At 34.6% G+C, this 72089-nt stretch overlaps 3 protein-coding genes and 2 long non-coding RNA genes across 23 annotated transcripts; 2 read left to right on the forward strand and 3 right to left on the reverse strand.

Moving 5' to 3' along the window:
* Nucleotides 1-3346: 3346 nt before the first annotated feature.
* Nucleotides 3347-7749, reverse strand: LOC130711198 (uncharacterized). 3 transcript variants are annotated; one of them, XR_009010604.1, is made up of 5 exons: nucleotides 7579-7749; nucleotides 7167-7440; nucleotides 5284-5499; nucleotides 4963-5162; nucleotides 3347-3790 (listed from the first exon to the last, which is right to left on the reverse strand). It is a non-coding gene; the product is annotated as an uncharacterized LOC130711198 (long non-coding RNA). The 3 variants fall into 3 exon arrangements; XR_009010603.1 differs by having other exon boundaries at nucleotides 7167-7378; nucleotides 7579-7748; XR_009010602.1 differs by having other exon boundaries at nucleotides 7167-7747.
* A 3589-nt stretch (nucleotides 7750-11338) lies between these two features.
* On the forward strand, nucleotides 11339-16868 carry LOC130711197 (transcription initiation factor TFIID subunit 2-like). 6 transcript variants are annotated; one of them, XM_057560710.1, is made up of 6 exons: nucleotides 11339-11512; nucleotides 11616-11756; nucleotides 14312-14656; nucleotides 14730-14825; nucleotides 15334-15460; nucleotides 16603-16868. In XM_057560710.1, exons 2-5 carry the CDS (start codon nucleotides 11752-11754, stop codon nucleotides 15425-15427), a joined length of 540 nt encoding a protein of 179 aa, XP_057416693.1. In that variant the 5' UTR covers nucleotides 11339-11512; nucleotides 11616-11751; the 3' UTR covers nucleotides 15428-15460; nucleotides 16603-16868. The 6 variants fall into 6 exon arrangements, with proteins under 6 accessions (XP_057416693.1, XP_057416695.1, XP_057416694.1 ...); XM_057560712.1 differs by having other exon boundaries at nucleotides 14730-14816; XM_057560711.1 differs by having other exon boundaries at nucleotides 11340-11512; nucleotides 14733-14825.
* A 3357-nt stretch (nucleotides 16869-20225) lies between these two features.
* LOC130713522 (uncharacterized) lies at nucleotides 20226-27179 on the reverse strand. 3 transcript variants are annotated; one of them, XR_009010924.1, is made up of 4 exons: nucleotides 26739-27175; nucleotides 24122-24213; nucleotides 21360-21473; nucleotides 20226-21219 (listed from the first exon to the last, which is right to left on the reverse strand). XR_009010924.1 is itself a non-coding variant. In XM_057563288.1 (3 exons), exons 2-3 carry the CDS (start codon nucleotides 24149-24151, stop codon nucleotides 20752-20754), a joined length of 498 nt encoding a protein of 165 aa, XP_057419271.1. In that variant the 5' UTR covers nucleotides 24152-24213; nucleotides 26735-27179; the 3' UTR covers nucleotides 20226-20751. The 3 variants fall into 3 exon arrangements, 2 of the variants coding, with proteins under 2 accessions (XP_057419271.1, XP_057419270.1); XM_057563288.1 differs by lacking the exon at nucleotides 21360-21473 and having other exon boundaries at nucleotides 26735-27179; XM_057563287.1 differs by lacking the exon at nucleotides 21360-21473 and having other exon boundaries at nucleotides 26739-27177.
* A 1578-nt stretch (nucleotides 27180-28757) lies between these two features.
* On the reverse strand, nucleotides 28758-39033 carry LOC130713923 (uncharacterized). 10 transcript variants are annotated; one of them, XR_009011064.1, is made up of 7 exons: nucleotides 38410-39033; nucleotides 34796-35036; nucleotides 34501-34699; nucleotides 33243-33328; nucleotides 31571-31759; nucleotides 31185-31480; nucleotides 28758-28930 (listed from the first exon to the last, which is right to left on the reverse strand). XR_009011064.1 is itself a non-coding variant. In XM_057563753.1 (6 exons), the coding sequence occupies exons 3-6, from the start codon at nucleotides 34877-34879 to the stop codon at nucleotides 33152-33154; spliced, it is 387 nt and encodes a 128-aa protein (XP_057419736.1). In that variant the 5' UTR covers nucleotides 34880-35036; nucleotides 36701-36912; nucleotides 38410-39033; the 3' UTR covers nucleotides 31768-33151. The 10 variants fall into 10 exon arrangements, 1 of the variants encoding a protein (XP_057419736.1); XR_009011065.1 differs by lacking the exon at nucleotides 31571-31759 and adding an exon at nucleotides 36701-36912; XM_057563753.1 differs by lacking the exons at nucleotides 28758-28930; nucleotides 31185-31480; nucleotides 31571-31759 and adding exons at nucleotides 31768-33169; nucleotides 36701-36912.
* Nucleotides 37096-39297, forward strand: LOC130713924 (uncharacterized). The gene is made up of 3 exons (XR_009011073.1): nucleotides 37096-37249; nucleotides 37763-37889; nucleotides 39032-39297. It is a non-coding gene; the product is annotated as an uncharacterized LOC130713924 (long non-coding RNA).
* The last annotated feature ends 32792 nt before the right edge of the window (nucleotides 39298-72089 follow it).

Raw genomic sequence — 72089 nt, forward strand, 5'->3', positions numbered from 1 at the left:
TATACATTTAAATACAATAATAATTTGTCTGTTTATGAAGAGAGGAATCATATATATAACAATATTTTTTGTACTATACTAGACGAACTTAATTATTACATTATGATCATGATGAAGAATTAAAAAAGAAAAAAAAAAGTATATGAACCTCATTAATGGTGCAATGGGTTTGGACCGCTTGGAACAAGGCGTTTGTCAACACCATAACGTGGATCAACCTCTGTTTGATCCTTTGGCAAGTGATGACTACGGTGGTGGTGGTGATGCCGGTGATGGTGGCCCTGGCGGTTGAGAAATGGCGTGAAGTCGAATCCAGTTGTTGTTGCTAAGATTTTCCTATGCTTGTTGTTGCTGATGAAGGAGCTAACATTATCATTAGATTTGAAGCCAAACCACCCTTGAAAGAGAGTCAAGAACACGAAGAGGCAAAGAATGAAGCTAAGGACATGTTTGATGATCATGGCCACGATGTTTGAGAAAAAGTAGAAAGAGAGAGGAATGATTGCATTGAAGGAAGGATTTTGGGAGGAAAATTTGATGGAGTTTTAGAAGGAGGAGAAGGGAAAGTTTTGAAGCTTTGACAGCTTGAAGGTGCTAAGAATACATAAGAAATGTTGAGGCTTGACATGGGAGAGTGCTTGCTTCCATGAGACTTTAGCTTATAAATTATATATGTGTGTGAAATAATTAATTAGAGAGAGAGGGGGGGGGGGGGGGCTGAGTTGATTTGGAAGGTCCAGTATATGCGGAGAGGGGGCAGAAATATTGAGCATTCTTCTTCCAATGAAGCTTCCTTTGCGTTCAAGGAACTATGGCTCATTTAAGAGCATTTTGTCAAACCTTGAATTTTATAATTGGTATATGGCCACTAGACCAGGTCAATTTTTTTTAGTAGGGTACATAGGTACGGGTATAATTTGTTTGGAATTTAATAAGATATACAAGAATGAGTGACTAATACCAATATTTATATATCCAAGGTGTTCACAAAATAAATCCTTGGACTAGGAGATCATATCAGAGAAAAATTCATAATTTAGTATTTTTCAGTATTTAAGTGAACATAATAATCATACGACAATTCACATCTATATATATATATCAGTAATCCTAATTTATTGCGAATAACTACATACACTCCTACCATGTAGCTATAAGTGTCGAGTATAGAGAGAGTGCGCCTTGCCCTATTCAAAGGCACAAGCATCTCTTAAAAATATGAAGTCTAGTATTCTGACTGGACCAAATGAACATAAAGCCCTATACCGTTCTTGTTGGCCTTGAGGATATGAAACCAATTCAGTAAATATTGTGTTGGTTGGTCAAGATGACCAAAGTGAGGTTTTATCTCGTCCAATAGCTTGTCGAACAAAGGTAAAGCTTGTAGGATTTATGATTTGAGGGTTGCCGAAGAGTAGTCATACTCTCTCGGAAGTTACTCAGAATTAGCTTCACTAAGGTTAATTGCTCTCATTACATTTCATATCAAGCTCTATAAATATAAGTTTGATCGTTCGATTATGTAGACATTACTAATTTTGCTCATTATATGTTCTTTCTGTGACTTTGAGTTTTTCTCTCTGATCTTAAACTAACTTGAGCGTCAGAGTGACTTCTATAATGCCTCCATATTATGGTCGTACATCGCATTGTTGTGCTCATAGCCTAGCATCACCACATCTTGATCACAGGCACTCTCTACAGCTCTGCTCAATTTCTTTAAGAACATAATGTAATGTTAGAGTGAATATGAAGCTCCACGATCTTAAAAAGTACGATTATCTTTGGATATCAATTGGCTCCAATATAAATGGCTCTTATCTAAATAGACATGTAACACTCTTTACTTTGAAATAAAGTGAACAAAACTTTTCAAAATAATTGAATGAAAGTACAATAGGTATCCAAAGTCCAAACATATAACATCATTATTTTTTTATACTAAAAAGATAGAGATGGAGAGTGTGGGGGGACGTTTGGAAAAGGTACTTTGTCTAGTAGAATATGGTGGGTTCTTAAATTTTCAAAACCATAAATTCCAAATTCCTAACCCTCAATTATGAAAAACAATGACACCTCCGTTGAATACTTGTGAACAAGTGAAATGGAGCAATCAAAAATGAAATAAAAACAAAAATTATAATTACAATTTTAATACATTTAGGTTGATTTCTTTATGTTCTTTTCCATTTTTTCTTTTAATAAGCCCCGTTTTCCTGGATAATTGTCTATTAGTCTCTGATCATATTTTTCCACTGAAAACACGTAATGGCAGCATGCTGTATAGTAGTCGGCAGAAACAAAAGAGTTGTGAGATTAATTTGACTCTGATTTTTTATTAATAATTAGCCGACATTTGATTTTGAATAAATAAAATCAACTTACATCTCATTCTCATCTATTTTCTTCACTGTTTCTTTTAACCAGACGTAATTATTAACTATATCATTATTATTATTGACCTTAGAGTAGCTTCAGCATAAACAAGCTGGCATTACAATTCAGATCTGCTTCGTTTTTTATTTATAAAATAATGCAAACTATATTGTGCCAATTCATACACTCCACCATACATTATATATATGCGTTGGAACACGCTAAAGTTGCATAGGAGAGCTGAAAACATTTGCTTCAATTAGACTCTTCCACTATCCTCTTTCAAATAGATTGCTTACTTTGATTTTTGCTGAAAAATGATTTGATTAAATGTGGGTTTGGGGTATTTGTGTCTTGAAATTTGTTTGGCTTTCTCCAATGCAATATACTTTGACCTATATATTTTACAGCAAAGGTAAATGCGTGAATTTAGCATCTTGGACCTCTAGTTTTATTCATCAAAAGGAAAGTAGCATTCAAATGCTTGCAAGCAGTTGACCCCAAAAAAAAATGCTTGCAAGCTAAGGTAATCTTAAATAAATGGAATAGATCATGTCAAGAAAATGAAACTGGATTAAAGTAACCTGAACAATCTCGTACACATTATCAGTATTTTACAAATATGAATCATTTGATATTGCTAAACCATATTTTATGGATATCAATTGACTTTGATCAAAGAAGAGAGACAACAATGAACTAACTACCCATCTCTCTTTACACCTTATAATAACTTCGGAAAATGGACAATTTGAATGGGTTTTGCAGATTGAAGGGTGTTGTCGGGAATGACACAGGTTGACATATTTCACAGCTCACCATTTTCTTCATTGGTGTGAAACATTGTGATGTGTTGTCCAAAAAAAAATTGGCTAGTAATGTGATAACGAAATTATGTTTAAGCTAATTTCTATTCTTTGACATTCATAACAATGCAAATTTTCAAAGTAGAGTTGTTAGTCATCCAATATGCCAAAATTTAATGATTAACTGTGTGTTTGGTTCACTGAAAAACACATCCCCGTGCAGAGAAGCGAGATTTTCCCATGTTGACTCAAACCTGATCAGCGTTGCATTCAACGGAAATCCACGCATACACTAATAAGTTAAAAAGTCAGCTGTGCACGTCCTTTTAACCCATGGACCCATCACCACAGCAACATGCACAAGCAATAATATAATGAGCAGTAAACTCTGTTCTTGTGATACATAATTTGAGGCTGTTTTATTATTTTATCATAATAACACATGCACTTGCAGCAAATCAGAAATAAGTCCTTGCATTCACACTGACCAGATAATTTTTTTCATCAACCTTCCTCCCAGTCAACATCGTCATCTTCGCCATCATCATCTGCTGGAACATCATCAGCTTCAACATTCAAATCCACCTTGTAACCTACATTTCCATTGCCTTCAAAATACACATCCAAAGCAAAAGTGAGCAGATATCAGCCAAACGAAACAAAAACAATCAAAGAAGGAACCAGTTCTCTAAAGTGTTTTATCAATTTGCAAAACCAAGTAATACAAGTCACAGAATATTATTGAAAATTGACATAGACCCAAATAGAAGTTGATGGGGGTCTAAGGAAATAGAGTAGAAGACTTGCTAATTTCATATTTATAATTACTAGGGAGTAGGGACACATCATCTCAAGTAACGTAATCCTTCCTATTCAAATAAACATACCCTAAACACAATTTAAGTCATTTAAAGTTCCTTCCATATTTTTTGAAAACATTGTTCTCTGGAACTAATTTTTATACTGGCCCAACAAACAGTCTAACACCAGTCAGTCAAATATGACGTAAACCAAGGATTTAAGAGGTGAAGTGAGCCGGTTGACATTTCGAAACATCTCAATTGCAGAAGCAGTTTCAAGTTGCAACCATATCACACTGTGATTGTAGATTGCATTAGTTTGAAGTGGCAGCAATGCAATGACTGTAATACAGCTTGAAACCATGGGCCAAAACAATGAAAGACTGGAAAAAAGCCTGAGCAAACTAATTAAAGCCATTATTAGTTCTTGGTACCCGTTTGGATGCTTACCCAAGAGCACTTACTATAGCTTATTCAGTGCAGTTTCTAGTAGATAAGCTCCAATAAACTCATCCAAACGGGCTCTTGAATGACTTGAGAACAAGGGCGGAACCATTACGAACGTTTTTTTAACATGGATTTAAAATTATTATACAAAACTATAGTAAAAAGAATGTCATAGCCTAAAAAATACACTCTAAAACAAGATAAGTACTAATAGATCTCAACCATTCAATTATCCAAAAAAAAATATCTTGGCATTATTTTGATCAGTATTCCTATCATTCAGTTCTAGCAATGTACCTGGGCAGCTTATCTTAAACTTACATATGTTATAAAACTCTAGACATGGGATCTATGGTGATGCTGAAGCCTATCAAGAATATAATTTCAATTATGCAGACCAATAATCCAAGCAATATAATACTTAAACTCATGTATATGAATGTTTAAAATATGTCATCTTTTAATTTTGACTTTTATATGGGTAGCAAGTGAGACTAAACATATATGTGCAAGCATGAAAAGACTAAATGTACCTCCCAGCGGAGCCTCTTCCCACTCAGTACCATCGTCATTTTTCTCACATTTTGATTTCATGCCAACCTGGCGACGGGAAGTACTGCTAGAAGGATCATATGTAGCCAGTGTATCAACTGATAGTTGTTTTTTTTGCAACTTCTTCCAATTCATGTTGTTGCTTAAGGAAAGCAGCATAATAAGCCTTCATATACTCATCCTATAAAAATAGGCAAGGAAAAAGAAATTTAGTGAAACAAAAACTTTCTTGCGTTATCGAAAGACAGAAAATTATAATTCATCTTATTTTACATGCCTGTATATTCTTATTATCATCATACCCAATTGTAGATTTCTTATCATCCGTGTACTGCGGTGGCTGTTGAAGTTGAAGTCCCATCCATCTTCATTTCCTGCTTCACCTCTCCACGTTGCTCCTTTGTAAGATTCATCCCTGGCGTAATCATCCATGGAGGCAAAACCTTTAAAGATGTACTATCAGCTCCAGACTTAACACGCTCTCTCTTGACTTCGGTACCATTGAAATCAACTACAACCTGTCCATATCAATAGACTAGTTAATAATTTAAGGAAGATAATGCTCAATGTTAAAATTAAAAATTGCATAGAAAAATCATTATAATATATCTTGAGAGAAACCAAGGCGTGTTGGTCCTTCACATTCATTCACTTGTCACATAGTACAAGATAAAAGAAAAAGGTTAAATCCATTTTAACTAGTAGCACAAACAGAAAACAGGGAGAAAGAAAAACATGCATAGAACCACGATGATCAAGCAAGTTGGAAAAGCATGTTCCTGATACAATGGACATGTCATGATACTACCAACTGAAATGGATTCTATCATGTTGATTTCTCATGACACGGACATGTGAAATTTCACAATGAGAGGATTCATTCTCTACTACCAGCACGTTACATTCATGCAGAGATCCTATTTACATTCAAGTCTGGTCAATTTTAGTTCTGCTCTAGTATGTTTACCCTATATAGCTAGTTCCGTTCAGCCCATTGTTTCTGAAAAAGTTCATATAATTTCAAAGAACCACCATCTTATATTAAAAAATAATCATTTTCAAACCAAGTAAGCCATCTGTGTAGAAATATACACTTCATGGAAAATATATTAGTATCATAAAAGTTATTATAAGATACATGTATTTGGCATAGAGCCTCCTTATCAAATATTCCTAGGTTTTCTGCACAGTAGATAAAGCATCAGCATACACGATTCAGAGATAGAAACTCAAACTATTAAATTTTGGATGAAAAATGAAGCCATGATTAAAATACCAAACAGTCATCTTCGCGTTTATAAATTTCAAAATAACCCATAATCACACTATGGCTACAAGCATAATTCATAAATCTGGATGAAAGAGTATTAGTATCGCACTTAAATTAGTAGATTTTAGCCTTGACTGTTAGTATCAGTTAAAGCTTCCTACCTGAATGTAAGTATGTAACTGATCTGTTGTAGATCAGCACAAATATAATTGCAACAGGGTACTCCTCTCATATCAATGAATACAGAAAACACTTCTTAGTTCTTCAGTTTCAGATTCCTTACTTTTCTCACACTTTTTACTCAAAATTTCATATAATCTATTATAGGTCAATCCAAAGATACATGTAAGACAGTAAGAGCAGCACTCTTCTCTCAACAATACTTACATAAAACACTTCTTGAGTTTCACATTTCCTTGTTTATTCTCTCTCCCTTTTTACTCCAAATAAAGAGTAGGACTCGTGATACTTGGATAATGTATATTCATGTAATTGTTTTATTCCCTTGCTCTTTATGAAACAGAAAATAATGCTTGAAATTTAAAGAGTGATTTAACAATAATAATGTGTGTGGGGTTCAAATTTTTTTTAACATGTAGCATGTCTGCCTGGTCTCTCTCTGTTAGAATGCACAACACATAGGTTCTGTTAGTTAACCAAAGGCCAACCCAGATGGCAAAGTTAGTCACAAACTTGTATCAAGTACTAACTAATTGTATCAGAACATTAGAAGGTTCAGTTCAAGTTTTACAGCTATAGAATATTTCAATTTTCAAATAATACAAATTTATCTTGGTCTCTTTGCATTTTCTTTCCCATTCCTATCACTTTCTCTTGTTTTCTTTTCAATTGTCGGTTCCTAAAAATGTATGCCAGAAATGATATCTTCCTTGAAACAGTATAATGCATGTTTACCTAAGTATCCCCGCCACTGTGAGGCATTGGAGCTCCATTATATCCCAGTTGAGAATTTTTAGAATCACCGCCATTGATATCTCCATTAGCTGCGCGTGCTGCAGCACTAGCTCGAGTTTCCCATGCTTGAAGACTGCCAAATTCTGGAACAGGCAAGTCTTATACCCAACTGATTTGGTCCATTAAAGGCTTGTAGCTCCAACCAATGTCCACTGTCCAGTACTTCCCCGAGCAAAATCAGCTTATTATATCCACAAACATGGACTGTCTATAACTATTGTCGAAACTTATAGAATGTTTTATCAGATTTCAGTCATGTGTTAGAGTGTCCCAATTTGTCAATTCAACAAAAATGAGTAACTATGATTGATGATAAAGGCATATATGATATATCTGAAAAGGTTGAACGAACCTTGTGAGTGCATCAAGAACCACAACAGCGATTTGAGCTGATTATCTCCTTTGCTGGTAAGATCATCATAGAAAGCCCTCGCAGCCATGGTTCCTCCTTCGCTTCGCTTGACTCCCTAGCCGCTCAGCGACACTTGCCTGCGGCCTTTGCCAGTCGTGGGGGGAGACAACACCTCTATTTGGGGGAATTTCTATTACTTTATTATTTAGTTATTTTTAAGTAAATTAATTAAAAATTGATTATATATTAATTAATTTTTCCGTAAGAGTTTTAATGTAATATAGATAACAAAAATTTCAAAATCAGAATGGTTTAGTTTATGAATTTCACGTTTTATGCAGGTGATGGAGCAAGAAAAGCATGTTGTTGATAAGCATTATTTTTTGTTCTTCACTTTAAATGGTTCCCTCAAACTAAATGGGCAAGGATTGTTGGAATTTCAATGACTGAGTTTCAGTTTGGATCTGTGATAGGACTGACTCTTTCAACTTGGAGCTAATGATTCTCAAACTTTACAGCAAATTAGAGTCTTTGGGATCCTTCGTATATGAACCTACAAGTTGAGATATGACCGTCTCTACTTGAACCACATTTGACCACTAATATGTCATTGAGCTTTTTCTATTTTATTTTATATATGTCTATGTATTAGTTTTATCCATAATCCATTCATTCCAACAAAGTGTTTTTTTTCTCCTCTAGAATGTCTTTTTCCATGAGTATAGAATTAAGTTTCTTTAAATTGTGAGTTTCTGAGATGGTCCTTCTAATTTTTAATTTCCTTCACTTTCTCCTAATGTTTCATGCTTCCTTTCTCATCCCATTTTTTACCTCTGCTATTCTCCTAATTTTTCCTCCTTCCTTTCTCATCCCATTTTTTACCTCTGTTATTTTAACCATAAGAGAAGGAGAAAGAAAATATGAGGGGAAAATATGAGGGGAGAGAGGGTCTAACTTGTGTGACTCCAATGTGGGTGTTGGTTTGTGCAGGAGAAGGAGCTGACAGTGGTCTAAGAGTGGTGTTGGCTGAAAAAATTCAAGTATAAGCATGGCGATCTGACTAGGCGTAATGAGTGGGTTCACAGTCGGCAAAGACATTGCATGTCGTGTCAGTGGGCACCACCAAGCTTTCCTCTTCACTCCAATTTTTTTTTTATGTTATTTTTTTATTTCTATTATTGTGTATGATGACTTTGGCTATGAACTTCTTCTTCTGTTTGATTTCTTTGGTGCAAGCACAGGGAAAAGAGACGGGTGATAGGTAGAGTTCATCACGATTCGAAAAGAAGCAATTATATCTGGTGTCGTTGTCAAGGAAGGGGGTATTTATAACTCAGATTTATTTTATTTTGGTACTCTGCTTTGTTAGTTCTAAATTTCAAAGAAAAATTTAGGAAATATATAGTAGCATTGAATCAGACATGTTCTTGATAATAGGAAAATGAATGTTTTCTTCTCTTATTTATTTAGGCATTACATTTTTAAGTCTCAATATTTTTTTATGCAGGATACTTCCAATGTACAATACATAGATATTGGTGGAAAATTTCGTACCAAGCTATCCACGATAGTTTTCCAGAATATGCCAAATAGTCTTATGTGGGGGACACATGAGTTCAATATGCAGTTCCTATAAAAGAGTTTACTGGTAGATACTACTAAGCTGAATGAGTTGGTTGTGTTCCATCTATCACATCCTTTTTTTTCCTAAGAGTAATATGTGTTCTGAATGCTTTATTAGTGATTTCTTATATCTATGCTTTGTGCTATTGTCTTTATGTTCATGAAGAATGTGAAACGATTTTCTGTTGATATGGATCAAGCTTAGTTTATTTAACTATGTGAAAACGAACTCGCATAATCACGTTCACATAAAATCCTTTCTTTTTCTTTTCAGATCAGCAGCCTGTGATGTCCACTGAATCCACTATGAGAAGATTCTCAGATGGTACTGTCAAAACCATTCTTAAAAGGAAGGAAGAATGCACCGCCATGGGGAAAAGAACAAACAGAAGCAGTAAAATTCTTGAAAAAATATGCCCAGAATCCTCCTCCTTTGAAGATTCCCGGAGATGGGAAAAGAATTCTACAAACTGATGCAAGTGATCACTACTGGGCTGCAGTATTGATTGAAGAAATTGGTGGCCAGAAATTCTATTGTGAACATGCTAGTGGTCAGTTCAAGGATGCTGAACTAACCACTCCTAATATGTTTTGCAGAATTTGAGATTTGGTTAACCAATCTTTTTATTACTTATTCAATTATATGAATTTCAATTTATGCAATAAAGGTTTCAATTTAAGACTTTTTGTCCACTTTGCTCATTATTTCCGACTCTTCTATTTCATATGTTGTTTATTATATTTTTAATAATCAAAATATCAATTGATGTATACAATACAATAGATATATTTCTCGTGCAACGCACGAGTAAAACACACTAGTATAATCAATTGTGTTATTATTGTATATAATTTCGATGACTAAGCTCTACTCTTTAGTTTGCATTATGTATTAATTGTAATTAGTTTATAATAAGTATATTACCATAAACAATTTATAAACGTATTTGATCTAACTTTATATATGATAATTTCTTTTTATAGTTTACATGTTATTTTAATTTTAAATTCTAGTGTGGTGGGTCGCAATGGTAAAAAGTAGTTATTTAAACCTTTAGATTCAGAGTTTGAATTCTATGAGCCGCAATATTGGGAAGCTATTTGCCTTTACCATACCCAGATCGAAATTGCAATTAAAGTTGTTAATATGGGTTACAACCCACATGCTAGTTTGACGGAGTGACCAAACGAGTCGAGTTGAGTTGGTTAAATTTTCAGCTCGAAAACAACCTAACTTAGTGCAACCCGACTCGTTTAATCTAATTTTGTAAGTATTTCTAAAATTATTTTTTATGACATTTTCTAATCTAATTTCTCTATTTTGTATATTTATTTCACTCAACCTGCGAGCCAGCCCACCAGCCCGCGAGCTCATAGCGAGTAGGATTGAGTTCATATTTTCCTGACTCGTCAAGACCTCAGTTTGACATAACCTAACCTCGCATTCAACTTAATCTGTGACGGGCTGACCCGTATAAGTTTGACAGTTTTTTTTTGTACATCAGAAAAGATATTAACGACTTTAATTGCAATGGTAATTTCTCAAAAAGAAAGTTCTATATAGTTAAGATTTTTTTTTTGTCGAAGGTTCATAATTCATTCGATACCCAAATAGGTTGCCCAGCGGCACTTACAACAGATCGTTCATACATATTGAATGAAGAAAATTGGGTCATAAGCCCAAACTAACTTACAAAGTTCATTAACATTTAAGCATGTGACTCCTTAGAAACACATCTAAACTAAGTTAGAACAAGGGAGATTAAATGAACTTTTGCAAGTACAACCCAGTAAACCGGCCCAAAGCACTGAGCCCATGTAAACTAGGCCTGACAAACCCTACGTATCCAAACCCTAGGCGGTAGCAAACCAGTTGCAGCGGTGGGGAACGGTGGCGGCTCCAAAGCTTAATTCCAAAATAGATCATATAGTTAAGATATAAGAGAGTAGATTTAATGATTTATAAATGAAAGCCCAATGTGGAAGCCCATTTTAGTTTTTGTCAACAAAAAAACATAGTTTGAAAAAAAAAAACAACCTACGAGCCCAGCTACAGCCTAGAGCTAGAGATTCTGAAAGAGTTAGACACCCAATCTAACTAGATACGGTTGACATCAGCAACTCAGAAGCAAGTACCAAACTTAAAAAACAAAAAACACGTGAAACTGAACCCCTATTACGCCTCTGAGAAGTGAGAAGAACAGTTCTCAACTCGCAACTCGCAGTCTCGCACCCACCCTTATCTTCAGATCAGCCCCCGGAGGGATGTCAATCTGCTCTCTTCAGTTCAATTCATCTATCACGATTGAAGGTACTGGTTCATTTTCCCCTGCTGCTTCAGTTCACAAATCTCGATTATGTTCATCAATTACCTTCTCATACTTTGTTTCTATCATCTCTTAAATTCATCTCAGATCCAGGCAATTGGATTACAATAACACAAGGTGGGGGTGGAATTGCTTCCTCTATTCATCTCATCTCAGATCCAAGCAATCAATCGTGTTACAATTACACACGTGGGGTGAAGTGAAATTGCTGCTTCCCAGAGAGATGAGGTAACAATTTTCACAACCTCACTAGCTGCTCTGTCATATGTTTGCATATAAATTACATTTTATCAATTCTCTCTTAATGCTGTTGCTGGCCCCTGTTTCTACCCTATTAATCCCTGACTCTGTCTGTAAACCACCACATGGCAGCCAATGTAAGCCAATGGATCAAACACACAACAAATACATAACAGCAAAACATCAAATCTACTAATAATGTCATATAAACTTTGATTCCTGTATGAGCATCTCAACATTTAAACTCGAATTCAAATGTATCCCTGCTTTTAGGAGTGATCAATGTCATCCTAATACAAAAACATATGCAATAATATCTCAACAAAAACAAACTGTTCATAACTAATATCTCATACTCAGTTCCAATTCCCAACCATCATAGAAACACTACCTCAACTTTATGGGACAACTAGCATAGTCAATGACATTTGACTTCCTCCACACATCTATGTATCCCGCCTGTCCCCAGTCATCCCCCCATGAATTCTTCATGGTCCAATAATCTTTTCCGTCCCTGGTCCCGAAAGCCACGATCAGCATCGCATGCTTTGCTAAATCTTTCTTGTCAGTTGGTATACAGCCCGTGTAAACTCCCTGATATAGAAATAAAGTTAGTATCAATATTAAATAATTCAATTTATCTTGTGCAATCGAACAAACCTCGTTGTAGCCGTTGAGATCTTTGTGAGAAATGTATAAACCAACACATACAGGCTGTTGAAGAACAGCCTGCAGTAGAGTATGCTCATCAATGGGAAGAATGACATATCCGTGAATCGTAACCAGCTTGTTCCATACCTGTAGATTAATAAGGTGTTTGTCATACTAGAGGAAAATTACCGTAACATAGTTGGTTCTTCACTCTTGTAACAACACCTTTTTGTCTCCAGTCAAAATGAGAGGGAAAGCTTCCATCATATGAATCTCCTGATTGTTTAATCTGCAAAGAAATATCATGTCAACAATACAAAATCCTTGATGAGAAGCAAAAGTTTCAGAGCATTTATTCATTTTCTTTCTTTATTCTGAAATGCATATGCCAACTCATTTATCAACACTTGTTGAATAATTCTTAGACTATGTCAATTCATCTATGCATGCTTGACGTAATTGTTCAAGGAAATTCCATAAATTCTTCCCTGGAGTTATGTTACTGTCAAGCCATTTCTGTTTGTTGTCTATCTATAATTGCGTTAAGTATGGATATGACTTAGATATAGAATATAAATTTTCCTGTGGTACCAACTATCAAGCTGGTGCAGATAGAAGTAAGGAGTAGCATGAGAAAGATTTGGGGTGTTGAAGAAATAAGGGACTCATGGTTGGAACATGAAGCAATGGAATAATTGTATAACGGTTTCTAGGGTTTATATAAAACTATAGATTTTGGAATTCATCAGATTTCAAGAAAAATCATTTGCTAGACAGAGTTAAAGTACATATTTTACATTTAGCAAGTCAATTTATAATTTATAAGCATAACAAAATGACTGGCACGGCTTTTATTACACATGACTGGCCCATAAGCTATCATCTAAGACTTTCTAGTCCTTTAGTATACTGATTGGGGCTCAATTATATCATGATTGCCATCAAAATAACTGCAATACGTTGTCAGTGAAAATTATGTAATAGCTATGAACTATCAATATATAATATAGACCCCTTTGTCCTTCACCACGATTGTTTTTAAAGAAAATATATTAGTGTGAGAAGTACTGAAGTACACAACTTTAAAGAAAAACATGCAAAGGTGAATAAATGAATTGGCTACTTTCTTCTGAAATGCTTATGCCTCATTCCGTCTAAGAAATCAACAAATAGCTGTAAAAGAAGGTAGGCTACTTGGCAAATGTAAAATAATTTTTTCCCTTAACATAATTTTCTTGGAGTTCTTGGTGACCACTTGTTCTGGAGGCCTTGATACAATTTCAAGAACCAAATCATGGGTAGCTTAAACTGTTAAGAAAGTAACTACTTGGAAATATAAAAATAATCATGCCTACTTAACTGAAAATCCTAGGATTCCTACTCCCTCCCCCCTCTCTCACTCTCTCCCTCTCTCTCTCTCTACTACTGTTTGTTTAAAATTTACTCATACGCAAAAGACTTTTGCTGTGGCATTACTTCTCGGACAGACAGGACATGGAAGACTAAAATTTGTTGAAAAAGAATAAACTTAAAGTTGACCTGCAGAAACTTTTTTGCATGGAAAAACTTTTACAGCTAAATAAGTTTGCATATAGTCATTACATATGTACTCTCTATAACTCAAATAACAAACATGTTGGACAGTTGGTACAGAGTTACAGACTCCTTCCATATCCACGTTTGACACTATTTTAAACATTTTCTATATTATAGAAAAAAAATGAACCAAGATAATTGATGCATTACCTGAAAATAACTTTCAGTAAGGAAAATAGGATAAGCTTCATTTCCTTTTAATTTTTTCTATAAGGATTTTCTTGTTACTCTTTGTTTAATGGTTGAATGCTTTTCTACGTACATATTCTAATGTGTTACTTTTTGCTGCTGCTAAGAATGGGGTTTTCCTATAACAAAAGGAAGAATATGGTGGAATTGGCTGTGTTGCGGGAATGCACAGTATTGCAGACTTCAAGTATATCCGTTTTGGATATTAATCCAGATTCTGAACATAAAGATGGAGATACTGGATGGCCTGGTATGATGAGCATATGGGTATATGAACTTGATAGTATGTATGACCATCCAAATCTACCTATGGCTGGAGAAGCATGGCAACTATTGGAAATACAATGCCATTCAAGGCTTGCTGCTAGATGCTTTCAGAAGCCTAAGAAAGGTTTAAAATTTGATGGCTCTGATGATAATGGTGATCTGCCTTCCATGGATATACGCTCGAGGTATATTTGTTTTCTTTGTTATCATTTGGTGACATTGTCCTCGTGTTTTACTGACATTTTTCTTGTGATATAGCAGTATTAAGTCCCTTTACTATGGAACAGTGCAGATCCTGACACAGGAGTACCTTGCTGAGGTTCATTTTAATCAACCAGTACAGATGTGGGTAAGGTTAAGATTTTAGTAGACTGGTAGTGGCATAGTTCCTAATACTTTCCTTGTGTGGTCTTCACTATTTGTGTTGTTAGAAAATCTGATATGATGTTGAGGTTTCATCCTATGAGGACATAAATTTTAATCTTAGACTTATGTATCTTGTGTGTCATCTAATCAACTTAACCAGCAACAGTTAGAATTTCCGGTTTAGCCGATGGATTTACAGTTATTTGTATTAACTGTTATCCACAATTTGTGTGCTGGTGTTTGACATGTCATGAGGAGGTCCCTGCCCTCTGTTGCCTATGAAATTTTCATTACTACTCTATAACTAGAACCTTCTTGAATCTATTGAGGAAACAAAAGGCCAAATACATAAAACATGTAATGATGCAATGTTGTAATGTTATTTTGGCTTTGTTAGAAACTAATCATGTTCATTCATTTGTGTTGGTGTTACTATTTTGCTTTTTATTAGTATTATATGATTTATTGATTCTAGACGGTTGATGTGTTCTTTTAGATTAATCAATTGGAAAAGGACAAAGATGTTATTGCTCAGGCACAAGCAATTGCAGCTCTTGAAGCATCACCCCGGTCATCGTTTTCTTTTGTGAATGCTCTAAACAATTTTCTCTGTGACTCCCAAGGTGTGTTTCCTCTATGTAGTGTATAATATTTTCTCTAATTGATTAAAATATGACATTAATATCTGGGATTTTTTGGTCCAAACTCAAGGCTTTATTGGCAAATTCAGCATCTGTGGTATTCAAATGCTAGAATACTTATTGCATTATGACTTCATGTGATATCAGTTGATTGCAAAACACAAACTAAATTCATGAGCAGAGTGTGTTTCAATTAGGCTATCCTTAACTTTATTGAAAAGAAGAACATCATTTAGTTAAGAAGCTAATAGGGATGTTATGACTTTACATTTGGATGTTGATAGAAAACAAAGAAGCTAATAGGGAAAGAAAAAGGAGAACAAAAATTGAATCCTTACGACTTACAGTGTCAAGTATAATCAGTACTTATATATAAAGAGTAGTTAAGAGCTACTCATAATAGAATCATAACCAATTCTAACAAAGCTAACTAAACTAACTCAATTATGTAGGCGGTCAACAATGTAAATATAATATACATAGGCTACACCCGTAGGCATACCTTGCCAGTTGAAATCCTTGTATTCTGTCTCCCAAGAGGTCCAGCAGCAAACATAGTCCTTGTATTCTGCCTACACACTAAACATGAGAAAAAACAAAATTATTTGATATGTAGGAGCCTTATCAATTATGTTCTTCATAGTTCGATGCCTACACACTAAACATGAGAAGAAGCAAAATTACTTGATATGTTTCAAAGGAGGACAGCAAAGCAATAAAAAAGTACTATAACCATGCATAACACTGAAAAATGAGAACAAGGAAATGAACAAAAAATGCTAACAAGTCTTAGAAAGATATTCCACAGGCAAAATTATACTGAGCTGAGCATTTGTCGTTGCAAGGTTGATTCAAAATGTAATTATATTAACTCCACAACACATACCACGCTGCTCTTGGCAGTAGTGGCTGCCCTGAAGACGAGAACCGAGACGATCAATGACTTGTCCTTTCTCTCGAATCCAAGATCCAGCGTTGTACAACACTTTCCTAATGAGCCCCATTTTGAGCCTGAGAAAAAGAGAGAAATATTTACTGGGCTGGCCCATTACATTATGGGCAAGATATGTCATCCACTAAAGCAAATGTAAATCATATTTTCTAACTTTTTCTTTCTCTTATAGGATGAACATCAGAAACAGATTGGGAGCAATATCTGCCAATGTTGAAAAGGATTTGGAGAGATGGCATAATGCAAGGAATGCAAGGATTTTGATAATGTGCACATGAAGTGAACAGCTAACTATTTTATGTGATTATATTTTGTAGCATAGCCTTCTCTATCAATGTATCAATGTATCAATGTGCCACTGTTCTGTGTGATAATGTGCCACTGTCTCAATGTGCCCTTAACTAGCAAATAAATAAATAAATTATTTTTTTTGGAATAGCAGTGCTGTAATAGCAAAAATAGCAAAAATGCAGACCCCATCTTGAAGAAGATAATCACAGTTCTCCAGAAAAAAGCTGGCAACTCCAAAAAAAAATAAGACCCATTGTCACTACGCTACTGAAGAAGAGGTGAGTAAATAGCAGTGTTTTACCATAGTAAAGCTAATATAAAATACATTGTCACTACGTTACCCATACCCAATAGATGAAGAGTGAGTAGAGAGTAGCAGTGTTTTACCAAAGCAAAGCTAATATAAAAACACGTTGTCACTACATTACCCAATTACCCAATAGATGAAGAGTGATATTTGAGGGAGAGACAAGAAGACAAATAAGGAAAGTGGGAATTCAAGCAGCAGCGTTAACGAGGAAATGACATTGGATATCAGCTCGCATAGAGTAATGGGGGTGGGGACAAGAGTTTACAAATTAGGGTTAAGAACCTTGTAGTTTTTTTTTTTTGGGGGGGGGGGGGTGTAAATGTGTTTTTGGGCCTTGTAGTAAAAAAAAAGTAACTTTTTTTGGTGTAATACATTCACACTATACTTTTTTCTCTCATCTCATTTCCACAATTTTTTTTCTTATCTCTCTTTGCATTTTTTGTCGCATCACATATTATATCACTGATTTTTCTCTTTCTTCTTCTTATTCCTCTAAGGTGGAGGTGGAAAAGAGAGATGAAATTGCCAATGCCATGTCATTCCCAATTCCATTATGTTTTGAAAATTGAAACTTAAATTATTTCAATAATGAACAAGTAAAGAAAATAGGTTTTTATAAGAAACTAAAAGAAAAATGATATTTTGTCATCTGAAAATTGATTTCTGAAAATTGATTTCGTTACTTGTGACTGAGCTGATTTTGTGGGACACAACGTGTAGGGGGTAGCATTAATCAGAGTTGGAATATCATTAAAACGAGGCACTTGCTGATAGTTGCGGACAATGTTGTCAAGATCGGAATCCTTCTTAGGATCGTTCAGGGGGCTAAAAGATCGTAAATCTTAGGATTGAGATCGGATTGTAGATCCTTTAAGATTCTAATAAGAATGCAAATATATACTTCATAAATTACATATACATAAAAATTCGCATATATAAGAAAAATAGTCCATGATTCACATCAAAATTCACATACAATGACATGATAAATTCATAACATAAGAATCATAATCCAAGCTGCATGTTTACTGTATTGGTTCAATGGTTTGAGACTTAGGAAAAGTTAGGGGTTATCGATTAGCAATTATCACTTTTATTAAAAACTTCTACCACTTTATGAGTTTTGGCTGAAATTGGACTTTTTTTTTAAGTCTGAAATGGGACTTTGAAATGGACCAAAAATTTAAAAGTCCGTGTGGAAAACTCTCTCTCTTCAGGATCGCAAGATCGGGATTTCGATGAGATCTAATCTATTCTCTGATCCTACAATAGATCTAGATCGTTAGGGCTTTCTCAAATCCTAAAATCGTAAGATCTTGGGATCCATATTGGAATCTTAACTGCACTGCCTGCGGATGACACCCGCATGAGGTCGATGCAAGAAGTGTTTTTTCTCTCTTCATCCCCCCATCCCTCATCTATTCCCGCCCCATGCGGTGATTCTTATTGCATCCGCTTTTCCAACCTTCCCACAGATCCTCATGGGATTTGAATAAGCTAGTAAGATTTGAATTAAAATGAAGTTACGCAAAAAATAAAAAAATTATAAATGCAACAAGTGGCGGGGCTAGGAGAAAAAAAATGGAGAGGGTGCGTAGACTTTTTAATACATAAATTAAAATGTTTTTTATCAGCACTACACAGATGCTCATAAAAAAATCAAAAATTAAGTAAATTCAAATAATATGAATATTCAAAATTTATGTTAATATTTTCGAAAATTTGCTTCTCATTTTTTTCAATTTTGTATTCTCTCCACGTATAACTTTGCCTTTAATTTTTTTTTTATTATTTTCATCAGTTTTTTTTTACTTATTATTCTTACAATTCGTTCTCTTGAAAAAAGAATTTATTCTTATACTTTTGATTCTTTTTGTCTGGAGAAATTTATCACATTTGTATATTGTATTTTTTTTTTCTTAAATTGTTATATTTTAAACTCTCACTTTTCTATGAAAAGGAAAAAGATGTGTGCATGATTTATTGAATATACTAATAATTAATTGCATAAAAATTACCATCAAAATTAATTAAATAAGAAAAAAAAATCTAGATGCAATCTCAAGTGAATATTTATAGCGTTAAAAAAATTGGAACTTTTAGTTTTTTACACATTTGCCTAGTATTATATATTTACATAATATATAAGGGGCATGGACTCCATAACTAGAGACACCGATTTGCATCTACACTCCCAAATTCTTATCAGAATTTCCATCCTCGTCTCTGTCCCCATGAGGAAAAATTTCACATGGTTGAGGCCCCAAACGAGATAATCATCATTTTCATGTAGAAATTGTAAATGTAGCATTGTTAGAGCATCTCAAATGCAAGGTTCTTAGTTCTTATTTTTGAGTTAAGAACTAAGAACTGAGTTCTTAACCACTGGAGGAGATGACGCGAAATTCTTAAAAATAAGAACTAGGTTCTTATATAAGGAGTTTTACTTCTTGAGTTCTTAGCATAAAAAAATAATTTTTTCTCTCTCATTCATCAACTCATTCAATTAAAGCATTGAATTAGCATTTAAATTTAAATCAAAATTATATGAAAAATAAAAATATTACTAATATAATGGTATTGTGGGACCAAATGAATAGTGCTAAGAACTAAGAACTCATGAATGGAGCAAAATTTTTAAAGAGTTGCTTAAGCACATGTGGCAGTACGAGCCTACATAAATAGTGCTAAGAACTAAGAACTAGCATTGGAGATGCTCTTAGAGCTCATTTCTATAGCACTCCCTCTGGTCCGTTTTATAAGAAAAACTTTGACAAATCACACAAACCTAGGAAACTAATATTTTTTTATAAAATAAACTACTATGCTTAATTTCAATGATGTCTTTTCCTTTTCACAAGAACAATCATTCTAATTGCCATAAATATTGAGAATACGTATTGGGTGCTGTAATTTTCCTCTAAACTCTTGCATGGGGAATAAGTCTCTTTGCATTCTAATAGATTATTTGACTTAATTTTATGAGTGTTTCTTATAAAAAGGAACAAAAATAATTTCCAAAGCGTTTCTTATAAAAAGGACCGGAGTTGAAAAAGGACCGGAGTTGAGTATTATTTTCCTTTTTCCATAGGGTGGGTTTGTGAGTTGAGTTTTAGAGAGTAAAGTTAGGAATGAGGAAACTTATGAGAAATCCTCCAATTGGTTAAAAAAAATTTAAATAGAGGGGGAGTGGATTGGATTGGATTATATGAGGATTGAGACCCATAAGTCTAATTATATACATATATAACCCTTTTCGAGATACGGTGGCAGTCCCGACTAATAAATGACATTTTCAAGGTTTATTCTTTGTGACTTCACGCCTGCATATTTGATTGAGAAACTTAACTAAATACTATCTAACACATACTAGGGAAAACAGACACTTGCAACTTCAAAAGCCAATTGGCACCAGCACCACTAAATACCATTCCAGAGAGCCAATATCCCAATCTGAATTTCACACGCCTACCATGAGCCATTCCAATTCACCAAACAGTAGGAACATCAAACAAGCACTATCCTTTATCAAACTCGAACAAGTTCCAGCCAACCGAAATCACAACTTCCCATCAAAATCCCAAGATCACCCTTCGTATTACAACAACTAGCACAAAAAAAACAGTACCAATTGCCATACCGGATAACAATCATAACTCTTGCAGACAAAGAAATGGTTGGGTAGACCATTTAAAAAGTGAGAAACTAAAACCACCAACCTTAGACTTGATCCAATGCCAAGACCTCCACTTGATCAGCTCCATAACCGTTGACATATCCGCCACACCATCTCGGAAAACAATTGAGCCAGATGGACCATGCTGCAACCAACCAAATCGCAAATGCACACTTTTGTTGCAATTTATTCAAGCCAAATACAAACTGCAAGAGATGAGCACGAGGCTCCAATGGAAGGGCGGTTTGAACGCCAAGCCAATGATAGTACCCACGCCACACATCTACCGAGAAAGGGCATGAAACGACAATGTGAGCACTTGTCTCCGCAACCACACCGCAAACCGAGCAAGTAATCTCCTCCTGTGATTGCAAAACCTTTCGCTTCCACAGGATCTCCTTGCTGGAAATTCGATCCAACACCAACCTCCAAGTAAACACCTTCACATTCGAGGGGGCAATAGACCACCAAATCCGATTAAAAATTGGATCCGGGCTCGCTAATAAAAGTACCTGAAAAAAAGAGTAGAAAGAGTTAACTGAAAACACGCCGTCGGGGCTTGGGCTCCAACTCCATTTGTCAAGAACTCCTTTAGACAAGTGAATTCGGTTAATGCCATCAAGCATGGAATTGTACCATAACAATTCCTTACCCGCAAGAGGCCTTCTCCACCCAAACTACCACCTCCACTCTCCACGGTTCCATGTCCCACACTCTCGAACACATGTATACTTCAACTGAGATAAATTTGTAGAGTCTATGGTACCTGTTACACAAGCTGCCCATGAAGTGAAAAGAAACACGCAGAGTTGCACAAGAAATGGGAGATTGAATTGTGCCATCCAAACGATAGCGTGATATCACGATTTGATAATTATCGTTTGGGGGGCAGCGAAAACGTTAGTGAGAAGAAAGGAGAAGGAGATAGACGATAGACACAACGATTTATTCTGGTTCGCCCCTAGAACGATAGGGCTACGTCCAGTCCCCAACAAGGCTGGGATTTCGCTATGCAAGTATCAAGGACTTCTCCTACAACAAGTATTTAATATGACTTCTCCCGATGAGTTTATAAGGACTCCTACTACGAGTTTATAAGGACTCCTACTACGAGTTTATAAGGACTCCTCCTATGAGTTTATGAGGGCTCCTCCTAGTGAGTATTAATAGGACTTATCCCGGTGAGTTTATAAGGACTCCTCCTATGAGTTTATGAGGGCTCCTCCTAGTGAGTATTAATAGGACTTATCCCGGTGATTTTATAAGGACTCCTCCTTTGAGTTTATAAAGACTCCTCCTAGTGAGTATTATCCAGGACTCCACCAAGTATTCTTTCATTGCCTCTTCAGGCATTGAGTATTAGATAGGACACAAGTATTAGACAGGACTTGTCCCACAAACAATCTTTCTCAAGATCGTTTTCATCTACTCTAAAATCTCTTCTTCTAAGAGGGATAGTAGGTCAATTAAGTTCATGAACATAAAGCATTTAGGAGATTTTCAACTCTAGGCTTATGCTTTGTATTCTATTACATGATAAAGATAAAAAAGATTTAACTCAAAGAATATCTACTCTACATGTTTTTATCAGACTTAGATAAATGATGTGATCATTAGGAGTATCATCGATGTTTGATGTTAAGCATTAAGGCTCCAATTCGCGCTTCATATACTTGAGCATAAAGCTCAATCCTTGTGAGCATGAGCGCTGCTTCCTCTAGTCTTTACTTCTTCCCTTTATACTTCTGAGTCTTCTGTGAGCGAAAAGTATTCGTTGTGACCAATTAAGTGATTATATAACGAAATATCTAGTGTCAAATGGACTACTTAAGTGAAAAGCTATTTTTATATTTGTACTACAAAGATAAATCAATTTTTGGTTTCTTAAAAAATAAATTTAATTTTAAGAAACCAAAAATTCTCTGTTTTGGCTGTTTGGTTCAAGGTTTTCATTAGTCAAATTCATCAGAACCCAATGATAAAACATTACTTAACGCATGACAGGAGCCCAAAAACCAGAATTGAAGAATACGATGGATAATACTAGGAACAAGAAGGCAATCAGTGAATACTTGTTGGCTTCCATATGTCTGAGATTGACATCCGTCTTCAAATTCTCTGTTTATCATCTCATGTTTTTTAGAATGAGGTCCGTTTTTTTAGATTGAAGTGCTGGGAGTTTCAGAAATGGATAGTGATCTTTCCATCTGAGAACATGTCGAGAGTTGGTGAAAGATTAAAACTAGTTATACAGGAGTCTCTCCATATCAAATTACATTCTAGTGGAATTTCTGAAAAAGGTTTCATTCCCTGCAAAATCAAGTAAATGAGGGGTTTGGAGATACTTTGGTGGTGAGGGATTGACCTTGTGTCATTGCAATTTGAATTGGACCCTGGCACTGTGTGGCATTATCGGATTATGAGTGTTGATATTGTTGCTTGTTTTGGTTGTGCTTTTATTCTTGCTTGTTTTGTTTTTCTAGCTACTGTTATGTTCATATTGTAGTCTTTTATTTCTTTTAGTTATCTTAGCTTTGTCATTGGTTTCTGTTTTAATCTCACTTGGGAGAGTTTGTTCCCATGACTTTGTCTTCTATTATAATATATATCTTTCTCTTTTTAAAAATAATTAATAATTTTTTTATTCAACTTTATATCACTTATTTTTTAAGCACAAACAAATGGGCCCAATATTTACATGCACACATTTTTATTGTTGATTTTTAATTATTATTTAACTAAAACGTTTCAAATATAGATTAGAGGTGTAATTGGAATCATATACTGTATACAGAGAGAGGCCAACTTGAACAACTTGACCAACTTGACGCTTTTGCGGAGAATGGTATGTCTTTACATGTCTAAATGAAGATTTATGAAGTTATCCTCTCCTTTTGTTTAGTTTTTTTTCTGTATGACCAAGGGTTCCTTGTTGTTTGAGCCTCTAGCCCCGTCTTTAATAAAAACAAATATTTGAATAGCAAGGTTAAAGGTTCTACCAAGTAGATCAACAGAGATTGTCTACAATGCTTCAGCTACCCCAGTGTTAGTTGTGAAAGGGAGTTTCACAGACTTGATCGACTACTATTTACATTATATCAACAATTGAAAGATGGAAGGATATCATTTAGATGGCATCCTAATTAAAGAAAGGTATAACTTAAGTTGGAAGACAAAAGTGAGAACACAATCTAACACTGGCGATCGGCTAACACAGTGATCAATGAACAAAGGTACGTTAAAATAAATACAGGTTACTGATGCTATATAGTCAAGCAACATAGTGATCAATGAAAATAATGATCTCAGTCATTTGTCATGGTCATCCAATAAGCAAAAAAAAGTCTTAATATCTAAAATATCCTAACCGCTATTGATGGATTGAGATCACATCCAATAAAATAAGGTACTTACAGCAGCTGCTATGTCAGTTAGCAACGCCATCTACTGTGAGAAGATTTTGTTCCAATAGCCAAAGTCAACTGATTTTCAAACAAAGTAAGAATCTGCAAACAAATCAATAGGATAACTTGTGTAAGAAATACATTTTTTTTGTATGCTAGAATGAGAACACAAGAGAATATGACTTTAGAAGATACATTATAATCATTTCATTCCATAGTTCCAATTCATTAGAAGATTCTGCATAAATCTGGAAATCTTGATAAAGTATAATACATGAGAGAAATGCTTTTCAAATACTTATAAGTAGAACTGTAAAAGGGAAAGAGTCCTTCTTTGTCAACTCTAGTAAAAGGTAACAACAAACATCTAGACGTTAATTCGGAAGTTTCCATAAATATCATTAATGGACAATGGGACACTACACATAATCATTTTCAAACAAGAGCCTCAATCAAAATTTCAATCAATTCCCCACCAAGAACTGTGGAATAAAAAGGGCATACAAGGGTGAAGAAGCAAGTAAAAAATATCGAGAGCATTTTAATACAATAATTAGAGGGCGAAGAAGTAAAAGTTACATTAATGGGTTGAAAAATAAACTTAAAATCTATGTTTTTTACAAACTGGAGCTTCAGTCTACAGTCTAGCATTATATTACAGTTCATGTGGCCAATAAGATCATAACAATTGGACGTACTCCATTTCAATTGCACGTCAACACACATCAAATCTTGCTTGTTCCAAAAGAAAAACCCAGACAAACAAATAGAATCAAAGATTAAATTGCACGCTAACTTGCCGAGCAATAATCTAAAGAAACAACTGAAAAATATAAATAACATTGCAATAGAATAATCAGAGGGTAAAGAGGTAAGGTTATATTCATGGGATAAGAAATAAACTTAAAAAATCTATGTTAGTAAACAAACTGAAACTTCTAAACATCCAAGTTGAAGAGTTCTATATTATATTACAGTTGCAACGTTGATAGATAGATAGGTAGGACTGATTGCTCATTCTTTTCAACATCTTATTGCCAAGTGCAGCTTTTGTATCGGAAACTTGTAATTTAGTCAGATTCAGAGTCACTCACACTCTCACAGTCACAGCACCAGCCAGTGTGTTTTTGTTTTTTTAGTTTATCCTGTTTAGTAATGGTATTGTTATCTTCTTATGAATGGCGGTGCTTTAAATTGGACATTGTCCTATTTTTTTAGCCAAAAATTGGACATTGTTATGGCAACAATTGCATTGGTCAGTGGTCACCTCACACACTTACTGCAGTTTAACTAGAGGTGGTCGTGGTCGTGGTGTAATGCGTGATCGCAATGGTAATTTAATCTTTGGATTTTCCAAGTGGTTTGGTCATTGCACTAATTATGAAGCTGAATTAAGTGCGGTTTTAAGTGGGATAACTTTGAGTAAGCAACTCGGTTATGATGGTATTGACATTGAATGTGACTCTAGGATAGTGGTTTGCTGGATCCAGTCTCGGAGATGCAACTTATGGTACCTTTGGGACTTCTGGCTCTGGGAGCAGCTTATAGAGTTATTAGATAATATGGATTACTCCATTTGTCATTTTTATAGGGAGGGTAACAAGGTGGTCGATGCTTTGGCTCGTCGTGGAGCTAGTGGTACAAATTATGTGTTTTATGAGTCTAGTCATCTTCCTAGACCTATAAAATGTTTACTTAGATTGGATAGAATGGGTACAGCTTATGTTAGATTTGTTTAGATCTCTTCTGTCTCATTTCTCTTGTGTTTGATCGTGTGGTGGTTTGTCTTGGCTGGCTAGTTTTGTTCGTTTGTAACCACAGTTTTCCTCCGACATAAGTGAGGCTTATTTAATAAAGAATATTTTCAAAAAAAAAAAACTAGAGGTATCAACTCCGTTCAATACTTTTTAGGTGTTACTCCATCCTCTTTTGGAAACAATTTTATTCGACCAGGAATATTCACATTAAGGTGAGCTAACTCTTACAATATGAATACAAGACTCAAACTCGAGACTTTACTCAAGGAAATCAATTATGTATGACAAACCAATATATATTTTTTCTTTTTGAAATTAAACCAATTTTTTATTAGTAGTGTGTTAAGTACTTGATAATGAGAGTTTTTCAGTTTATAGAAGTCATATCCAATTTAAGCATGATTATCAAAGTAAGATGTGGTTTAAACTAAAAAAAATTGGATTCGTTCACTCAATCAGATGATAGCATAAGCGCTTGTGTAAGTGTTTGAGAGAGCTTATGCAAACAACGGCCATTTTGAGCTTATTTTCATAAGATAACTTATGAAAAAGAGCTTATTTTCAATAAAATTTCAAAAATAGCTTATGAATAAGTTCTTAATTAAGCTGTGTTCCCTAAACGGGGCCACTAAGCTCCCAAAGTCTAGACCAAAAATAACCTAAAAGCGTTGATCTATCAAATTTCCAAAGGCATTAATTTAACAATGGGTTCGACTGTTAAATCATTCGAGCAATCCCGTAGTTCATTACTACTTCACAATTCCACACACATAGAGTTCAAACTTACATAAAGCAGCCACAGTACAATTTCAGAACATGTAAAATAACATTGAAATTGAAAACTTAAGTATAAGATTATGGCTTACTAACAAGATCATGATCAACGCAACCCACAGAGGCGCCTCTTTTCCTCATCGGACCAATCAGCAAATTTGTTGGTGCCGAAGCATTTAGAAATTGGTTCATCAAAGTCCGCGTTGCGGCGGGTGACAAAGGCAAGGGTTTCCTTGAAGTTGCCGAACCTGAACTGTTTCTCCTCTTCGGAAGAGTATGCTCTCTTATACTTCTTGCACCAGCTTTCGAACAATTCTTTCGCTTCCTCTTCAGAATGGACATAAACATCGGGTTTCGAATTGGGGCTTGCGGCTTCAGAAGAACTCAGACGGACGCCGCCAAGCGAAGGCGCCCGGAGGTGGCGGAGTGCGACGAGACTCAAGGCGGTTCTCGACATTTTTCAGATCTGAAGCGGAGGAAAGGAATGTCGTGACACAGATCAATTGGTCCTCTCCAAACCCTAAATCCTTCTCAAGTAAACCTACAATTGAGCCCAAAGTTAATAAAAGCCCACAACAAACCAATCAATATTTTGGCCTCGTTTTGACAAAAAACAAATATTTTGGCATCAGTGAATATTAGTGAAATATATTATTTTTTAGTTTTGATTTATTAAGGATTTATTTTTTTCTTCTATCTCATTCATTCACTTTTTATTTAAAGTGACTAAACATGTTTGAACTCATAGGTCAAGTTCGGAGAGAAATCACCTCCAGACTATCAAGCAAGACTAGAGCGGGCTTAACCACTGCAAAATATGAATTGGACAAAAAGTCTAAACGCAACCAAAGTCTTTACTCATTGCTCATGTGTTTGGTATAAATTCTTGATATTATATGCGCTACAAGTTGGAGCATACATTTGATGAACAATAGAATCTAAGTAATGGCATTCGAACTTTTATCTTGTTTGAGTTGTACAAGTCTCGACTTGATCATCGTCGTCTACAGTTGGAAAGTTGAGAAGATTTTCCACAACTTTTATATTGGTCTCAATTACTAAATCATTTTCTAACTAAGTGAAAGATTAAGAAAACTTAGGGTAAATTTATTTTTTTAAAAGAACCTGCTATCATTTTTTTTATTTAAATGCATGCAAGTAGGGTAAAAAAAAATCTTATGTAGAACACCAATCATATTTTCTTATCACTTTCTCTCATATTGAATACTTAATTTTTTTTCCCTTATGAGTTTCTCTTTTATCTATAAACTAGTATTTTCTACCCGTGCGTTGCACGGGGATATTCACTTTTATTATTATTATTTTTTTAATTTGTGTTTTTTAATATATTTTATAGATTAAAAGAACAAAATTTATTCTTTATATAAGAAATCATAAGAGCTAGGACACATATGGGTTGGGAGGGAAAGGTCCAGGTATCAATCCCGGGTGGATGTAGTTTATCTTTTTGATGTAAAAAAAAAAACTGAAATTATAAATGTTCTAATTAATTTACTAAAATAAATGAAAACGAATGAGCTTTTTTAAAAGAAAACGGAAATGAAAAATATTATAATTAATATAATTCAAAAAAATTATTTGATTTTGTTTTATTAAGTTATTCTTAGAATTATAAAATAAGTCATTATATTAATTGGAAATTTCAATACAATAACTACGTAGAGTACACAATTTACCATTGTGATTGATGTGAGATATTTCTGAAAAAAAAACATTAAAGAATAATTTGATAAAAAAAATTACATTTTTTAACCCCTTACTTATATGAGAGTTGTTTTCACAATCTACGCAAATACCGTTTTGATATTAAACAAATTCAATTTTAATGTATTTACACCAACTTTTTCTTTCATCTCAATTTCAGTACTCTTCTTCCAATCTATCTACGTTTCTTTCACTATTAGTATTCTTTTGTCACTATTAAATATTAATAAAAAATTTATTCCAAGTGTTAAATTTTAAATTTATTGCAAGTGTTGTCTGAAGTTTTAAATTTAAACAATGTTATTTTTATTTCCATCATTTAAAAAAAAAAAAAACTCCACTCTGCTAATTTGACATATTAGTAATCGACATAGTAGGAGGAAATTGTAGTTGTCAAAAATGGAAGAACAGATAGTATCTCTCCTTAAAGCTCACATTTTGTGTCAAGAAAATTTTGAAGGCATAAGCTTCTAACTCACGCAGATTGTCTCTCCCTGATGATCATCTAGCTAGTGCTCCAAAGGAACTGTCTTGTTCAGCTCTGACCTCTGCCCTGCCAAGACCTATTATTTATAAAATTAAAGTGCATAATCAATTTTAAAGAGAAAAAAAGAGTGAGAATTTTGCAAAAGCATATGTAGAAACCCTATGCATAGCCCTCTTGGTTTCATATAAACCCTATGGATATAATATGTAAGTGATATGCCCCTCTTCTTTCCAGGTATGTAAGTGATATGCCCCCCTTTCTTTCCAGGGAGCTGAGAAGAATATGGTAAGTCATATTAACATACAAACGGATCCAAATTTATGTAGTCCAAATCCTAAAGCTAGTGCATGTAGGCCAAAAAATAAGCAGATTAAAGGTGAGCATGAGTTCCTCCAACTACCCAGAGAAACTTTGCTGAGCAGATAGCAAATTCATCTCTGGAGCCGCCCATCCAACCCTTTCCTCAATGAGTCTTCTTCAACTACAATAGAAATATTACTTCAAGCTGCCTGTTTTTGAAAATTCAAGGACCAAGACTATAAAAAAACAAAGTGTAATAACTCATTCCAAAATTGTATCTTTTCCCCTGTACCCATGATATCATGGTCATCTAATGGTATAGTTCTGATTCACGAAGCTGGGTAGAAAAAAGTCACCTAAAAGACAAACCATAGCCCAAAGAAGAGAAGCTTTATCCTTGCGCAACAAATAAGGCAGTTTCAGTAGGGTTCCACATTTGATTTAATAGCTGAAAGTGTGATCTTGTTTAGGAACTAACTTTGGACCTTGTTAAACTAATTTTAATTTCAAAATTACGCAATAACATAAATATAATGATAAACCTTTCAAGTGTGTTCATATATAAACAAATTGCAAATTTTCTCAATATTAATAGCCTCTACTTCGGTTTCCAAAGCCAGCCTTATTTTCTTTTTCACCTTACATTGAGATTCCAGTTTCTTAATGTTAGACTTCAATGTGGCAATTTCTTCTGTTAGTGCTTTATGCTTCTCAGCATTGCCATTTTTATCATTCTCTCAAAACTTTAAATTGGTTTCTCAACCGCTTCCAAGGCCTTCCTGAGTAAACGAAGCTCTCTTTTGTAATGGTGCAGTCTATCAATCATCAGAGACAGGAACAACACAAAACTAAAATAAAAAACAAATTCAAAACCTAAAACAAATATAAAAATGAATAGAATTTAAAAAACACTACAGTAGAAACATCCTTCTAACAACACTCATGAAAACTAAAATATCCCCAATGAAAGGAAGGAAGAAAAAAAGAAACAAACCTACATTAAAAAAAAATGTTAAATCTTCTCTGAATTTTTTTTCCCTTCATAAAAGAGTTCGACCACAAAGGCAATGTGTATTTTGGTTCATTGGAGGCTACACAACAAGGGTGCATTTCTCCTTCTTAGTATTAATACATCAGCATCACTGATACCCAGTCTCAATAGGTTATGAACCAAAGAATCTGAACAATTCTCCTAAGTTCACTATGAAGCATTTGTTAACCTATATTAACAATTAATGACGCACTAACTAATTGAAGGGAAATTTAACATGACATGATTCACTTTCATGACAATATACACCCCACTAACAAAATGCAATGTAAAGTTTAGACAAACTTTGTTATAACATGGAAGAAAGAATGGAATAAACCAATTGAGGAACTCTTTGAGCTGCTACTTATATAATAACTGATGGCAGCAAAACAGAAGGACCAGGAACCCCATAACATTGAAATGGGAAAAACCCCCAATAACACAAAAAGTTGCTAAAAAAAGTTACTTATATTATAACTGATGGCAACAAAACAGAAGGACCTGAATATAAATTTCATCATTCAAAGCTTAAATTTTAGAAAGTAGATAAAAGCTCCGTTTAGAAGAGTTTATTTGATTTTTTTGGAAGAGCTTATGTAAATAGCTTATGGCCTATATATAAGCTCGATTGATACATGTCAGGTGACAGGTGCATATATCATTCTTGTTTGACACATCTATGCTTCTAGTCATAATTAGACAACAAAACTATTATATAAAAATCAGCATGTAGCCTTAAAATTAGTCACTTTGAGCAATGTGCTCCATGCATAAAGTGCCACATAGAGAAGAAAGAAAAGCCAAATCCAAAGTTGAACTCTAAATTATGCTCTTGATAAACTTCCTCATCATCTCTAAGTCACTGAACATAATAGGAACATCAATACGGGTTTCAATTTCAGTAATTAGTATTCACGTTGTTTCCAAGCTACTTCAATTTCAGTAATTAATATAATCAAAGGCATGAGGAAAATAATGTTAAGAGAGAAATACCAACCAACTAAAGTTGCGCATCAAGCCCTACATTTGCTTTATCTGGATGCTAACAGGGAGGAGTTATTTGTGCTGTTCTCGCCGTTTTTGTTGTCCGGAGATCTTGGGGTGGCGACAGGGAGTAGATGAAGAGGTCCCACCGCCTTCCATACTTCGAGATGCGAATGTTCATGGCATCTATGCATACGGGAAAAACGTTTTCTTCGCCACGAACGTTTCCTTAGTGTAATGAACCCGGGCATTTAGAAACCCTACAAAGGGGGAAATCTTGCCTTGATTCATCTAAATTTCAACGTGTGCCTGCGTGGGAGACTGATATAAATAACGGCTTGCCTCTTCTCTAAGAGATGAAAACGCTAATTTGAAAGGATTCAGAAGGACAAAACATACAATTAAGATGAAAGTTCAAACATCTCATCTGAAACGCCACATAAAGGATACAGAAGGCCAAATTGAAAGCATCCAATGGCCAAGATTGCTAACTTTGATTTTCGCTGAAAAATGATTTGATTAAATGTGGGTTTGGGGTATTTGTGTCTTGAAATTTGTTTGGCTTTCTCCAATGCAATATACTTTGACCTATATATTTTAGGCTTAAATATGTTGGAGGTCCCTCTAAAATAGGGATCTTTTGGTTAAGGCCCCTACAATTTTTTTTGGGTGGAATAAGCCCCTAATGTGAAAATAATATATAGTGATAAACCCCTGCCGTGAGGTTCCGTTTAATTTCTCATGATTCTGCAAACGACGCTGACGTAAATTATATTTTGTGAAAATTATTCAATTAAAGAGGGTGCCACGTAAGTAAATTAGGGTTGAAAAAATAAAAACCCAAGTAAAAAACTCAAGTAAAATCCCCAAACGTACTTGTGTTTTTTACTTTGGATTTTCATTTTATTTTTATTTTTTGATCCCTCATTTACTTACGTGGCACCCTCTTTAATTGAATAATTTTCACAAAATATAATACACGCCAACGCCGTTTACAGAATCATCATAAATTAAACGGAACCTCACGGTAGGGGCTTATCACCATATATTATTTTCACATTAGGGGCTTATTCCACCCAAAAAAATTTGTAGGGGCCTTAACCAAAGCACCCCTATTTTAGAGGGACTTCCAACATATTTAAGCCTATATTTTACAACAAAGATAAATGCGTGAATTTAGCATCTTGGATCTCTAGTTTTATTCATAAAAGGGGAAACAACAGTATAGCATTCAAATGCTTGCAAGCAGTTGACCCAAAAAAAATGCTTGCAAGCTAAGGTAATCTTAAATAAACCAAGTCAAGAAAATGAAACTGGATTAAAGTAACCTGAACAATCTCGTACACATTATCAGCATTTTACAAATATGATACATTTGATATTGCTAAACCATAGTTTATGGATATCAATTGACTTTGATCAAAGATGGGAGACAACAATGAACTAACTACCCATCTCTCTTTGCACCTTATAATAACCTAGGAAAATGGACAACTTGAATGGATTTTGAAGATTGAAGGGTGTTGTCGGGAATGACACAGGTTGACATAATTCACAGCTCACCATTTTCTTCATTGGTGTGAAACATTGTGATGTGTTGTCCAAATTTTTTTGGACTAGTAATGTGATAATGAAATTATGTTTAAGCTAATTTCTATTCTTGGACATTCAAAACAATGCAAATTTTCAAAGTAGAGTTGTTAGTCGTCCAGTATGCTGAAATTTAATGATTAAATGTGCGTTTTGTTCACTGAAAAACACATCCCCATGCAGAGAAGCGTGATTTTCCCATGTTGACTCAAACCTGATCAACGTTGCATTCAACGGAAATCCACTCATACACTAGTAAGTTAAAAAGTCAACTGTGCACCTCCTTTTAACCCATGGACTCATCACCACAACAACATGCACAAGCAATAATATAATGAGCAGTAAACCCTGGTCTTGTGATACATAATTTGAGGCTGTTTTATTATTTTATCATAATAACACATCCCCCTGCAGGTTGAAGCAAATCAGAAATAAGTCCTTGCATTAACACTGACCAGATGAATTTTTTCCATCAACTTACCTCCCAGTCAACATCGTCATCATCATCTGCTGGAACATCATCGGCTTCAACATTCAAATCCACCTTGTAACCTACATTTCCATTGCCTTCAAAATACACATCCAAAAGCAAAATTGAGCATATATCAGCCAAAAGAAACAAAAACAATCAAAGGAGGAACCAGTTTTCTAAGTGTTTTATCAATTTGCAAAACCAAGTAATACAAGTCACAGATTATTATTGAAAATTGACATAGACCCAAATAGAAGTTGATGGGGTCTATGGAAATAGAGTAGAAGACTTGCTAATTTCATATTTATAATTACTAGGGAGTAGGGACACATCATCTCAAGTAACTTAATCCTTCCTATTCAAATAAACATACCCTAAACACAATTTAAGTCATTTAAAGTTCCTTCCAGATTTTTTGAAAACATTGTTCTCTGGAACTAACTTTTATACTGGCCCAACAAACAGTCTAACACCAGTCAGTCAAATATGATGTAAACCAAGGATTTAAGAGGTGAAGTGAGTCGGTTGACATTTCGAAACATCTCAATTGCAGAAGCAGTTGCAAGTTGCAACCATATCACACTGTGATTGTAGATTGCATTAGTTTGAAGGGGCAGCAATGCAATGACTGTAATACAGCTTGAAACCATGGGCCAAAACAATGAAAGACTGGAAAAAAGCCTGAGCAAACTAATTAAAGCCATTATTAGTTCTTGGTACCCGTTTGGATGCTTACCCAAGAGCACTTACTATAGCTTATTCAGTGCAGTTTCTAGTAGATAAGCTCCAATAAACTCATCCAAACGGGCTCTTGAATGACTTGAGAACAAGGGCGGAACCATTACGGACGTTTTTTTAACATGGATTTAAAATTATTATACAAAACTATAGTAAAAAGAATGTCATAGCCTAAAAAATACACTCTAAAACAAGATAAGTACTAATAGATCTCAACCATTCAATTATCCAAAAAAAAAATATCTTGGCATTATTTTGATCAGTATTCCTATCATTCAATTCTAGCAATGTACCTGGGCAGCTTATCTTAAACTTACATATGTTATAAAACTCTAGACATGGGATCTATGGTGATGTTGAAGCCTATCAAGAATATAATTTCAATTATGCAGACCAATAATCCAAGCAATATAATACTTAAACTCATGTATATGAATGTTTAAAATATGTCATCTTTTAATTTTGACTTTTATATGGGTAGCAAGTGAGACTAAACATATATGTGCAAGCATGAAAAGACTAAATGTACCTCCCAGGGGAGCCTCTTCCCACTCAGTACCATCGTCATTTTTCTCACATTTTGATTTCATGCCAACCTGGCGACGGGAAGTACTGCTAGAAGGATCATATGTAGCCAGTGTATCAACTGATAGTTGTTTTTTTGCAACTTCTTCCAATTCATGTTGTTGCTTAAGGAAAGCAGCATAATAAGCCTTCATATACTCATCCTATAAAAATAGGCAAGGAAAAAGAAATTTAGTGAAACAAAAACTTTCTTGCGTTATCGAAAGACAGAAAATTATAATTCATCTTATTTTACATGCCTGTATATTCTTATTATCATCATTCCCAATTGTAGATTTCTTCTCATCCGTGTACTGCGGTGGCTGTTGAAGTTGAAGTCCCATCCATCTTCATTTCCTGCTTCACCTCTCCACGTTGCTCCTTTGTAAGATTCATCCCTGGCGTAATCATCCATGGAGGCAAAACCTTTAAAGATGTACTATCAGCTCCAGACTTAACACGCTCTCTCTTGACTTCGGTACCATTGAAATCAACTACAACCTGTCCATATCAATAGACTAGTTAATAATTTAAGGAAGATAATGCTCAATGTTAAAATTAAAAATTGCATAGAAAAATCATTATAATATATCTTTGAGAGAAACCAAGGCGTGTTGGTCCTTCACATTCATTCACTTGTCACATAGTACAAGATAAAAGAAAAAGGTTAAATCCATTTTAACCAGGAGCACAAACAGAAAACAGGGAGAAAGAAAAACATGCATAGAACCACGATGATCAAGCAAGTTGGAAAAGCATGTTCCTGATACAATGGACATGTCATGATACTACCAACTGAAATGGATTCTATCATGCTGATTTCTCATGACACGGACATGTGAAATTTCACAATGAGAGGATTCATTCTCTACTACCAGCACGTTACATTCATGCAGAGATCCTATTTACATTCAAGTCAGGTCAATTTTAGTTCTGCTCTAGTATGTTTACCCTATATAGCTAGTTCCGTTCAGCCCATTGTTTCTGAAAAAGTTCATATAATTTCAAAGAGCCACCATCTTATATTAAAAAATAATCATTTTCAAACCAAGTAAGCAATCTGTGTAGAAATATACACTTCATGGAAAATATATTAGTATCATAAAAGTTATTATAAGATACATGTATTTGGCATAGAGCCTCCTTATCAAATATTCCTAGGTTTTCTGCACAGTAGATAAAGCATCAGCATACACGATTCAGAGATAGAAACTCAAACTATTAAATTTTGGATGAAAAATGAAGCCATGATTAAAATACCAAAAAGTCATCTTCGCGTTTATAAATTTCAAAATAACCCATAATCACACTATGGCTACAAGCATAATTCATAAATCTGGATGAAAGAGTATTAATATCGCACTTAAATTAGTAGATTTTAGCCTTGACTGTTAGTATCAGTTAAAGCTTCCTACCTGAATGTAAGTATGTAACTGATCTGTTGTAGATCAGCACAAATATAATTGCAACAGGGTACTCCTCTCATATCAATGAATACAGAAAACACTTCTTAGTTCTTCAGTTTCAGATTCCTTACTTTTCTCACACTTTTTACTCAAAATTTCATATAATCTATTACAGGTCAATCCAAAGATACATGTAAGACAGTAAGAGCAGCACTATTCTCTCAACAATACTTACATAAAACACTTCTTGAGTTTCACATTTCCTTGTTTATTCTCCCTTTTTACTCCAAATAAAGAGTAGGACTCGTGATACTTGGATAATGTATATTCATGTAATTGTTTTATTCCCTTGCTCTTTATGAAACAGAAAATAATGCTTGAAATTTAAAGAGTGATTTAACAATAATAATGTGTGTGGGGTTCAAATTTTTTTTAACATGTAGCATGTCTGCCTGGTCTCTCTCTGTTAGAATGCACAACACATAGGTTCTGTTAGTTAACCAAAGGCCAACCCAGATGGCAAAGTTAGTCACAAACTTGTATCAAGTACTAACTAATTGTATCAGAACATTAGAAGGTTCAGTTCAAGTTTTACAGCTATAGAATATTTCAATTTTCAAATAATACAAATTTATCTTGGTCTCTTTGCATTTTCTTTCCCATTCCTATCACTTTCTCTTGTTTTCTTTTCAATTGTCGGTTCCTAAAAATGTATGCCAGAAATGATATCTTCCTTGAAACAGTATAATGCATGTTTACCTAAGTATCCCCGCCACTGTGAGGCATTGGAGCTCCATTATATCCCAGTTGAGAATTTTTAGAATCACCGCCATTGATATCTCCATTAGCTGCGCGTGCTGCAGCACTAGCTCGAGTTTCCCATGCTTGAAGACTGCCAAATTCTGGAACAGGCAAGTCTTATACCCAACTGATTTGGTCCATTAAAGGCTTGTAGCTCCAACCAGTGTCCACTGTCCAGTACTTCCCCGAGCAAAATCAGCTTATTATATCCACAAACATGGACTGTCTATAACTATTGTCGAAACTTATAGAATGTTTTATCAGATTTCAGTCATGTGTTAGAGTGTCCCAATTTGTCAATTCAACAAAAATGAGTAACTATGATTGATGATAAACTTGGAGCTAATGATTCTCAAACTTTACAGCAAATGGTGACATTGTCCTCGTGTTTTACTGACATTTTTCTTGTGATATAGCAGTATTAAGTCCCTTTACTATGGAACAGTGCAGATCCTGACACAGGAGTACCTTGCTGAGGTTCATTTTAATCAACCAGTACAGATGTGGGTAAGGTTAAGATTTTAGTAGACTGGTAGTGGCATAGTTCCTAATACTTTCCTTGTGTGGTCTTCACTATTTGTGTTGTTAGAAAATCTGATATGATGTTGAGGTTTCATCCTATGAGGACATAAATTTTAATCTTAGACTTATGTATCTTGTGTGTCATCTAATCAACTTAACCAGCAACAGTGAGAATTTCCGGTTTAGCCGATGGATTTACAGTTATTTGTATTAACTGTTATCCACAATTTGTGTGCTGGTGTTTGACATGTCATGAGGAGGTCCCTGCCCTCTGTTGCCTATGAAATTTTCATTACTACTCTATAACTAGAACCTTCTTGAATCTATTGAGGAAACAAAAGGCCAAATACATAAAACATGTAATGATGCAATGTTGTAATGTTATTTTGGCTTTGTTAGAAACTAATCATGTTCATTCATTTGTGTTGGTGTTACTATTTTGCTTTTTATTAGTATTATATGATTTATTGATTCTAGACGGTTGATGTGTTCTTTTAGATTAATCAATTGGAAAAGGACAAAGATGTTATTGCTCAGGCACAAGCAATTGCAGCTCTTGAAGCATCACCCCGGTCATCGTTTTCTTTTGTGAATGCTCTAAACAATTTTCTCTGTGACTCCCAAGGTGTGTTTCCTCTATGTAGTGTATAATATTTTCTCTAATTGATTAAAATATGACATTAATATCTGGGATTTTTTGGTCCAAACTCAAGGCTTTATTGGCAAATTCAGCATCTGTGGTATTCAAATGCTAGAATACTTATTGCATTATGACTTCATGTGATATCAGTTGATTGCAAAACACAAACTAAATTCATGAGCAGAGTGTGTTTCAATTAGGCTATCCTTAACTTTATTGAAAAGAAGAACATCATTTAGTTAAGAAGCTAATAGGGATGTTATGACTTTACATTTGGATGTTGATAGAAAACAAAGAAGCTAATAGGGAAAGAAAAAGGAGAACAAAAATTGAATCCTTACGACTTACAGTGTCAAGTATAATCAGTACTTATATATAAAGAGTAGTTAAGAGCTACTCATAATAGAATCATAACCAATTCTAACAAAGCTAACTAAACTAACTCAATTATGTAGGCGGTCAACAATGTAAATATAATATACATAGGCTACACCCGTAGGCATACCTTGCCAGTTGAAATCCTTGTATTCTGTCTCCCAAGAGGTCCAGCAGCAAACATAGTCCTTGTATTCTGCCTACACACTAAACATGAGAAAAAACAAAATTATTTGATATGTAGGAGCCTTATCAATTATGTTCTTCATAGTTCGATGCCTACACACTAAACATGAGAAGAAGCAAAATTACTTGATATGTTTCAAAGGAGGACAGCAAAGCAATAAAAAAGTACTATAACCATGCATAACACTGAAAAATGAGAACAAGGAAATGAACAAAAAATGCTAACAAGTCTTAGAAAGATATTCCACAGGCAAAATTATACTGAGCTGAGCATTTGTCGTTGCAAGGTTGATTCAAAATGTAATTATATTAACTCCACAACACATACCACGCTGCTCTTGGCAGTAGTGGCTGCCCTGAAGACGAGAACCGAGACGATCAATGACTTGTCCTTTCTCTCGAATCCAAGATCCAGCGTTGTACAACACTTTCCTAATGAGCCCCATTTTGAGCCTGAGAAAAAGAGAGAAATATTTACTGGGCTGGCCCATTACATTATGGGCAAGATATGTCATCCACTAAAGCAAATGTAAATCATATTTTCTAACTTTTTCTTTCTCTTATAGGATGAACATCAGAAACAGATTGGGAGCAATATCTGCCAATGTTGAAAAGGATTTGGAGAGATGGCATAATGCAAGGAATGCAAGGATTTTGATAATGTGCACATGAAGTGAACAGCTAACTATTTTATGTGATTATATTTTGTAGCATAGCCTTCTCTATCAATGTATCAATGTATCAATGTGCCACTGTTCTGTGTGATAATGTGCCACTGTCTCAATGTGCCCTTAACTAGCAAATAAATAAATAAATTATTTTTTTTGGAATAGCAGTGCTGTAATAGCAAAAATAGCAAAAATGCAGACCCCATCTTGAAGAAGATAATCACAGTTCTCCAGAAAAAAGCTGGCAACTCCAAAAAAAAATAAGACCCATTGTCACTACGCTACTGAAGAAGAGGTGAGTAAATAGCAGTGTTTTACCATAGTAAAGCTAATATAAAATACATTGTCACTACGTTACCCATACCCAATAGATGAAGAGTGAGTAGAGAGTAGCAGTGTTTTACCAAAGCAAAGCTAATATAAAAACACGTTGTCACTACATTACCCAATTACCCAATAGATGAAGAGTGATATTTGAGGGAGAGACAAGAAGACAAATAAGGAAAGTGGGAATTCAAGCAGCAGCGTTAACGAGGAAATGACATTGGATATCAGCTCGCATAGAGTAATGGGGGTGGGGACAAGAGTTTACAAATTAGGGTTAAGAACCTTGTAGTTTTTTTTTTTTGGGGGGGGGGGGTGTAAATGTGTTTTTGGGCCTTGTAGTAAAAAAAAAGTAACTTTTTTTTGTGTAATACATTCACACTATACTTTTTTCTCTCATCTCATTTCCACAATTTTTTTTCTTATCTCTCTTTGCATTTTTTGTCGCATCACATATTATATCACCGATTTTTCTCTTTCTTCTTCTTATTCCTCTAAGGTGGAGGTGGAAAAGAGAGATGAAATTGCCAATGCCATGTCATTCCCAATTCCATTATGTTTTGAAAATTGAAACTTAAATTATTTCAATAATGAACAAGTAAAGAAAATAGGTTTTTATAAGAAACTAAAAGAAAAATGATATTTTGTCATCTGAAAATTGATTTCGTTACTTGTGACTGAGCTGATTTTGTGGGACACAACGTGTAGGGGGTAGCATTAATCAGAGTTGGAATATCATTAAAACGAGGCACTTGCTGATAGTTGCGGACAATGTTGTCAAGATCGGAATCCTTCTTAGGATCGTTCAGGGGGCTAAAAGATCGTAAATCTTAGGATTGAGATCGGATTGTAGATCCTTTAAGATTCTAATAAGAATGCAAATATATACTTCATAAATTACATATACATAAAAATTCGCATATATAAGAAAAATAGTCCATGATTCACATCAAAATTCACATACAATGACATGATAAATTCATAACATAAGAATCATAATCCAAGCTGCATGTTTACTGTATTGGTTCAATGGTTTGAGACTTAGGAAAAGTTAGGGGTTATCGATTAGCAATTATCACTTTTATTAAAAACTTATACCACTTTATGAGTTTTGGCTGAAATTGGACTTTTTTTTTTTAAGTCTGCAATGGGACTTTGAAATGGACCAAAAATTTAAAAGTCCGTGTGGAAAACTCTCTCTCTTCAGGATCGCAAGATCGGGATTTCGGTGAGATCTAATCTATTCTCTGATCCTACAATAGATCTAGATCGCTGGGGCTTTCTCAAATCCTAAAATCGTAAGATCTTGGGATCCATATCGGAATCTTAACTGCACTGCCTGCGGATGACACCCGCATGAGGTTGATGCAAGAAGTGTTTTTTCTCTCTTCATCCCCCCATCCCTCATCTATTCCCGCCCCATGCGGTGATTCTTATTGCATCCGCTTTTCCCACCTTCCCACAGATCCTCATGGGATTTGAATAAGCTAGTAAGATTTGAATTAAAATGAAGTTACGCAAAAAATAAAAAAATTATAAATGCAACAAGTGGCGGGGCTAGGAGAAAAAAAATGGAGGGGGTGCAAAGACTTTTTAATACATAAATTAAAATGTTTTTTATCAGCACTACACAGATGCTCATAAAAAAATCAAAAATTAAGTAAATTCAAATAATATGAATATTCAAAATTTATGTTAATATTTTCGAAAATTTGCTTCTCATTTTTTTCAATTTTGTATTCTCTCCACGTATAACTTTGCCTTTAATTTTTTTTTTATTATTTTCATCAGTATTTTTTACTTATTATTCTTACAATTCGTTCTCTTAAAAAAAGAATTTATTCTTATACTTTTGATTCTTTTTGTCTGGAGAAATTTATCACATTTGTATATTGTATTTTTTTTTTCTTAAATTGTTATATTTTAAACTCTCACTTTTCTATGAAAAGGAAAAAGATGTGTGCATGATTTATTGAATATACTAATAATTAATTGCATAAAAATTACCATCAAAATTAATTAAATAAGAAAAAAAATCTAGATGCAATCTCAAGTGAATATTTATAGCGTTAAAAAAATTGGAACTTTTAGTTCTTTACACATTTGCCTAGTATTATATATTTACGTAATATATACGGGGCATGGACTCCATAACTAGAGACACCGATTTGCATCTACACTCCCAAATTCTTATCAGCATTTCCATCCTCGTCTCTGTCCCCATGAGGAAAATTTTCACATGGTTGAGGCCCCAAACGAGATAATCATCGTTATCATGTAGAAATTGTAAATGTAGCATTATTAGAGCATCTCCAATTCAAGGTTCTTAGTTTTTATTTTTGAGTTAAGAACTAAGAACTGAGTTCTTAACCATTGGAGGAGATGACGCAGAATTCTTAAAAATAAGAACTAGGTTCTTATATAAGGAGTTTTACTTCTTGAGTTCTTAGTATAAAAAAATAATTTTTTCTCTCTCATTCATCAACTCATTCAATTAAAGCATTGAATTAGCACTTAAATTTAAATCAAAATTATATGAAAAATAAAAATATTACTAATATAATGGTATTGTGGGACCAAATGAATAGTGCTAAGAACTAAGAACTAAGAACTCATGAATGGATCAAAATTTTTAAAGAGTTGCTTAAGCACATGTGGCAGTACGAGCCTACATAAATAGTGCTAAAAACTAAGAACTAGCATTGGAGATGCTCTTAGAGCTCATTTCTATAGCACTCCCTTTGGTCCGTTTTATAAGAAAAACTTTGACAAATCACACAAACCAAGGAAACTAATATTTTTTATAAAATAAACTACTATGCTTAATTTCAATGATGTCTTTTCCTTTTCACAAGAACAATCATTCTAATTGTCATAAATATTGAGAATACGTATTGGGTGCTGTAATTTTCCTCTAAACTCTTGCATGGGGAATAAGTCTCTTTGCATTGTAATAGATTATTTGACTTAATTTTATGAGTGTTTCTTATAAAAAGGAACAAAAATAATTTCCAAAGCGTTTCTTATAAAAAGGACCGGAGTTGAGTATTATTTTCCTTTTTCCATAGGGTGGGTTTGTGAGTTGAGTTTTAGAGAGTAAAGTTAGGAATGAGGAAACTTATGAGAAATCCTCCAATTGGTTAAAAAAAATTTAAATAGAGGGGGAGTGGATTGGATTGGATTATATGAGGATTGAGACCCATAAGTCTAATTATATACATATATAACCCTATTCGGGATACAATGGCAGTCTCGACTAATAAATGACATTTTTAAGGTTTATTCTTTGTGACTTCACGCCTACATATTTGATTGAGAAACTTAACTGAATACTATCTAACACATACTAGGGAAAACAGACACTTGCAACTTCAAAAGCCAATTGGCACCAGCACCACTAAATACCATTCCAGAGAGCCAATATCCCAATCTGAATTTCACACGCCTACCATGAGCCATTCCAATTCACCAAACAGTAGGAACATCAAACAAGCACTATCCTTTATCAAACTCGAACAAGTTCCAGCCAACCGAAATCACAACTTCCCATCAAAATCCCAAGATCACCCTTCGTATTACAACAACCAGCACAAAAAAAACAGTACCAATTGCCATACCGGATAACAATCATAACTCTTGCAGACAAAGAAATGGTTGGGTAGACCATTTAAAAAGTGAGAAACTAAAACCACCAACCTTAGACTTGATCCAATGCCAAGACCTCCACTTGATCAGCTCCATAACCGTTGACATATCCGCCACACCATCTCGGAAAACAATTGAATTATGCATGAGCCAGATGGACCATGCTGCAGCCAACCAAATCGCAAATGCACACTTTTGTTGCAATTTATTCAAGCCAAATACAAACTGCAAGAGATGAGCACGAGGCTCCAATGGAAGGGCGGTTTGAACGCCAAGCCAATGATAGTACCCACGCCACACATCTACCGAGAAAGGGCATGAAATGACAATGTGAGCACTTGTCTCCGCAACCACACCGCAAACCGAGCAAGTAATCTCCTCCTGTGATTGCAAAACCTTTCGCTTCCACAGGATCTCCTTGCTGGAAATTCGATCCAACACCAACCTCCAAGTAAACACCTTCACATTCGAGGGGGCAATAGACCACCAAATCCGATTAAAAATTGGATCCGGGCTCGCTAATAAAAGTACCTGAAAAAAAGAGTAGAAAGAGTTAACTGAAAACACGCAGTCGGGGCTTGGGCTCCAACTCCATTTGTCAAGAACTCCTTCAGACAAGTGAATTCGGTTAATGTCATCAAGCATGGAATTGTACCATAACAATTCCTTACCCGCAAGAGGCCTTCTCCACCCAAACTACCACCTCCACTCTCCACGGTTCCATGTCCCACACTCTCGAACACATGTATACTTCAACTGAGATAAATTTGTCGAGTCTATGGTACCTGTTACACAAGTTGCCCATGAAGTGAAAAGAAACACGCAGAGTTGCACAAGAAATGGGAGATTGAATTGTGCCATCCAAACGATAGCGTGATATCACGATTTGATAATTATCGTTTGGGGGGCAGCGAAAACGTTAGTGAGAAGAAAGGAGAAGGAGATAGACGATAGACACAACGATTTATTCTGGTTCGCCCCTAGAACGATAGGGCTACGTCCAGTCCCCAACAAGGCTGGGATTTCGCTATGCAAGTATCAAGGACTTCTCCTACAACAAGTATTTAATATGACTTCTCCCGGTGAGTTTATAAGGACTCCTCCTACGAGTTTATAAGGACTCCTCCTATGAGTTTATGAGGGCTCCTCCTAGTGAGTATTAATAGGACTTATCCCGGTGAGTTTATAAGGACTCCTCCTATGAGTTTATGAGGGCTCCTCCTAGTGAGTATTAATAGGACTTATCCCGGTGAGTTTATAAGGACTCCTCCTTTGAGTTTATAAAGACTCCTCCTAGTGAGTATTATCCAGGACTCCACCAAGTATTCTTTCATTGCCTCTTCAGGCATTGAGTATTAGATAGGACACAAGTATTAGACAGGACTTTTCCCACAAACAATCTTTCTCAAGATCGTTTTCATCTACTCTAAAATCTCTTTTTCTAAGAGGGATAGTAGATCAATTAAGTTCATGAACATAAAGCATTTAGGAGATTTTCAACTCTAGGCTTATGCTTTGTATTCTATTACATGATAAAGATAAAAAAGATTTAACTCAAAGAATATCTACTCTACATGTTTTTATCAGACTTAAATAAATGATGTGATCATTAGGAGTATCATCGATGTTTGATGTTGAGCATTAAGGCTCCAATTCGCGCTTCATATACTTGAGCATAAAGCTCAATCCTTGTGAGCATGAGCGCTGCTTCCTCTAGTCTTTACTTCTTCCCTTTATACTTCTGAGTCTTCTGTGAGCGAAAAGTATTCGTTGCGACCAATTAAGTGATTATATAACGAAATATCTAGTGTCAAATGGACTACTTAAGTGAAAAGCTATTTTTATATTTGTACAACAAAGATAAATCAATTTTTGGTTTCTTAAAAATAAATTTAATTTTAAGAAACCAAAAATTCTCTGTTTTGGTTGTTTGGTTCAAGGTTTTCATTAGTCAAATTCATCAGAACCCAATGATAAAACATTACTTAACGCATGACAGGAGCCCAAAAACCAGAATTGAAGAATACGATGGATAATACTAGGAACAAGAAGGCAATCAGTGAATACTTGTTGGCTTCCATATGTCTGAGATTGACATCCGTCTTCAAATTCTCTGTTTATCATCTCATGTTTTTTAGAATGAGGTCCGTTTTTTTAGATTGAAGTGCTGGGAGTTTCAGAAATGGATAGTGATCTTTCCATCTGAGAACATGTCGAGAGTTGGTGAAAGATTAAAACTAGTTATACAGGAGTCTCTCCATATCAAATTACATTCTAGTGGAATTTCTGAAAAAGGTTTCATTCCCTGCAAAATCAAGTAAATGAGGGGTTTGGAGATACTTTGGTGGTGAGGGATTGACCTTGTGTCATTGCAATTTGAATTGGACCCTGGCACTGTGTGGCATTATCGGATTATGAGTGTTGATATTGTTGCTTGTTTTGGTTGTGCTTTTATTCTTGCTTGTTTTGTTTTTCTAGCTACTGTTATGTTCATATTGTAGTCTTTTATTTCTTTTAGTTATCTTAGCTTTGTCATTGGTTTCTGTTTTAATCTCACTTGGGAGAGTTTGTTCCATGACTTTGTCTTCTATTATAATATATATCTTTCTCTTTTCAAAAAAAAAAATTAATTTTTTATTCAACTTTATATCACTTATTTTTTAAGCACAAACAAATGGGCCCAATATTTACATGCACACATTTTTATTGTTGATTTTAAATTATTATTTAACTAAAACGTTTCAAATATAGATTAGAGGTGTAATTGGAATCATATACTGTATACAGAGAGAGGCCAACTTGAACAACTTGACCAACTTGACGCTTTTGCGGAGAATGGTATGTCTTTACATGTCTAAATGAAGATTTATGAAGTTATCCTCTCCTTTTGTTTAGTTTTTTTTCTGTATGACCAAGGGTTCCTTGTTGTTTGAGCCTCTAGCCCCGTCTTTAATAAAAACAAATATTTGAATAGCAAGGTTAAAGGTTATACCAAGTAGATCAACAGAGATTGTCTACAATGCTTCAGCTACCCCAGTGTTAGTTGTGAAAGGGAGTTTCACAGACTTGATCGACTACTATTTACATTATATCAACAATTGAAAGATGGAAGGATATCATTTAGATGGCATCCTAATTAAAGAAAGGTATAACTTAAGTTGGAAGACAAAAGTGAGAACACAATCTAACACTGGCGATCGGCTAACACAGTGATCAATGAACAAAGGTACGTTAAAATAAATACAGGTTACTGAAGCTATATAGTCAAGCAACATAGTGATCAATGAAGATAATGATCTCAGTCATTTGTCATGGTCATCCAATGAGCAAAAAAAATTCTTAACATCTAAAATATCCTAACCGCTATTGATGGATTGAGAAAGAGATTCAGATCACATCCAATAAAATAAGATACTTGCAGCAGCTGCTATGTCAGTTAGCAACGCCATCTACTGTGAGAAGATTTTGTTCCAATAGCCAAAGTCAACTGATTTTCAAACAAAGTAAGAATCTGCAATAAAAGCCCACAACAAACCAATCAATATTTTGGCCTCGTTTTGACAAAAAAAAAATATTTTGGCATCGTGAATATTAGTGAAATATATTATTTTTGAGTTTTGATTTATTAAGGATTTATTTTTTTCTTCTATCTCATTCATTCACTTTTTATTTAAAGTGACTAAACAGGTTTGAACTCGTAGGTCAAGTTCGGAGAGAAATCACCTCCAGACTATCAGGCAAGACTAGAGCTGGGTTAACCACTGCAAAATATGAATTGGACAAAAAGTCTAAACGCAACCAAAGTCTTTACTCATTGCTCATGTGTTTGGTATAAATTCTTGATATTATATGCGCTACAAGTTGGAGCATACATTTGATGAACAATAGAATCTAAGTAATAACATTCGAACTTTTATCTTGTTTGAGTTGTACAAGTCTGAACTTGATCATCGTCGAAAGTTGAGAAGATTTTCCACAACTTTTATATTGGTCTCAATTACTAAATCATTTTCTAACTTAGGGTAAAAAAAATCTTCCGTAGAACACCAATCATATTTTCTTATCACTTTCTCTCATATTGAATACTTAAATTTGTTTTCCCTTATGAGTTTCTCTTTTATCTATAAACTAGTATTTTTTACCCGTGCGATGCACGGGGATATTCACTTTTATTTTTTGTTTTTTTAATTTGTGTTTTTAAATATATTTTATAGATTTAAAGAACAAATTTATTTTTTATATAAGAAATCATAAGAGCTATGGCACATATGGGTTGGGAGGGAAAGGTCCAGGTATCAATCCCGGGTGGATGTAGTTTATCTTTATGATGTAAGAAAAAACTGAAATTATGAATGTCCTAATTAATTTAGTAAAATAAATGAAAACGAATGAGTTTTTTTAAAAGAAAACGAAAATGAAAAAGATTATAATTAATATAATTCGAAAAAATTATTTGATTTTTTTTATTAAGTTACTAGTGTTTTATACCCGCGCGTTGCACGGGGAATATGTCTATTGTATTTGATACATCAATTAATACTTTGATTATTAAAAATATATTAAACAACGAATGAAATATAAGAGTCAGAATTGATGAGTAAAGTGGACATAAGGACTTCTCTTCTAAGCCCGATTGAGACAAACGGGAACTCGTTTCACATTCTCCGTAAATATGAAGACGATAACACAAATCATAGATATAAGAAATTACCAACATATTAATCTTTAAAAAAAATGAATGTGATAGTAGCACAAATCAGGATTGTGTAAGATAAATCATAAAGTATAACATTATTGTGTTTATTCCAACTAAGTAAGGATGAAAATGGGTAGGTACTATAGTACCATCCCCATACCCGCGTTTTTAAAAATTACATATACTCGTCCCTATACTCAAGTGGGTAGCAACTCGAAGCTCTCCACCTTTAGACAATTCAATTTCATTACAGGAAGCTATCAATCTTTGCCTAAATCTAAATCTATGGATGACAATGGGTCTCAAAATCATAGGGTACCTGCAAAAAATATTCACTATGGGTATGGTAAAAAACTGCTAAAAGAGTATGAGGTTGGGTATAGGTAATTACCCGCAAAAAATAGTGGATATGGGCACTATAGTACCCAAACGGCTCATACCCGCACACATGTTATTATCATTATTATTATTATTTGGGAATATATTAACAAATTAACTTAAGCTATAGCTTTCAAACTCATTTTTTTTTAAAAAAAGTTAGGGATATATTAATTAATACTCAAAAAAAAAATTAAGATAAAATCAAGAAATAAATCACCTAAATCCTAATCAAATCTAAAATTTAAAAATGTATTTTTTTTACTTTAAAAATAAATCAAAAATAAATTAAGATAAAATCAAGAAATAAACAATCTAAATTCTAATCAAATCTTAAATTTTAAAATGTATTTTTTTATGAGAATTAACCTGAGAATGACACGTGCAATTTTTTTCCAATAAATGAATATTTTGCACCCCAAAAGATTTTCTTTTCCTCAATCCTTTTGCTTTTGATTAAGAAGAGAAAAGCATGAATCCTTGAAGCATATGACATCTTACAATTAGCTGAAGAACAAAATCAATTCATGAAGAAGATTGAAACAGAAACCCAAAATGAAGTCTTGAAGAACAAAAAACCCTCCTTCACCAATTTAAAAGGACTGTGGTGAAAGAATTGTATCTAGTGTATTTGTGAATCTTGGGGTGGAACCCTTGTGAAACAAAAAATCAAAGACGCATCTATATATATTAGAAAAGAACAACTTCTAGCATGACGTGTTGGATTTGATTAGGATTTATGTTGTTTATTTCATGGTTTAATCTTAATATAAAATCTGTGATGTCAATATATATTAGAAAAGAAGAACTCTCATCAGGCTGATTTGGTGACGTGTCGTTCTCACGTTAATTATCAGTGACGTGTCGTTCTCACGTTAATTATCAGTGACGTGTCATTCTCATAAAAAAAAATTACACGTGTCATTCTCAAGTTAATTCTCATAAAAAAAAACATTTTTAAATTTTAAATATGATTAGAATTTAGGTTATTTCTTGATTTTATCTTAATTTATCTTATTATTTATTTTTAGAGTATTAATTAATTTTTATGGTATTTTTATTGAATTTTCGGATTTTTAATTAATTCAGGATTTTATAAGTTTTTATTGTGATTTGCTAGATTTTTGTAGTTTTTATATATCTTTATTTATTACCTTTTAAAATTTTAGATTTGATTTAGATTTAGGTTGTTTATTTTTTAATTTTATCTTAATTTATCTTATTATATATTTAATGTTAATTTCAGGAAATATGTTATTTTATTTTAGAGTATTTGCTCTAATTATCTAAGATTTACCTAGATCAAATTAAAAACAAAAAATACATAAAAATTAATTAATAAAAACTATCAAAATCTACAAATCACAATAAAAACTCATAAAATTATGAATTAAATAAAAATCCTAAAATTAAATAAAAAATTAATTAATACTCTAAAAATAAACTTTTTCTTCACCTAAAATTTATTTCCATAACAAATCTTGAAATCGAATTTTTTAAAGGTAATTTTAAATCTAAGAAAAATTTTCATAAAATTTTAAAAGATTTTCCCTAATTGTCTAAGATTTACCTAGATTAAATGAAAAACTAAAAATTCAATAAAAATATCATAAAAATTAATTAATAAAAACAATCAAATAACAAAAAAAACTCATAAAAACCTTAATTAAATAAAAATCCGAAAATTCAATAAAAATAACATAAAATTTAATTAATACTCTAAAAATAAACTTTTTATTCACCTAAAATTTATTTCCATAACAAATCCTGAAACCGATTTTTAAACAAATAAACATACAAAACAACCAGCAACAAAACCAAAATTGTCTTCTTCTTTGAACTTTGACATTTTTAGGGTATGGTGTTTAGTTTTCTGTTTGTCATATATGGTTTTTTTTTCATTTTCTTCTTGGACCTGTTTGCAAAGTTTTTTCTCTGTGTTTGTTTTTGCTTGATGGGTTTTTTTGTGTGCTGATTAGGGGAGCTTTTGAATTTTCAGATATCTATGAAAAATGTATGGAAGGAGTACACGGGTGGCCATTGAATGACATGAAGCGTCAGTATAAATTCATGATTAAGCATGTACAATTATGAAATGTGCTGACTTACAATTTCTAGTCGGCAAGGTTTTCATTACATACATTCTGTTTATTGAAGCATGAGCCAATATTCTATTCTATTCGTCTATAGCCATTCAGATTAGGACTAGCTTCCTACCAATCTTTGTTTTGCATAGCATCACTTTGACTATTGAATACGGGCAAACTTTGTGACACAATAGATTAATATGATATGATAGACATAAATAGACAATCAAATGGGTGGGAACCCATTAAAGATTCATTTTTAGAGATGATTTTGTCTATCTACCATGAAATATCTTTAGGTTTTTCTAAAAGCATATCAATACAGTTTAGAACCTATGGATGATAAGAAACATTTTTATAAAGCTCATCATGTACCAACCTCTTTTTTTCCTTGGAGTGATTGACACTATCTTGGTTAATATAAGCAGAGATAGGTTTATAGATTAATAGCTTTGCAATTAGGATTGGAATTAAGTTTGTGTGAAAAGTTGAAGTTACATGCTTTTTGAGTTTATGTTTCTATTAGAAGCAAGAATAATTGCTTAAGGGCTTCTTTGCTATTCTTTTGATATATATATATTGGAGACTGGCTAATGTATTTGCTCTCTCCTTGATCAACTATTGATTTTTTGCTTTCTTTTGCTTGTGTTCTATGAAATTTTCCCTGCTGAAACATATGGAACACCAAACATTTGCAGGTACCTTTTTTAATTCCCTACTGTTGATAAGGTACATCTTTTTTTAAAACAAAATTTGTTGTTTTGTGGGTTGAAGTGTGAGATTCGTGTTTTGATTTTTGGGTTACTGTTTGTTTAATATCTATTAGTAGATGTTAATAAATCAACAATTGAATGGCAGAAAAAGGAATTTGAAATGAAGAAGGGAGCAGCGAGCTAAGAAGAAGCAAGTGGAGGAAGAAGTTTCTCAACTTTCCGCTAAGCTTAAGGAGAAACATACCAAAGAGCTGGTTGTATAAGGCTATAGCTGCAATGGTATTATACATTCTCACTTTCTTCTCTCCCCATCATGTGACAATTATAATGTTATTGTTGTTTTCAAATATTGTTGATTTTAAATTCAAATTTAATTACATTAGTTTCTGACTTTGACTCTCTCACTTTGGAAACTCATTCGATTTGATTTCAAACATCAGAAAGATGGGAGCTCTTCTCCTTGATTTTCTAATGATGATAGCAATGTCTTGCATTCTTCCTCTTGCTGAATCCGCACTACTCTTCAAGAGGTAATTTTAGCTCTTCTCATGACTTTCTAATGGACTTACATTTTTTTATTTGAGTTCTTACAAGATTTCTTTCTCATTATTATTATATTAGTCTAATAATTTATTGTATTGCAGTATCTGACTGTGTCGTGATAAAGGTTATGGTAAACTAAACCTAGATTTTTTGTTTTACACCCTTCACTATAACGTTTGCACCATTCGTTGCAATAAATGAGATTGTTAACCGGAAATAGACTAAACAAATCAAAAATGTAAAGAAAGTATGTTTTAAAAGTTAACTAATGAATTTTATGTACTAAACAAGCTGAAAAAGACTGTTACTAATTTTTTCTTAATATTCTATATTTTTTTACTCGGCTTCTAATATTTATTACTTGAATTTCAAATGAGGACTCCCATCAAGGGAATAAATCTTGAGATTTAAACAAAGGATCTCTAAAGAAAGGATTTTCATGGATTTTATTGTTATATGTAGGCTTTGTGTACTACCAAATGAGATACATCTCTATTGATGATTGTATGTGAATTTTCTTGGAAGATTGAGATTCTTCAAGTGGGGAAGGTGCAGTAACATGTGGAGCTTAATCTCCAATAGACTGTTAGCACATAACCTTAAAAATTAATCATTTTTGGTTACTTATTAATTATATAGCATTAATTATAGAGCATTCATTGTATAGGCTGGTGAGTGTGTTGTTTTTGTACTCACATTGATGGAATTGATAAGATAACGGTGTCAAAATACAAGGGTCATGGACATACACACATATTTATGGGTTGTAGAAAATGAACTTTGGTGATGTAGGTCATACTCTACTAATAAAATAATCCATCAAGATTGTGATTTGGAGATCTAAGCCAAGTCAATGGATGTGTTGTTGTTTAATATGATGACAATTCCTTATATCTATAATTGTGCTATTGTCTTCATATTGACGAAGAATGTGAAACGAGTTCCTGTGGATCTGGATCAGGCTTAGAAGAGAAGTCTTTAAGACCACTTTGCTTAGGATTTCTGACTCTTGATAGACATATTTCCCGTGCAACGCGCGGGCAAAAAAACACTAGTATCAGTCAAAAGAAACAAAAAATGGTGTAATGCCTCAATTGTGCACACCCCAACAAATTATCTATATATGTGAGAAAAAAAAAATTCTCCCACCCAAAATATATAGAGCAAAGTAAGATAAGTCACTCAATTGGCATACTAAAACATGATTATATACAAAACTAATGAGTTTGAGGAAAACGTGAACCAACCTTAACAATGGGCTAAACATACTCATGAAGATTAAATATGAGCTCTTCATATGCTTTCATCAATTTGACTGACATGTGCATCTTAAAAAAAAATTAGTAAGTTGTGCATCGTTCACATACAGTGCAAAAAGTATGCTTATACACACACAGCTCAAACATGATGAATAAAAAGGAGCAAAATTTTAGAAATGAATATAAATTCAGGCTATCCTAAGGTTCGTGAGTTTCTATAAATTATACCAAAATCTCGTTTAGAATGGCTTAACGCGCATGGATTTCTACAAATTATACTAAAATCTGGTTTAAAAAAATACAAAAGCAGAAGGAGAACAAAAGAAAAAACATTACATAAGAATCAAAACATTACGTCTTCAATAATAATTTGTTAAAGGGTCTATGCAAAAATTTGTAAACTTTAGGATCAAAACACACAAAATAATGAAATTTAAGAATTCATGATTAAATTACGAACAAAGGATAAACTGAAATGACACAAATCATCAATCACAACATGATAAACTCTACTTCACGTAACATCATCTTACGGCATACCTCTATCCTGATCGCGACACGTGGCAAAGATAGAAATAGCAGCTATCAAATCTCTGCGTGTCCATGGTAGCTTTGTGGACCCTCAGCACCAAATCAACTCCCTTTTCTTAGAATTAGCATTAAATAAATAATAAGATAAATTAAGATAAAATCAAGAAATAAACAACATAAATCATAATCAAATCTAAACTTTAAAAATGTACTAAATAAAGATAGATAAAAACTACCAAAATCTAGCAAGTCACAATAAAAAATCATAAAATCCTGAATTAAATAAAAATATGAAAGTTCAATAAAAATTAAGTATTATACTCTATCAATAAATGTAAAATAAAATAAAATATTTCCCGGACGTAAAATTAAATAAATAATAATATAAAATTAAGAAATAAACAACCTAAATTCTAATCAAATCTAATATTTAAAATGGTATTAAATAAAGATAGATAAAAACTACAAAATCTAGCAAATCATAATAAAAACTCATAAAATCCTGAATTAATTAAAAATCCGAAAATTCAAGAAAAATTAATTTATATACTCTAAAAATAAATCTAAAATAAAATAAAATATTTCCTGGAATTAAAATTAAATAAATAATAAGATAAAATAAAATAAAATAAAGAAATAAACAACCTAAATCCCAATCAAATATAATATTAAAAAATGTACTAAATAAAATAGATAAAAACTAACAAAATCTAGCAAATCACAATAAAAACTCATAAAATCCCGAATTAATAAAAAAATCGAAAATTCAATAAAAATTAATTTATATATTCTAAAAATAAATTAAAAGACCAAATCTTATCTTTTAAAATAATATGAATCAATTATTTTAGAATATATAAAATTAAAACATATATCAATTGAAAATTATATCTTCTAAAATAATATCAATTAATTAGTTTAGAATATATAAAATTAAAACATATATTAATTGAAAATTATACCCTCTAACAAATTGACATGTGGGATAATTTTTATGAGAATTAATCTGGTGCTGACACGTCACTAAGAATTAATCTGGTGCTGACACGTCACTATGAAAGTTCTTCTTTTCTAATATATATATTGATAAATATTTTGAAAAACACAGAAGTTAATAAACCAAAAGCTTTAAGTTTTGCATATGTGAGGTATAACTGAATTTTGTTTGTGAAGATGTTCGTGTTGCATAAAAAGTAATGCTTTTGTGTTTTATATATGTAACAATAAATAAATATATAATTATTGTTTAAATTATTAAAAATACATTTTAAGTTATAGAAAAAATGTTTTTTTTTAATTCGTACAAATTTTCATTTTTCTTGTAAACTGTTCCTCCCCTTGAGATCTCATAACTCTAATTTGTTAGCACTAAAAATTTAGGTCATAATTTTATAGTACATATGTATTAATAATTTTTATTCCTACTTTTCTTCTTATTATCAACTATTATAGTTATATACATATATAAATATACACTCTTACAATTTTGAAAACAATACTAAAATTAATTATATTAAATTTTTTCTATTTAAATAATATCAATCAATTAGTTTAGAATATAAAGGTTGTTTAAAAAAGTATAATGGTACTTTTTCTCACGTAGGTAGTATTATAGTAGTTTAAAATTAAAACATATCAATTGAAATTTATTCGTAAATACAAACAACAACCGCTTTTAGGTTTCAGAAGGGTAAGCAATAGAAAATTGTGTGCATCTCCAAAACAAATCTTTCAAGTATTTTTACGGTTAAATTTGCTCTTGTGTTTGAGGCTAGGCATGGATCCATACCTTGGTTTATATAAATTTGACATGCTAAAAATACTATTTGTTGCGATTCTTACCTGTTGAAATTAAGAAACTGACACAGATAATCATTTAATAAAACAACTCCACAACACAATTTTTATGTATATTTACTCCTAAAGTCATTAGAAAAACTATAAAAAATTTACTTAAATTATATATGCAATGTTATTTTCTTATTATATTTGACATTAAAGCATTTCCATGATAAAATGTTCTTTCCCGTAAGAGCTTTTTGCCCTGTAATTTGAACAACATAAAATAAAAATAGACTATATTATTATGTAGAAAATGTTTAATATGAAGTTACATTGTAAAATAGTGACATCTTATTAAAATTTATTTTTCTAATAATTTTACATGAATTTTCATGTAAAATGTTCATCCCTGTGACAACTCTTAACCCTATAGTTTAACTTAAACAAAAATACACTATATATATGTATTAATGTTTTCTAATCTCCGCACGACACATTTTAATCATCAAATTATCATGCCTTTATATTTATTTCCTTTTAAAACTTTCAAAAAGTTATGAAAAAAGTAATGACATTATATTTATTTTTTATTTACAACTCATAGGAATTAGATTTCGACCTATGAGTTCAAACAATCACTTTTTATCTATGTGTTGCACGAAGAACTTTCTCTTGTGCTTAAGACATGTTCAATACCATACGTTAGCAATATTTTCATATAGTAAAGGACATACTTAATGAGAGATATATAATGCTACATAATGTGCCCCTCTAATTTGATTTCTCTCTATTTTTAGCTCATCTCGTCCTAGTAATAAGTAACTACTATAATAGCATCTAACTAACCTAGCAGTCTTTGATTAATTTCCCATTATGTTACATCCTTACATGAGTTTGAAAATCTAAGTAAACACACTTCTCTTAGGTGATAAATGGAAACAATATAGAAACAACCGCAATCCGCAGCTATGAGAAACTCTGCCAAATTCACCTAGCAACCATTAAATCTCTGTGTGTCCATGGTAGCTCTGTGGACCCTTAGCAGCAGATCAGCTCCCTTTTCCTAGAATTAACATAATAAAATTAAGAAATAAACAACCTAAATCCTAATCAAATATAAAATTTAAAAAGGTAATAATTAAAGATAGATAAAAACTACAAAAATCTAGCAAATCACAATAAAAACTCATAAAATCTTGAATTAATTAAAAATTTGAAAATTCAATAAAAATACCATAAAAATTAATTAATACTCTAAAAATAAATAATAAGATAAATTAAAATAAAATCATGAATTAAACAAACTAAATCCTAATCAAATCTAAAATTTAAAAATGTACTAAATAAATATAGATAAAAAATACCAAAATCTAGCAAATCACAATAAAAACTCATATAATCCTGAATTAATTAAAAATCCTAAAATTCAATAAAAATATCATAAACAGGAATTAATACTCTAAAAATAAATAAAAAATAAATGAAGATAAAATTAAGAAATAAACAACCTAAATTCTAATCAAATCTAAAATTTAAAAATGTCTTTTTTTATGAGAATTAGGCTGAGAATGACACGTAAATTTTTTTTTGTAATAAAAACAATATAATGAATAAGGTCATTGAGATAAGAATATAAAGAGGATAAATGTCGACGAAGAGTAACAGTCGAAACCTTTTTTTAAAACATAAATGTTTATCATATTTGATATATTTCATTATTTCTAACACAATATAAATTGCATGATTTAATTCTACAACTTGAGTCAAACTCAAGAAATCAATAGAAGTTCAGTTACATCTTTTTCCTAATAAATATCAACACTCATCTCCAATCTCCAATGTATCGGATAAAAATAGAATCTACAATAAATCATCTTTATAAGGGACAAAGTTGAATGCGATTATGATAAAAAAAACTAATAATCAAAGTTAATCATAAAGTTAAAAAAGCATTAGAAGAAGACTAATAACACACCTTGCATAGTAGGCAGCAATGACATCTAAATACACAGAGTGAATCCATCTAGGAGAAGTGCTGTGAAACGCCACATTCCAAAACTGTACATGCTTAATCATGAATTTATACTAACCCTCCATGGCGTTCAATGGCCACCCTGTGTACTCCTTCCAAACATCTTTCACAAATATCTGAAAATTCAAAAGCCCCCCTCCCTAATCAGCACACAAAAAAAACCATCAAGCATAAAAAAAAACACATTTTTGAAGAAAATAATAAAATTACTCAACAACATTTATGTCAAATACTTACACAATTATCAACTTACACAATTATCAGCACCACATGAAGCAAGTTGCATACTCGAGTGATCTTCCTCATTTTTCCTCCATGCCAATCGGTTCACAATAGAGGCATATAGGGGAGGAGATTGTAAGATCAAGTTTTGATCAGTGGTTGCATCTCTATATTTTGATGATTACAATTAAGGTTTGTGATGATGAAAAATTGTGGTACCCTAACGTTTGTCTTTTTTAGTTGTGACAAACATGTTCTGATTCTGACCCAAGCATATCCATTCAGAAGATAAAGACCCAAGGGTAACCAAAAGAGAGTTCTTAAGCTTACCGTGTTCGCTCAGAACAGTGGCAAAACCTTCAGAAGTTCTGAAGATAGAAGCTCTCAAGTGGTTCTGAAGAACCGGAGTCAGAAGTTCTGATGACCAGATGTTTCAGATGGAACGGTCCAGAAGCATAAGACTCAAGTTCTGAAGACCCGTAAGAAGTTGGCTCTGAAGACCCAAGCTATTCTAGCTCTGGCATTCAGAAGTTCTGAGGAACTTGTCCAGCTGCAGAAGTTGCACGGTCAGAGGATCCAAGCTTCCGAGTGACTATGATCAGTTGCTTCACCTACGTTCATCTGAAGCACCCCAGATCATAAGTCAGCTGGTGAAAGGACAGGTCACTGTCGTAGTACAATTCATAGCCTGCCCGCCACCTACCTCATCAGTCTAGCAATCTGTTTTTACAGGATTGCCACTCCAACGGACAAAACCCTAGCAACGGCTACATCAAAGGCCTTGGAGTATATAAGGACTGAAGATAGAAGAAAGAAGCTAAGAAACTTTGCTGATATTATTGAATTCATTCTAAACTTCTCTTAGCAGTATTTCTTCATTGTTCTTGAACATCTGAGTTTACCATTAGCTTTTCAGAAGCACTTCTTGTAAACCCAAAACCTTTTACAATCACATTGTAAAGTTCCTTAAGAGACCAAGGTTGGTCGGATCTTGAGAGGACTGAATCAAGTTTGGTTCAGTGTTAAGCTAGTCTTGAGAGGATCGGTTGATCAGCTTCTTGAGAGGATACTAGTGAGAAAATCATTGTATTGTTAGTCACTTTGCAGGTTGCAAGTGCAGTTGTAACATTCATTGATTTTAGTGAATTGCCTTCATTTGAGGAAGGAAGAAATCACCTTCACGGGTGGATTGGATTAACTTGAGCTTTTATCTCAAGTGAACCAGAATAAAATACTTGTGTGCTCTTCTTGTTTATCTTTAGCATCGAGTTCTTATATTTAAGTTTGTCAAAACTTAAAAAGGGGAATCTTTTGTTCAAAACTCTATTCAAACCCCCCATTTCTAGTGTTTTTCGCACCTTCAATTGGCATCAGAGCTCCGGTTCTGATTTTAACACCTCACAGTGTTCAGTGATCCAGAACCTTGTGTGAAAAACAACGATGGCTGCCAACACTTCCGCCGACAACAACAACAACAACACAAACAACCATCTTAGAGCTCCAGTCTTTGATGGTGAAAAGTTTGAGTACTGGAAAGACAGAATAGAGAGTTATTTCCTTGGCACTGACCCAGATCTTTGGGATATGGTCATGGAAGGCTATACTGATCCAGTAGATGCTGCATGAGTGAAGATCCCGCGTACTGAAATGACTGACGCTCAGAAGAAGCGTTTCAAGGATCATCACAAGGCGAAGTCCATGCTGTTCAGTTCAATATCATATATTGAATATGAAAAGATATCTGACAAAGAAACAGCAAAATCCATCTTTGACTCCTTGGTCATGACGCACGAAGGAAATGAAGAAGTCAAGGAGACTAAGGCTCTTGCTCTCGTACAACAATATGAGCAGTTCAAGATGGAATCTGGTGAGACCATTGAGGAGATGTACTTAAGGTTTCAAACTCTGATTGCTGGAATCAGAGTGCTAGACAAGAGCTGCTCTACTGGTGATCATGTCAAAAAGATCATCAGAAGCTTTCCTAAGGAATGGATGGCCTTTGTCACTGCTCTGAAGCTTTCCAGGAAACTGGACTCCTTGAAGCTAGAAGAGCTTGTGAGTCATCTCAGAAGCCATGAGATTGAACTCAAAGAGCACAAGCCGCAAAGGAAAGACAAATCCATTGCTCTCAAGTCAAAACCTGACAAGGCAAAAGCTTTTCAGGCAGAAGAGGAAGATTCCTCTGAAGAATCATCATATGCATCTGGTGATGAAGAGCTATCTCTTTTCACAAAGAGACTGAGCAAGCTCTGGAAGAACAGGAAAAGCAAGGGCAAAGGACCAAGCAGAAGTAAAGGAAGATTTGAATCTTCATCTGGTCAGAAGAAGTCCTCTGGGAAGGAAGTCACCTGCTACGAGTGCAAAGAACCTGGACACTACAAGAGTGACTGTCCCAAGCTGAAGAAGGACAAGAAACCAAGAAAGTTCTTCAAGAAGAAGGCCCTTGTGACCTTTGATGCGACTGACTCTGATGAAGCTGAGTCAGAAGAAGATGAAGATGTGCAAGGTCTGATGGCTACCACCAGCAAAGAAGCTGAAGCACTGGATGATCTGATAGCTTCAGAAGTAGACTCAGACTCTAAGAATGACGATGAGGTATTCTCTAAATTTTCTTCATCTGAGCTAAGAACTGCTTTATCTGAAATAATGGAGAAACATGATGTGCTTTTAAAGAAACATAAAGAGCTTAAAAGAGATTATGCTATTAAAACTAGTACATCAGAAGTTCATGAGAAGTCAGTCTCTGGACTTATTGAAGAGAACCATTCTCTTAAATATGAAAACTCTGTTCTTCATGCTAAAAATGTCATGCTAGAAGATCAAATTGCATCATCTGATATTAAGCATGAAACTCTCTATGAGAAAGCGTTCCAAAGGTTCCTAGCCGAAGGCATAGACAGAAGTCTTATGGCTTCAATGATCTATGGCGTAAGCAGAAATGGGAACAAGGGTATTGGCTACTCCCAACCCATGAGAGGTGAGCCATCTGAGCCTAAACGCAAACCTTTGCATGAGCATTTTGTTCCCGCTGGAACTGTCATTCCAGAAAAGGTTACACCCAAGGTGGTAAAACCAAAGGGAAAATTCAAACTTGATATGTCTATATATTATAATCAAGTTCCCATGCATTATCCTCCTGCTGCACCCAAAGTTCTTGGAACTTATGGGAAAACTAACAAGAAAGGACCCAAGACATGGGTACCTAAGACAACAATGATTCCTGTTGCAGACATCTTATGCAGCTCAGTTAAGACACCTGTCATAGTACCTCGACAGTGGATGCTCACGACACATAACGGGCATAAGGTCTATATTCCAAAAACTGACGCCACTTAAGTCTGGAGGAGACGTTGGCTTTGGAGGAAACCAGAAGGGCAAGATCATTGGAAAAGGTTCCATAGGAGATGGAAAAACTCCAGTTATCAATGATGTACTTCTGGTGGAAGGGTTACTGCACAACTTGCTCTCCATAAGCCAAATAGCTAACAAAGGTTATGATGTGATCTTCAATCAAACGTGCTGCAAAGCTGTCAGTCAAACAGATGGATCTATTCTATTTTCTGGGAAGAGAAGAAATGATATCTATAAAATCAACTCTTCTGAACTGCTATATCAGAAGGTCAAGTGTCTCATGTCTGTTAATGATGAGCAATGGGTCTGGCACAGACGCCTAGGGCATGCAAGTCTCAGGAAGATTTCACAACTTAGCAAGCTTAACCTCGTCAGAGGACTGCCTCATCTGAAGTTCTCATCAGAGGCTCTGTGTGAAGCTTGTCAGAAGGGAAAATTCACCAAGAAGCCCTTCAAAGCAAAGAATGTGGTATCTACAACAAAACCCCTTGAGCTACTTCACATTGATCTCTTTGGACCAGTGAAAATTGAATCCATTGGAAGAAAGAAGTATGGGTTAGTCATTGTGGATGACTACAGCCGGTGGACATGGGTAAAATTCTTAAGGCATAAGGATGAAACACACACTACGTTTGCAAACTTCATTACCCAAGTTCAGAAAGAGTTTCAAACCTTAGTGATTACTGTCAGAAGTGATCATGGTGGAGAATTTGAGAACAAAGCCTTTGAAGAATTGTTTAACTCTCAAGGAATCTCTCACAACTTCTCCTGTCCTCGCACTCCTCAACAAAATGGAGTTGTTGAAAGAAAGAATAGAACTCTTCAGGAGATGGCTCGCACTTCTGGGCAGAAGCGGTCAGCACTGCATGTTACATCCAGAACAGAATCTTTATTAGACCAATTCTGGAGAACACTCCTTATGAGCTATGTAAAGAAAGACAACCTGATATGTAACACCCCGGTTTCTCAACTGAGGAGTCACATTAGTAACCTAACAAGTCTAAGGACTATTTCGTAATCCTAAGAAAACACAATATATTTTTTTTCCTTTTCGAAACAGCTGAACATAATTGAATATACAACATAGACTTCATTCAACAACCCGTTCCCGATATAATAATAAAAGTGTCTTACATCATCATGAACAAGTTCCCAAAAAATGTACGCTCACTTAGACAAGTGGCGAATATAAGGTTTAAACAACAGAGTTTTCAGAAGGAAAAAGAAACTCAGACATAGTCCACCAAAAAGGAAGAAGCAACTGCTTCATCCACCTCTACTCGACCGTCCACGGTCACGGTCTCCAACTCGAACAGCTAAGCTTCAGCGGAAGGCTCTCCATCGCCTAATAGCATTTAGGCGCCCAAACAACAAGTAGCAAATAGAAAGGGTTAACTCCATGCAACTACCATGTATAAAAGAGAAAATCATGTTATTCGAATTTAATTACCTAGCATGGTAAATAACCTAGCAACATAACTCAACTCATATATCAACATGCTAACATAGATTAACTCAGATAATAATAACCTCAACAATGTAACATCAAATCAGATATCAATAAACCAATAACTAAAAACTCATATATCAACATGTTAACATAAATTAACTCAGATAATAATAACCTCAACAATGTAACATCAAATCAGATATCAATAAATCAATAACTAAAAACTCATATATCAACATGTTAACATAGATTGACTCAGATAATAATAACCTCAACAATGTAACATCAAATCAGATATCAATAAACCAATAACTAAAATCCAACAACATAGGGTTAGGTGTTAGTTCCCTATCATTCAACTATATGCTTCTACCAAAATGGATCGATCAGCAACGTCTCTCAAGACGGGACAATCACGCAGGACCACACCCACCTCATTGCCTCTTAACGCCACTCCGGAAGGGACAATCGCGTGGGACCACACCCACCTCATCGCCACTTTAGAACATCTCGAAAGATGGGACAATCCCGCGGGACCACACCCACCTCATTGCCAATTTATAACGCCCCGAAAGACGGGACAATCACGTGGGACCACACCCACCTCATCGCCACTTTAGAACCAAAGCCTATATGCCAAGTCAGTCAACAACAACAGTCTCAAATCCAACATTCAAATCAAGGTAACCACATGTTATTCATAACCTCAACGAACATAAATCAATTCAATGCATACCAACTCAGTTCAATGACAGAAACCAGTAAACGGCCGAAGCCTCTCAGAAAACGGAGACACACGTCTCAATAAGTTTACTCGGCCGAAGCCTTCAGAAAACATTTGGCACAAACCTCAGAAATAGTCAACATAAGCAAGCATACAACATAGCAAGCATAATAATCATAATCATCTGTCAATCAATATAAACATCTTCATCTCAAACGCATGCAGTGCGATAAAAGCAGGCAGGACTCAAAGACGCGCTAAAACCGAGTTACCCTTACCTTCGTGAGTAGAAGTTGGGAATGGAAGTTGTGAACCTAGAACAAGGAAACACAATCATCAACACAAGCTTCACTAGAAGCAACACGATCTAACAATACTAATCGAAATCGTAAAGATACGAACTGTCCAGCTTACACGGCAACAGAGAAGGGGTGAACTAAAATTGCAAACTGTATTAAACCAGCAGTCCAAAAATTATGAAACTTTGACAGCTTGAAGCCCTTTAAGTTAGCTTTCAAATAAAAGAGGTTTCACACAATTTGGACTCATATTCAAGGAGTTATTCCCAAAACAATACGAACAATCCAGCTTACACGGCAGCAGAAAAAGGGTGAACTAAAATTGCAAACTGTATTAAACCAGCAATTTAAAAATTATGAAACTTTTACAGCTTGAAGCCCTTTAAGTTAGCTTTCAAATAAAATTGGTTTCACCCAATTTGGACTCATAATCAAGGAGTTATGCCCAAGACAATACGGACTGTCCAGCTTACTCGGCAGCAGAAAAGGGGTGAACTAAAATTGAAAACTGTATTAAACCAACAGTCCAAAAATTACGAAACTTTGACAAATTTAAGCCCTTTAAGTTAGCTTTCAAATAAAATTGGTTTCACCTGATTTGGACTCATAATCAAGGAGTTATGCCCAAGACAATACGGACTGTCCAGCTTACTCGGCAGCAGAAAAGGGGTGAACTAAAATTGCAAACTGTATTAAACCAGCAGTCCAAAAATTATCAAACTTTGACAGATTGAAGAAATTTAAGTTAGTTTTCAAATAAAATTGGTTTCACACAATTTGGACTCATATTCAAGGAGTTATGCCCAAAACAATACGAACTGTCCAGATTACACGGCAACAGAATATGGGTGAAATAAAATTCAAAACTGTATTGAAATAGCAATCCAAAAATTAGGAATTTGGCGATAATAACGACGTATTCTTGTTCTTGGGTACGAAGAGAATATATTTAGACGCTAAAATCAACCTATTTGGACAGTTTTACAAAAAGCTCAAAACTTGAAGCACAGAAAGACATAACAAAAAGCGATGGAATTTAAGATCAGAAGAAAGAAATAACATCAGTACCTCGAGGCCTACGCGTAGCAACGAACAGAGCAACGATCAGGCAAGAACCGGAAAAAAAACTCTTCCTCCTTTCTCCCTCAACCTCGCCCACAACCAACAAAGAAAATGAAAAGAAAAAGAAAAGAAAGACCAGAGAACGTGGTCGAAATGAAGGTGTGATTTTTCTCAGTCTGAAGTCCTATTTATAGGAAATTGAAAACGCGAGAAAATGATTATTTCGCAATTCCGATTTTTCCTACTGATTCCAACGTATTTTAGACACGATATTCTTCCCGCTGAATCTTCTAATTCTTCAAAGAAATATCAGTATGATTTTTGGTTTTTGAGGCTTGTTTTTAATGTGTACCGGCTTAACATGCACTTTATGATTTTGACCTCGGATGCAGAAACTTCCTTCTGAAGAAAGATTTGGAACGTCGATTAAAGTGGGCGTATGCGTGTGGAATCTTCGTTTGAAGCTTCGAATAGAAAAAGTCTTCATCGTAGGTTAATTTAATAGCTCTAGAAAAATCAGGGATTCAGTTTCGGCAAACCTCCCGGTATCGGAAATGAGTGTTCGTAAATTCCAGGGTTTCGTATTAATCTGCTTGTCGTAGGAAGGTATACGAGCAATTCTGTATATCCTGACTTAATTTCTACAGTGTTTTAAGAGTACTTTGGCTCTCTATAAACGCTCTCGTTCTAAGATAATCATGTAAATAAGTCAAGTTATCGACTAAATTGACTACAGGGACAGAATTAATTAATCCATGAATTTTCTTCTTCATTAAATAAATCCAAACATTAAACGAAAGTCAAGTTCCTCTCACGCTTACACAGAATCCTATGCGTGAGCTGGAAATTATTTATCTATTTAATTCTAAAATCTTGGGTCTTACAATACTACCCCCCAAAAAGAAAGTTTCGTCCTCGAAACTTAAGGCTCGGTGAAGAGTTCCGGATACTGTTCCTTCATTTTCTCTTCTAATTCCCAAGTAGCATCGCCCGTGACTTGGTTCCAAATCACTTTTACCAGAGGAACCTGCTTGTTCCTCAACTGCTTGATCCTACGTTCCTCAATCCTCATTGGTGCCACTTCAAAAGACAAGTTGTCACTAAGTTGGATGTCATCTTCCTTGATGATGTGAGAGGGATCAGGAATATACTTCCTCAATTGTGACACGTGTAGCACATCATGAATCTTGGAAAGAAAAGGTGGCAACGCGATACGATAAGCTACCTTACCGACTCGCTCGATAATCTGATACGGTCCAATGAACTTCGGTGTCAGCTTCCTCGACTTTATCGCCCTTCCCACTCCGATAGTTGGTGTCACGTGAAGAAACACATGGTCTCCCGCCTCAAACTCTAACTCCCTCCGTCGTGTATCAACATAACTCTTCTGTCGACTATGTGACGTCCTCATCTTCTCTTGATCATCAGTAGTTTGTTGCACTAGTTCAGGTCCAACGAGAAGATGTTCGCCATCTTGAAACCAACATAAAGGAGTTCTACATCTCCTCCCATACAAAGCCTCATAAGGTGCCATTCCAATACTAGCATGAAAACTGTTGTTATAAGTAAACTCGATCAACGACAACAACTCATCCCATCTTTCTTGACTATCCAAGACACACGCTCGCAGTAAGTCTTCCAATGACTGTATTGTCCTCTCGGTCTGTCCATCTGTCTGAGGGTGATAGGCAGAGCTCAACCTCAACTTCGTCCCAAGCGTCTCGTGCAAGGCCTTCCAGAAATGCGAAGTAAACTTCGGATCTCTATCAGAAACAATACTCGAGGGTACTCCATGAAGTCGTACAATCTCAGCGACATACACTTTTGCAAGTGCCTCCACATTGAACGTGGTCTTCACCGGTATGAAATGTGCTGACTTCGTCAAACGGTCCACAATGACCCAAATGGAATCAAATCTCTTCCTCGTAGCTGGCAAAGCTACCACGAAATCCATAGAGATACTGTCCCACTTCCACTCCAGCACATCAAGTGACTGTAACATACCCGCAGGCTTCTGATGTTCTATCTTCGCCTTCTGACATGTCAGACATGCCGCCACAAACTCTGCTACATTCTTCTTCATTCCCGGCCACCAGAAATTCAGCTTTAGATCCTGGTACATCTTTGTCGATCCCGGATGAATACTCAATCTACTCTTGTGACCTTCGTCAAGAATCATCCTTCTCAACTCCATGTCACATGGCACGCAGACACGTCCTTTGCAACGTAGAATGCCATCGGTTCCTACTTCGAAATCCGGCACTTTTCCCAAAATGATCAAGTTCCGTTTCTCGATCAGCTCCTCATCTAACAGTTGCTTCACCTTGATCTCGTTCAGAAAATCACTAGTGATTGTCACCATCCCAAAGCTCAACTTTCCAGGTGTCACTTGCATACCCAAACTGAGGCCGCGAAAAGTCTCAATAAGTTCCAATTCCTTAATCATCAGCGATGAACATGAATTGTCTGGCGACTCAGTGCGTCTGCTACAACATTTGCTTTTCCTGGGTGATACAGCAAGGTGAAATCATAGTCCTTGATGAATTCCATCCAACGCCTTTGTCTCATGTTTAGATCCTTCTGATCGAACAGGTACTTCAGGCTCTTGTGATCACTAAAAACAGTGAAAGTGCTCCCATAAAGATAGTGCCTCCAAATCTTGAGCGCAAATACCACAGCCGCTAACTCCAAATCATGCGTAGGATAGTTCCGTTCATGTATCTTCAATTGCCTTGAAGAATAAGCCACAATCTTTCGGTGTTGTATCAACACACAACCCAAACCTTGGTACGAAGCATCGCAGTAAACCTCGTATGGTTCCTTCTCTTGTGGTAATGTCAGAACTGGCGCGGTCGTCAAACGCTCCTTCATATCTTGGAAACTCTGCTCGCAATCCTCTGTCCATGCGAAAAGTTGGTTCTTCCGGGTGAGTTTCGTCAATGGTCCTGCAATCTTAGCAAAACCTCTGATGAATCGTCGGTAATATCCCGCTAAACCGATGAAACTCCTTATATCTGTCACAGTCTTAGGACGCTCCCATGCAAGTACCGCTTCCACTTTACTAGGATCCACAGCAATGCCCTCCTTTGAGATGACATGTCCTAGAAACTTTACTTCTTCTAACCAAAACTCACATTTTTTCGCGTTAGCATACAGTACTTTCTCCCGAAGAACTTGCAATACTTGACGTAGATGTTCCTCATGCTTCACGGTTCCTCGAGTAGATCAAGATGTCGTCGATGAACAACACAACGAAGCGATCCAAGAATGGATGAAAGATCCTATTCATGTAGTCCATGAATACAGCTGGTGCATTCGTAACTCCAAACGGCATCACCAAGTACTCGTAGTGCCCATAGCGTGTCCTAAACGCAGTCTTTTGGATATCCTCGTCTTTGACTCTAATCTTGTGATATCCCGATCTCAGATCAATCTTCGAGAAAATAGCAGCACCCTTCAATTGATCCATCAAATCGTCAATCCTTGACAACGGATAACGGTTCTTTATCGTGACTTTGTTCAACTGTCGATAGTCCACGCAAAGTCGCGATCTTCCGTCTTTCTTCTTCACAAGCAGCACTGGCGCACCCCACGGAGAAACACTAGGTCGAATAAACCCCTTCTTGGTCAAATCCTCAAGTTGACTCTTCAACTCCGTCAGTTCTGCCGGTGCCATACGATACGATGCGATTGATATAGGTCCAGTGCCTGGGACTATATCAATGGTGAACTCCATATCTCTGACTGGATGTATTCCAGGTACGTCTTTGGGAAATACATCCTCAAATTCTTGTACAACAACTATTCCTTGTACTCCATTCTCCTTAGCTTCCATCACGGTTGCAGATAAAAGGGAACTCAAAGCTCCTTTCCTCAAAGAGAGCTTCGAAAAGTACGAGTTCAGAAACTCGGCGAGTCCAGCATCGGGAAAGATAACTACCTTATTGGCGCAATCAAGAAGGACATGATGGTGGGAAAACCAATCCATGCCTATGATCACATCCAATCCCTAGAGGGGTAAGCAGGTCAAGTTAGCTACAACGTTCTCTACCTAATACATGTTGTTCTATAATAACTAACTATGTATATACTTATATCAAACGTATAATTAACAATAACTAGCATAAGGTTATTCACCTACGAACAACCTTCAAAAATAATCTACATAAGCAGTAATCAAGCACACTCTTACTCCGATTGACACCCCATCAATCGGTCTCAGAGTTCAAACATCTTAAGCAGACACTCTACCCAAAAGCTCTGGTTTTCTAGACCAAAGCTCTGATACCACAATTGTAACACCCCGGTTTCTCAACTGAGGAGTCACATTAGTAACCTAACAAGTCTAAGGACTATTTCGTAATCCTAAGAAAACACAATATATTTTTTTTCCTTTTCAAAACAGCTGAACATAATTGAATATACAACATAGACTTCATTCAACAACCCATTCCCGATATAATAATAAAAGTGTCTTACATCATCATGAACAAGTTCCCAAAATAAGTACGCTCACTTAGACAAGTGGCGAATATAAGGTTTAAACAACAGAGTTTACAGAAGGAAAAAGAAACTCAGACATAGTCCACCAAAAAGGAAGAAGCAACTGCTTCATCCACATCTACTCGACCGCCCACGGTCACGGTCTCCAACTCGAACAGCTAAGCTTCAGCGGAAGGCTCTCCATCGCCTAATAGCATTTAGGCGCCCAAACAACAAGTAGCAAATAGAAAAGGTTAACTCCATGCAACTACCATGTATAAAAGAGAAAATCATGCTATTCGAATTTAATTACCTAGCATGGTAAATAACCTAGCAACATAACTCAACTCATATATCAACATGTTAACATAGATTAACTCAGATAATAATAACCTCAACAATGTAACATCAAATCAGATATCAATAAACCAATAACTAAAAACTCATATATCAACATGTTAACATAGATTAACTCAGATAATAATAACCTCAACAATGTAACATCAAATCAGATATCAATAAATCAATAACTCAAAACTCATATATCAACATGTTAACATAGATTGACTCAGATAATAATAACCTCAACAATGTAACATCAAATCAGATATCAATAAACCAATAACTAAAATCCAACAACACAGGGTTAGGTGTTAGTTCCCTATAATTCAACTATATGCTTCTACCAAAATGGATCGATCAGCAACGTCTCTCAAGACGGGACAATCACGCGGGACCACACCCACCTCATTGCCTCTTAACGCCACTCCGGACGGGACAATCGCGTGGGACCACACCCACCTCATCGCCACTTTGGAACATCTCGAAAGATGGGACAATCCCGTGGGGCACGCCCACCTCATTGCCAATTTATAACGCCCCGAAAGACGGGACAATCACGTGGGACCATACCCACCTCATCGCCACTTTAGAACCAAAGCCTATATGCCAAGTCAGTCAACAACAACAGTCTCAAATCCAACATTCAAATCAAGGTAACCACATGTTATTCATAACCTCAACGAACATAAATCAATTCAATGCATACCAACTCAGTTCAATGACAGAAACCAGTAAACGGCCGAAGCCTCTCAGAAAACGGAGACACACGTCTCAATAAGTTTACTCGGCCGAAGCCTTCAAAAAACATTTGGCACAAACCTCAGAAATAGTCAACATAAGCAAGCATACAACATAGTAAGCATAATAATCATAATCATCTACCAATCAATATAAACATCTTCATCTCAAACGCATGCAGTGCGATAAAAGCAGGCAGGACTCAAAGACGCGCTAAAACCGAGTTACCCTTACCTTCGTGAGTAGAAGTTGGACATGGAAGTTGTGAACCTAGAACAAGGAAACACAATCATCAACACAAGCTTCACTAGAAGCAACACGATCTAACAATACTAATCGAAATCGTAAAGATACGAACTGTCCAGCTTACACGGCAGCAGAAAAGGGGTGAACTAAAATTGCAAACTGTATTAAACCAGCAGTCCAAAAATTATGAAACTTTGACAGCTTGAAGCCCTTTAAGTTAGCTTTCAAATAAATTGGTTTCACCTGATTTGGACTCATAATCAAGGAGTTATGCCCAAGAAAATACGAACTGTCCAACTTACTCGGCAGCAGAAAAGGGGTGAACTAAAATTGAAAACTATATTAAACCAGCAGTCCAAAAATTACGAAACTTTGACAAATTGAAGCCCTTTAAGTTAGCTTTCAAATAAAATTGGTTTCACCTTATTTGGACTCATAATCAAGGAGTTATGCCCAAGACAATACGGACTGTCCAGCTTACTCGGCAGCAGAAAAGGGGTGAACTAAAATTGCAAACTGTATTAAACCAGCAGTCCAAAAATTATGTAACTTTGACAGATTGAAGCAATTTAAGTTAGTTTTCAAATAAAATTGGTTTCACACAATTTGGACTCATATTCAAGGAGTTATGCCCAAAACAATACGAACTGTCCAGATTACACGGCAACAGAATATGGGTGAAATAAAATTCAAAACTGTATTGAAATAGCAATCCAAAAATTAGGAATTTGGCAATAATAACGACGTATTCTTGTTCTTGGGTACGAAGAGAATATATTTAGACACTAAAATCAACCTATTTGGACAGTTTTACAAAAAGCTCAAAACTTGGAGCACAGAAAGACATAACAAAAAGCGATGAAATTTAAGATCAGAAGAAAGAAATAACATCAGTACCTCGAGGCCTACGCGTAGCACCGAACAAAACAACGATCAGGCAAGAACCGGAAAAAAAACTCTTCCTCCTTTCTCCCTCAACCTCACCCACAACCAACAAAGAAAATGAAAAGAAAAAGAAAAGAAAGACCAGAGAACGTGGTCTGCAGAAGAAGAAGAAAGAAAATGAAGGTGTGATTTTTCTCAGTTTATGAAGTCCTATTTATAGGAAATTGAAAACGCGAGAAAATGATTATTTCGCAATTCCGATTTTTCCTACTGATTCCAACGTATTTTAGACACGATATTCTTCCTGCTGAATCTTCTAATTCTTCAAAGAAATATCTGTATGATTTTTGGTTTTCGAGGCTTGTTTTTAATGTGTACCGGCTTAACATGCACTTTATGATTTTGACCTCGGATGCAAACACTTCCTTCTGAAGAAAGATTTGGAACGTCGATTAAAGTGGGCATAGGCGTGTGGAATCTTCATTTGAAGCTCCGAATAGAAAAAGTCTTCATCGTAGGTTAATTTAATAGCTCTAGAAAAATCAGGGATTCAGTTTCGGCAAACCTCCCGGTATCGGAAATGAGTGTTCGTAAATTCCAGGGTTTCGTATTAATCTGCTTGTCGTAGGAAGGTATACGAGCAATTCTGTATATCCCCAGAATTCTTCTGACTTAATTTCTACAGTGTTTTAAGAGTACTTTGGCTCTCTATAAACGCTCTCGTTCTAAGATAATCATGTAAATAAGTCAAGTTATCGACTAAATTGACTACAGGGATAGAATTAATTAATCCATGAATTTTCTTCTTCATTAAATAAATCCAAACATTAAACGAAAGTCAAGTTCCTCTCACGCTTACACAGAATCCTATGCGTGAGCTGGAAATTATTTATCTATTTAATTCGAAAATCTTGGGTCTTACATGATATCTCTTACTTCCATACTTTTGGGAGTACTTGCTATATGCTCAACACAAAGGAGAAATTGGGTAAATTCGATTCTAAAGCTTTAAAATGTTATTTTCTTGGTTATTCTGAAAGATCAAAAGGTTTTAGAATTTATAATATTGTCCATCAAACTGTTGAGGAATCTATTCAGATTAGATTTGATGACAAGCTTGGCTCAGAAAAGTCAAAGTTGTTTGAAAGATTTGCAGATTTAAGCA

Source organism: Lotus japonicus, chromosome 4 (assembly GCF_012489685.1).
Source record: "Lotus japonicus ecotype B-129 chromosome 4, LjGifu_v1.2".
NCBI lineage: Eukaryota > Viridiplantae > Streptophyta > Magnoliopsida > Fabales > Fabaceae > Lotus > Lotus japonicus.

Coding starts and splice junctions, on each gene's coding strand:
- LOC130713923 (XM_057563753.1), bottom strand. CDS start 34,879: ATGGGACTTCAACTTCAACAGCCACCGCAGTACACGGATGAGAAGAAA. Junction 34,700..34,795: donor ATGATAATAAGAATATACAG/GCATGTAAAATA, acceptor CTATTTTTATAG/GATGAGTATATGAAGGCTTA. Junction 33,329..34,500: donor GGAAGAGGCTCCCCTGGGAG/GTACATTTAGTC, acceptor TGTATTTTGAAG/GCAATGGAAATGTAGGTTAC.
- LOC130713522 (XM_057563288.1), bottom strand. CDS start 24,151: ATGGCGTTGCTAACTGACATAGCAGCTGCT. Junction 21,220..24,121: donor TAACTGACATAGCAGCTGCT/GTAAGTACCTTA, acceptor TCTTTTTTTCAG/GTACTTTTATTAGCGAGCCC.
- LOC130711197 (XM_057560707.1), top strand. Junction 14,657..14,729: donor TCCATGGATATACGCTCGAG/GTATATTTGTTT, acceptor CTTGTGATATAG/CAGTATTAAGTCCCTTTACT. Junction 14,821..15,333: donor ATCAACCAGTACAGATGTGG/GTAAGGTTAAGA, acceptor GTGTTCTTTTAG/ATTAATCAATTGGAAAAGGA.